At 39.2% G+C, this 66,758-nt stretch overlaps 1 protein-coding gene across 4 annotated transcripts; it reads right to left on the minus strand.

The window, feature by feature from the left end:
• Nucleotides 1–8,349: 8,349 nt before the first annotated feature.
• On the minus strand, nt 8,350–58,694 carry LOC135482389 (FMRFamide receptor-like). 4 transcript variants are annotated; one of them, XM_064762345.1, is made up of 4 exons: nt 58,671–58,694; nt 57,456–57,565; nt 51,683–51,800; nt 8,350–10,536 (listed from the first exon to the last, which is right to left on the minus strand). In XM_064762345.1, the coding sequence occupies exon 4, from the start codon at nt 10,468–10,470 to the stop codon at nt 9,262–9,264; it is 1,209 nt and encodes a 402-aa protein (XP_064618415.1). In that variant the 5' UTR covers nt 10,471–10,536; nt 51,683–51,800; nt 57,456–57,565; nt 58,671–58,694; the 3' UTR covers nt 8,350–9,261. The 4 variants fall into 4 exon arrangements, with proteins under 4 accessions (XP_064618415.1, XP_064618417.1, XP_064618414.1 ...); XM_064762347.1 differs by lacking the exons at nt 51,683–51,800; nt 57,456–57,565; nt 58,671–58,694 and adding an exon at nt 33,751–33,873; XM_064762344.1 differs by lacking the exons at nt 51,683–51,800; nt 57,456–57,565; nt 58,671–58,694 and adding an exon at nt 21,385–21,525.
• Between the last annotated feature and the right edge of the window lie 8,064 nt (nt 58,695–66,758).

The following is a 66,758-nucleotide window of genomic DNA, read 5'->3' on the forward strand; positions in this document are numbered from 1 at the left end:
AGTCCCAAAAATTAGCATCTCTATTTCCTTTGTTTAGAGAATTTAAAGATTATGTTCAAGAACGTTTTGCTAATACATCGGCTGCTGGACAGCGGATAGCGCTTCAATCCACCTCCACGTACTAGGTACTTTGTAAACTTCTACTATATATACCTCTAATATATTGCCGCAGCAACAGAAAGAACTTAATTTGTCCACTGTAATTAATATGGACTGAATCAATTTATATTTATCACCTTCTGAAAGTTCTCTAGGACCCAAAGAAACCCTAAAAGTTGCTTATATGGGATCCAGGGAAGTGCTGTAAGTTCTCTATTATTCCAATAATTTCCAAGTCTTATCTGTCACCCTAACAATATCGAGCAGTCGGTTTGGACAATTCCTGGCAGTTGGGAAAGGCCTAGAGAATACCTAAAGGTTGTCCAAAAAATATCCAATATAAGCGCTTTTTATTTTTCTAGATAACTCACAGGGACATTTCTGGGTCAGATGGTGAAAGGTGGTGGATCGCTGCGACCTGGGATGGTTTCATTCACCCCATAAACGTGACCGTCGTCATATAAACTCATTTTATTGTAGGCCCAAAACATGTAAGCCTTTCTGTGTCTTTGAAAACAACAAAAAAGTTTTTAAAAATCTATGTACCCACTCTAGTTTACTAAGTTGTTTGGATCACCTGAAATCCCTCTAGGGTTGACCGTGGCCATACACGTCGGTCTTGCATATTTTGATCACAGCTCTTGTATTCAGCCCTATAAATATATGATCCCATATGGGTGACTTGTACTAGAGAGCTGCTGTTAAATACGTGTATATAGTGTAGTCTAGTCTAAAATAGGGGTGACGAATTGATTATCATTTCATTGCCGTAAGTTGTCAATTCAACAAGTGCCCGTGACCCTTTGCGCACAAACTTACTTATTAACTTAATGTTAGCAGCGGTTGCGGAGTGTTTATTCTCGGTATATGGGTCAGATCAATGGTGGTCCAAGCACGTGGCAGCACGATACGACATGAATATCACCTCAGCGATAAGCGTGTCAATAAAAACACGATGAATGTGACAACATATATCAGAAGTCCTGCTTCGTGTCGGGCACATGCTTCCCGTCGCTCCAAGCTGATGGATGAGAGACGTCAGATTGGCTAGGTGCACATTTCCGATAATGCCTGATTTGTGGATTATCTCTTTCAGATATACCAAGTTCACACGAACCCTCAATCTCAGCTTCACCCATGGGGTCACGATATCAGATTTACAACGCATCTGCTTATCTCTTACGTTATGCTATAAGGGAATGTGTTTAATGTCAGTCCGATTCTTTGGCCGGGACATGAAAAATGTTTTTGAAAAATACGGCTGCGTTTGATTCGATAGGTGACTATGTGAAAAAATGAACATTTATGAACTAGCAAAGGAACGGCATCAAACAATCAGTCAACCAACCAATCAGTCTGCCTTTGAGCACATTTTCCTGATCACTGCAGCAGTACTTTTGATGATCAAAGTAAAGTATATAATAAATCAATTGCTGATACATAACCTAGAAATAATAGGATTCTGAACCATGTGTGTGCAGCCGCTTTATGGTGATGTAGTTATCACAGTATTGTTTATTCATTGTGACAGAGCAAGAGCGTAAGATTACCATATTTGGACAATTTTGTGTGAGAAATGCATATTGTGAGGTTTGTCTGGTGGGCTAAGTGTCAGCATCTTCCTAAATATATTCAGTTTTGACTGGCGGCAACTTATAAATAGCCGTATTTAATATCCGACACGAGGTGATATTTCATACGCTAATGTATTTATTTAGTCGTTTGCGGCAATTCCTGTCACATCTAATTTCCTTTATTAGTTCCTCCTAACATTGTTAACGTTTAACGGTTACTTTATCTATGAAATCCAAAGGGTTTCTGCATTAGATGACAGTTTTGCTGGTGTTCTTTTGATCTAAATGCTAGCGGATGCTATCTAATTCTACCGGTTCGCTTCCCAAATGCCAATAAATTCTACAAAAGGTTTACCCAACTAAAAGGACAAAGCTGACAAGAATAAGTGTTGTCTAATGAGGGTACGCTCATCTGTTGAGCAAAATCTTCAGTATTCTACTCTTGGACGTGGAAATCCTGGTATTTCTACCAACTTGCTCTTCCGTGCGTTTGAATCATTTTGGGAGTGTACCTACCAGAGATTTGGTCTCAAAGCTGTCGGCATGTGGATATTTTGAGCTGCAATATCCCGCTATGGGATTATTCGGATAAATCGTCTTTCTACACAAACTCTCGGTCACGTCAATAAAATATTTGCTGTGCTCAAGGCTGCATACAAGTTTGATGAGTTTTAGGGAAAACATCAAGTGGCTCGCTGGAAATATACATGTACCAGTGTTGATTCGACGCAGGCAGCCAATTTCTTGTCGTGTAATGTAAGGTTGTGTAGGGTCAAAAGGGAACTATGGGGATCAGTTCCCCATTTGTACGTCTTAGCACAGATAGTGCCGTATTTTCCCCTCTTTGCTGATGACTTTATCAAGTTGTGTTCTTGGCATTTATGCATCATACCGTCTCCACGATGAATGTTTAACTTACACATATAAATATGTTTCCAAATAAGTCTTCTGCGCCATCTGTTGTTCATCAGTATCAGTTTGTGAATGCCCAGCCATATATACATTGTATACGAGATTATTGTTATCGAGGATTTAACGGTTAACTTTTATGTGTTAATATTGTACTCCCCCCCCCCCCCTCCTCAAGTGACATTTTTAAAAATATTTCAGTACAAGTGTTTTCCCGGTCTTTGTATGCTTGGAATTGTTTTTAGAACAACAGTGCACATGTAGTAGAAATTACCAACTTCTGACTGCCTGAGGTTCCGGATGGCTGAGGAGAAACGACACTGGCTTAATCTCACTTGTTGCGAGAGAGCAGTAGCAATATACTGAAAAAGACAAATTATGTTTGTAGGAAGTAGCAAAACGCGATAAAAACGTTGATAATTTTGACTTAAACCGATCGATCGATGAATTTACATACGGGTTACGAAAACATGAGGATGACGGTACGCCATAAGCGGAAAGACAATAGAGGATGAAAGTATGTCATAAACCAAAAGATAGTTGAGGATGAAAGTACGCCAAAAACCCAAAGACACGTGAAGATGAAAGCACGCCAAAAGCCGAAAGATGGTTGAGAATGAAAAGTACGCCAAGAGCCGAAAGACAAGTGAGGATGAGAGATGTGCGCTGTAGGGCGATTGTCATTAAAAAATAACAAATGACTTTGTAAGGTACAGATCACATCAGGATGGTGAAGGTGCTTGATACTCTTAAAATCAAATCTGGTCAAGTTATTTGGCAGTATTGGATGGGAAATTTCTTTTCTTGACTAGTATTGTCCGATATTTAGTCTTAACGAGATCTCTTTTGTATTACCAATATGTTAAACATATTGCGCTCGCTCTGTGGGTGTAAGGAAAGAGTGCGTTAGCTTCTTTGCTAAATGCGGCTGCGGTACATATCTTGGGGTTGATTTCAGGGAGCCGCTGTACAAGTGAAATATTTTTGAGTACATCGTCAAACGCCAATTAAAGTTTAGCAGATGCATGTAGTACGACTGCAGGCATATTAAATCACATGGCACACGACAAACCAAAAAATTCCCGAGGGATATGATGGCTCGTTTTACACGATTTTCCTTTCTTAATACTTCGCTACAAGCTTTTTTACTCTAGTACTTTTGTACTATGTTTAATACACACTGGGATGCAACAAATCGATTTAAACATCGAAAGTACATCAACCAGGACTGGGAGCGTAGTATAAAAATATAATAGGGTGATGTATGAATTGGAAATAAGGAGAAAATACACTAAAGGGATTGGTTTGTTTGACCTATAGTTGACTTTGGCCTCTGACATTGACAGTAGACCGAGGTGATTCTCATGGAGTGAATCAGATGCTGCCCAGGGCCATCTAAACAAAGGATACTTTATAAAAATTGAGAGCACCTGTTGAAAATCCTATTGTAATTTCCCCTGCAGTTCTAACACTCTTGTAGATACCTCTCACTACAATCTACTGTCTGGGTGTACTAGCAAATCCCATTTCACATCAGAGAGCTGGTTTCTTAAGGTCAACCATATTATCTTGGTATTTCGCCACTGATGTTGCATCTATGTTAACCACACCTCTGTAAGTACAAAAGGGTCTCTCCCAGTAGGCTTTCACGGTTCTGACATGCTTATCACGAAATGTAGGCAAATGTGTTGAGCGACGGTAAGGACTTAAGTGGTTTAATTTTAACGGAATGTTGTTTTAAATAATCTAAATGAGTTTGACGTTTCCGGAGATGTAAGTCACGTGGCATGTCAGACGATTTGGATTTACCAGGCGGAAATCAATTAAATAATGACAAAATATCCTGGGAATGGTTTTTCATTCGCTTACTTTCTGATATAGAGTGGAGGTAGAAAGTGCAAAACTCAGTATTTAAAACAAAACAAATAAACTAGTTGTATATGCCTTAAATAAAAAGTGAACGCATTTTCCCTGTTTATTTTTTTATGTGAAAATCTTTGTTTTTCTTTGTCGCAGCTGGGTGCACCATGAATCATGAAAACCAGTGTAATGCTCGTCAAACCCGGCTTTATCACGAATCAGTTTTTATCGCTATGTTGTGATCTCCTTTCCTACCTGGATGGTTCAGAAATTATCCTTATTTCGTTTACTGATGCCATATATGGTCTGATTTTAGAACGGAATTGAAGTAATAGCCTTGTACATTTTATCATTTTTTTTGTTTCAGAAGGTTCTACCAATCACGCGATTCATTTATCAACGGCTTGGCATCTAGCGTGGCACTTAAACCATCCATTTGTGATAATGATTTAGGAGGTCTGGTTTTGGTGACAAAAACTGTTATTTTTCAATTAGTGTGTTTTGGTTGTCTGTTATCTTGGCTTATTTCGAGAATAAAAAAGTATGTTTTTCGACGACTTTCCGTCGTGTGAAGAGATGTCCTTCAGCCATTGGTCGGTCTGCAGACAGGAAATTGATACTCTCTAGTGGGTGGAGGAGAAGAAATGCAGCTGGTATAAGTCCCGGGGGACCGCAGAGATGTGAGAGTTCTGCCCGCTTGAGACTCCAAGCTTTTATATCCCGCAGTTCCAAACCGTGAGCCCTGACAGGGGTGTGTAAACATCGTCAGACGCAGATGAGTCTGGCTTAGTGCATATAATACACATATCGACCGCACACAGTGCAGAAAATACATCCCATTCACTTCGAACATGACACTCTGGCCATTCAAAACTATCACTTGGCCTCCTCCTTTCGTCTCACGATGCAACTGCGTAAGTTGAGAAGTGTTTGCTTTTGGATGAGCTAAAAGGGGGTGCTTGAAAAGTCGGAGTGAACCATTTCTGTGTTGGAAACTCTCAAAAAGGTTATTATGTCTGAAATTCTTCGTAAAAATCTATACATTTGAAGTTCTCCCCAAAAGAGCTGTGTTGAAAAGACTGGCATTGATTTACGTCATCGCGCTATTCACAGCAGGAAAATGTTAACATTTTGTCGATCAACATAATCTTCAAGGCCAAGGTGTGTTGTTTTGCAAATGGCCCAAAAGCTAATATTTGTGTGATATACGATGTCGCTATGACAAAGAGTCTAAAACCCTGACAAGCTCAGAACAGAAACCATCTTTGTCTCAAGTGTAAAGGAAATAAAAACACAAATGTAATGTGTTCATGCAAAGCCAATTTAGTCGCCAAGGATTCCTTTTATGTAACTCAAAAGAATGACGACGACAACCTATACTGTAGCCAGTGGCTAAACTTGAGTCAAATCGTCGGGAGATTTACTTCCAATTTCGTCTCCGAACGGCAGTCATGTTTCTGATTGACTGTGTCTAATACATCTGTACAGATTTACTGCGTTGCAGCCGAGCCCTTAGAGAAAGGGAGAGAGTAACTGTATTATTGTAGAATATCAGGGAGTTTCATTATTTTTGACTGAGGCCCACGACTAGCACAACAAGTAACAAAATGGATATGACAAGCGTTTGGTCCGTCATGTAGCATCTCATCTACAAGGGCATATATTTCATGTTATTTATCTAACTGATTGGAATTCCATGCCATGCTAAAGCATGTCTCCAGTCCATCAGATGACGGGAGAGACCAAACAGAACCCTTTGGCTACCACTGCATATGGTCATATCATGGATCGCTTCCTGGCCCGGTATTCACCTTAGAAAACTGGAACTATTTTAATTAACATAAATAATTAAGAGTTAGTGTTGTGATCTCTCTGAACCCTAGGACCTCTGGCCGAAAAGGATCATATGTGTTAAGAATTTTGTTTGAAAATATGTGGCAATTTCTGGTAGTTGAAAACCAAGCAGTTCAGGAGCATTGCACGGGAGTGCCGTAATTTGGAGCGTGCACAGTATAGACATGCTATGTTTTTTGCATCATATCTTGGATTTAATGCTATAGATGTTTTTATGTAATTTTGTTTAGCAGCCTAAACAAAAATAACCTCTAAATAATACTCCATAAAATAGTACATAGACAAATATGTGACATTAGCCCAAGATCACATATTAACCCCTTCAGCCCATCCCATGTCTAATGTATTTCATCGCAATTGGTTACCTATGGAACAAGTATAGGATGATGTTTCTGATCGCAGCCGGTAACCTATTTGCCAGCCATTTGATTTCTCATTTCTCTTGACGCGATCGGTGACCTGTGGGACAACTATGTAATATCTCATGTCTCTTAACGCGATCCATAACCTGTGGGACAGCCATGTGACATCTCATTTCTCTTAACGCGACACGTAACTTGTAGTACAACCATATGATATCTCATGTCTTAACGCGATACGTAACTTGTGGTAGCCTACAACCATATGATATCTCATGTCTTAGCGCGATTCGTAACCTATGGTGACCAATAGATATACATCTGACATCTGTCTTATCTAAACCCTGAAGTAAACTTACAGACAAGCATCTGATGTCTCTTGTATTTAACTCAGGAGGTAACTGATAGATACAGATGGCACATCTTCCGTATATCTTTATCAATGTGTTAGCCCATACAGCGGGAGATTTACAGTCAAAAATCTGCCAGCTGTCGTTTCTTAACCTAGACGTTATCCATTCATAAATATCACCCATCTTTCGTATCTTAGCCCGTATGGTAATTCATGAACAAACCTTTGACATCTTTTGTATTTGACCAAAGCAAGCAGTAAAAGATAGAAAATCATCGTGTCGTATTTCAAACTATATAAAAACATGTGACTTCTTGCCAGTTTTAACTCAGTCATCATTACACAGTCAGACACCAGATATGTTTTCATAAAAAAATGCACAAGGACTAAAGACCGAAGTCATCCAGATCTAAACCCACACATCAATTCATGTAACCACACACAACATATCCCGTTTCATCCAATATATGAAAAAGTAGGTTAAGATTTGAAATAATCTGCACATAATTTCAGATATTTACACACCGGATAACAATCTGATAGCGTCCGTACCTATTTCCGTACCTAATACTTTGCACGTATTTATTTCTATAATCATACTTTATGTCGCATACACGAGGTCTTGTCTTGTCATCCGGTCACAACACAGAATATCTAGGGAACATCTCACTATGTATGTATGTGTGCTTTGGGTTTAACGTTGTACTTAATTTATCAGTCATGCAATCTCACTGCCTTACATATTTAGTTGGACAACACGAGACGTAAATACCGTATATGTCAGAAGTCGTGACCGGAGCTCTCCGAAATTCGGTGATTCTATCAGACCGCCATATTCTTCTGTTTGAGACATGCCTAAATCTAGTGGTAGCATCTGAAGAAATGCCCAGACGGTGACACAGTTGGGATGTAAACAGTAAATTAGTGTTATTAGGAAAAATTTCTTTCTGTGTTACCATGAAATCAAATGATGAAAACATATACATATATCACTGACCTGTATGGACCTTGAAGTCATTTGTACCATGGCATACTTCTGTTAGAAACTATCGCAGTGTTTGCTGACGTGAACTAAACTATTTCCATTTTTTGGAATGAGTGTTTCTGCCGTTTGATGTTAAGTAGTTATAATGTCACGTGTATTGCATTTATAACGAGTGAAAAATAGGTGCAAGGATCGTTGGAAGGCAATTGTCTCCTGGCCTTAAAGGGGCTCGGAGAGCTTGCTGGCAAATGTATTGATCTCCACTTACAACATTCACAGCAACCAAACAACGAGAACGTATCACTGATGAATGTTTTTTCAACAATTAGGTAGAACGCATACACAATTTCACGTAGACACACGTTGTGGAACGCAACAGCTTCGATGCTTTATTTCATAATACATCATGTATACACGACACGAGAGGAAATAGAGGGCGTTTCCATAGAAACATCAGCCTTATTAACATGATTTACAGAACATTAGAAATACTGGTCCCAAAATAAAGGCAATGACTGAACAGACCAGGGTATGTATTCAGCCGAACTGAATTTAAGATACCCGAGCCATCGCAAACGATAGTTTTGTCGTAGTCATTTATGATTACAGATAGGGACAAAAAACTGATAAAAAGCAACAAAAACAGTATCCATCGCCGTCACTTGACAGCTTTTTTTTCTACGTCCTATAACAATGCTGTATCCATCACGAAGTGTTTAGTCGGTTGTCTTGTTTATACAGACTGGCTTGTACCGCGGGTTAGCGACCTACATCGACCAAATAATTAACAATTCTATTGCATACAAGAACCTCGTGACTTTCGCGTCAACCTGAGAAAGATCCCAATCACTTATGTACACAACTGTGCTTAACGAACGGTACCCTGCTTTACAATGATTACCCATCTACGCTTAGCAAGTTCTTCAAATCGTAGTTCCTTACTATTAAAGGCAATCCACAACTGTGGTGAGCACAGTCTAATCGATTTCAATCCTCACAGTGGCTAGCGAAACGTCAGAAGCCTTAAAAAAAATAGCCTCTCCGTAGTGTGAAACTCACAAACTATTTCGTGTTCTACGGGGAGCTGTTAGGCCTCGAACAAGTAATACTTTGGAATGTTTGAACCCAGTGACATTCAGAAAGTGAAGCAGACTGTGTAGCTGCGTCTCAGTATGCGCCACAACCACAAGGCTTGTTTGCTGTCACTCTCAGCCTCCGTTCAAGTCGGGTCTAGATTAGAAGGTGGTACGAAGCATTGTCAGTCGATTGTTACACAGAACTGCTCTGCACTTTATTGTTGTTCCACGAGTGATTGTTGAGGCCGTTGGACACGGAGGTGTTCGTGGCCTTGTCGGAAACTGTCCTTGTGGAAGGTGCCGAGCTTTTCTTCCTGTGAGGGTCTTGATCCACCAGTCGATACTCACCAGGGGCTCCGCACGACTTGCAACACATCGCAATGAAGTTCTGTCTGAACGCAGTGTTAAAACAGCAATAGATTACAAAATTAAGCGCGGCGTTTAATCCAAGCAATGTGTCAGTGATCTCGCGGACGCCTTTTACAAGGTAGTTGGAATCGTGATAGCCGTAGCCAAACACCGTGGACATGATTGCATCTGGTGTGATACAGACCAGAAACACTATGATCACCGCAATCATCATCACCGTGATGCGATTCCTCTGCGCCATCCTGCGATTGGCCCGCGTCTTCCGCAGGGAATTGATAATACAAGTATTGAGCACCACGAGGATGACGAGCGGGATCACGGAGCGAAGCAGCGTTTGTCCCCAGGTGTTACTCCGCGCAAAAGTCTCATTCTGCCAAAGCTCTGTCACGAACACATCCATCGTCGTGTCGTTTGAGCCTCGGTCAAAACAAGTGACTGTCTCGTATCGAACGATAGAGGGTAATGTCAGAAGCATCATGAGAACGAACACCGAGGCGCTAACAACTCGCGCTCTGTATATCGTGCACAGAGTCTTGGCTCGTGTAGCGTGGCACACCATAATGTATCTCTCTACGGCCACGGACACCGTCAGCCATGACGACACACACACAGAACTCCCGAAAAAGTAATGAAGATAAGGGTAGAGATAAGCGTAAACCTTTTTGCCGGCATTGATGTCAACTTTGAAGAGAATAGAGACAAGAATATAATGGATATCACTGATGATTTTTAAAGCATCTGACACAGCCAGCGTGAGCAAATACACATTGGTTGACGTCCTCATGCCCTTCTGGCTGAGGACCACAATGGTAAGGATATTCCCCACAAGACCCGGGAAGCAGATGGCCGGGTAAAAGATCAGTCCCGTGATGAACTGAGCCATTTCGTAGAAGTCTTTGTACTCATCGTAATTGTTGCTATCTTCGGCGCACAGAGGGTACGGGCAGCGTGGTGGCTCCTCTGTATCGTTAAAGCACATGTCCGTGAGGTTTTCATAACCGTAGACGAGTCTCCCTGACGGAGACTGACCCATGGTGCAGTGTGTCGTCTCGCAACTCGCCCTTTCTCAGTCGTCTTTCATTTGCTTAGTTGTTAGTATCTGAAAAGAGACAAACCAAGAGAAAACGATTAAAGTACTGTTAAGTGAATGAAAATCCCATATTTGTCTGAACATTAAATCGATGGATTTCCTCGCTAAATATCAATTCACATGTATAAACACTAGTTGGATTTACTTATCTGTCTTAAACTTACAAAGACAATGGAAAGCCTGGATCAACCGAGGCACAATACATTTAATAATGCACATAGACTGACATTCACACATATAAAGAAGTGTGTAGACTATCATAAACTCAGTAAAACTGTGTGTACTTACAATGTATACAATCTTTTGAAAACTTGATGTATGGACGGTGAAAATGCACGCTGTCAAATTTATAGTGTTTTGGCCCACATATTTATTATGAATGTCATGGATTTATTTCTTCTATCCACAAGACCTTGCCCAAAGGGAAGATAGACTCCCCAGGAATGTATGCCATACATATTTATCCGTGAACAAATAACGCAGCCATGAGGCATAAAAAAGAAGGTTGCGGCATGTCACAACAGTGGTAAATAGATTAGCTCTGAAAGCTTTGCATTCATCTATATTTTTGTGTCAGAAAAAATAGCCTTGGGCTGATGTTTTTGTTGGAAATCAGGAATTCACAGATTTTATCAAATGACTAAGCCCTAAGCTATTTTTTCATAGCAAAAGAAAAACAAAATCGTCATCAGATATAGCTCTAGGTGTACATCCACGCTATATCATTTCTAGGAAAACAGCGTTATGTCCAACTATATCCAGCATATAATTTCATGTGAAGGTTTGTACAAAAATTGTTATTAGTAGATTTTGAAATGTTTTGAAGGTATGACACTGGATTGCATGGTGACGATATGATATCTCCTCATCAATCTTTGCGGCGTAAGTAATTCATATACGCTTCATATAACATAGAAGAATCTAAAAGGTATACGGCGAAGAATTCCACTTCACGTACGCAATATACATATACAACTCCCGTAGCAAAAAGGCAAACATGTCTGCGTATGCAAATAAATGCTTATACTGTATGAGTACATACATAAATAAACAGACACCTAATAATACAAGTCTATTTAAACATGCATAACTGATTCAATATTGCTTCCAACTCTATCTATGGACACAGTGTAGAAACCCCGCACAGGGGTAAACGCAACATGACACTAGCCATTTACACACAGAGATGCGGCTATTCGTGTCACCCCTGTGCTAATTGAATACTCTTCAGAGCAGTCAATCAGATACTTGGTCGAACTCATGTAACGTTATGCCAGACAACAATCTAGATGTCAAGGCCATTCGCCGTCAGAAAATGTCTTCAGCAGTGGTCAAACAACAGTGGCTATTCACCGACGTCCCCAGAGGTACCATCCCATGGGTCTGAAATTCCGGAACTGAAGGTAACGAGATGAAGCATGTTTTACCCATGAAGGTACAGGGGCGGGCCTGTTTCCGATGACCCTAGACACTATTACGTTCACTCCATTAGATACCAGCGCATCATATAATGTATTCTGGACATGAAAGAACACTTAATGCTTATGTTTAAACAGCCCAAACTGTGGAATGGCATTTGTTCTAAAGGCTCTTTGGATGGAAGGGACTAGAACTGCTGCCACATTTAGAATTAAGTGGTTGGATTTGCGAATCGCTAAACCATTGTGAACATTACAGTCAAGGAAGTGTTTGGGTTGCTTCCTTTCAAAAGCATAAACCACATAGCATACAAAACATCTCGAGACCAGTTGTTAAATACTATTGGCATCATTTCAAGGTTGGCGGAGCGATTTTGGCAACTATTTCATCATTGAGCTACCGATTTCTCACGCAGTATGCTCACAGATATGACCTGATCATGATCAGTGCAGCAACTCATCTGCAATCGACAGCCACTGATTAAAACGTAACAGCCAGTCTGGTATAGGCAATACTGGGAACAAGCACAACAGTTTCGCTGACAATGCATTTGTCTTCAATCACTGCCACATGTAATCCATGAACTAAACCGTCGAGTATATGGGATATTGTCGGTAACCTGGACAAACAGATGCGTTTTGATGGCATTTACAGAACGCGTGACTATAGCTGGTAAACAGACTATACGTCGTAGTATTTTGATGAAATGATCAGCGCAGATGTTCTGGCTTTTCATCAGACAGACACTGTAGAGCGTCTGTCATATCAGAAGACCACCTGCGACGAAAGGCTTTTCTTTATAAACAGGCAATTGCCTCACCCTACGTTGGCACAGAAGCCCGTGCTACATAGATCTGCGTCATGCATAATCTAAAGGCCGCTCTCTACTAGAAATCTTTCAACGATAAACACTGTGAACGTATGCACACTACGAGCGTCTTTGATTAGTTCTCATTATAGTGATTTAAGTAACTTATTTAAGAGTATAAAATGCCTAATTAAATCATTTAAGAAACATCAAAGCGAACATTTCAGCTTAAAACCATCTTATTCACGGAACAAAATACCCAATGCCGGAGCAATCAGGTAATCATCCAATAATGGCCGGGAGGTTAGAGTGCCAGACTCTTAAGAAAACTACCTTTAATTTCCAGTCGGGTCAAGTTTAAGGCATGTACAGGTTTGGCGTTATGCCTAGTGTTTTTCTTTTGACGTGTAGGTTAAGCAGCACTAGACTCTAGCTCTATTCTCACTGATCTGCCACTTGCATGGAGAGATTGTCGAAAGATGACCGACGAAGCACGAACGCGACATTAAAGGTCAACGCAAAATACTAAACCTCTTAGCATTTAATACTGTCTAAGAAAGCGATTTTATTTATTTATTTGTTTGATTGGTGTTTTACACCGCACTCAAGAATATTTCAGTTATACTTATACAACGGCGAACAGCATTATGGCGAGGGAAGGGGAGAGGGGGAGGGGGTGGAAACCAGGCAGAGCCCGCGGGAAACCCACGACAATCCACAGATCACTGTCAGACATTGCCACGCAGTACTGGAGAGGAAGTCAGATGAAAATAATGTATGAGTAAACAGACCTTAAGGCGTGGTATGAGTGAACAGACCTGAAGGAGTGGTATGAGTGAACCGACCTTAAGGAGTGGTATGAGTGAACAGGCCTTAAGAAGTGGTATGAGTGAACAGACCTGAAGGCGTAGGATGAGTGAACAGATCTGAAGGCGTGGTATGAGTGAACAGACTTTAAGGAGTGGTATGAGTGAACAGGCTTTAAGAAGTGGTATGAGTGAACAGACCTTAATGAGTGGTATGAGTGAACAGACCTGAAGGCGTAGGATGAGTGAACAGACCTGAAGGAGCGGTATAAGTGAACAGACCTGAAGGAGTGGTATGAGTGAACAGACCTGAAGGAGCGGTATGAGTGAACAGACCTGAAGGAGTGATATAAGTGAACAGACCTGAAGGAGCGGTATGAGTGAACAGACCTGAAGGAGTGGTATAAGTGAACAGACCTGAAGGAGCGGTATGAGTGAACAGACCTGAAGGAGCGGTATAAGTGAACAGACCTGAAGGAGCGGTATGAGTGAACAGACCTGAAGGAGTGGTATGAGTGAACAGACCTGAAGGAGTGATATAAGTGAACAGACCTGAAGGAGCGGTATGAGTGAACAGACCTGAAGGAGTGGTATAAGTGAACAGACCTGAAGGAGCGGTATGAGTGAACAGACCTGAAGGAGCGGTATAAGTGAACAGACCTGAAGGAGCGGTATGAGTGAACAGACCTGAAGGAGTGGTATGAGTGAACAGACCTGAAGGAGTGGTATGAGTGAACAGACCTGAAGGAGCGGTATGAGTGAACAGACCTGAAGGAGCGGTATAAGTGAACAGACCTGAAGGAGCGGTATGAGTGAACAGACCTGAAGGAGTGGTATGAGTGAACAGACCTGAAGGAGTGATATAAGTGAACAGACCTGAAGGAGCGGTATGAGTGAACAGACCTGAAGGAGTGGTATAAGTGAACAGACCTGAAGGAGCGGTATGAGTGAACAGACCTGAAGGAGCGGTATAAGTGAACAGACCTGAAGGAGCGGTATGAGTGAACAGACCTGAAGGAGTGGTATGAGTGAACAGACCTGAAGGAGTGGTATGAGTGAACAGACCTGAAGGAGTGATATAAGTGAACAGATATAGGTAATATTATTCTCCTACATGTTAAAACTGGTCAATAGTCCACAGTTCAGATAAACTGGTCCACCTCTGGCGTCACAAATAATTCATCTTAAATCTGCGGTCAAACTATGAATCATGATAATAAATTTAATTCATGCATAATTACGCTTGAGAATTAAGCAAGAAAGGACTGGTCAAATGGGACAATCTGGCCTTCCATCTGAATCAATCTTCAATCTGAATCATCCACGAAACCAATTAAGACAGATGTTTCAGCAACAAAACTTGTAAACTTGTAATAAATTTTATGACATTTATTTCCCTCGACGCAAACACTTTTGGGACAAATTTTATAGGCGACAAGAAATTTGTCTTCTTCTGACCTTTTCCTTTGACTCTTAGCCGATTTCATACCGCTAAACAAATGTAAGCAAATGCTATTCGTATCATTTTGCACATTAATAATAAAACCTAGTATCACTGAGAATATCCAGCAAGCTCACAGTGTGATTATTAGTACGGTAATCAGCGTTTGGTAAAAGGTATATCAGAAAATATATCCTAACACAAATTCATTGATCAGGCAATTACTGGCCAGTTTCACAATGTTTGCCAACGAAAGGTAACTATTTCCCATGGCGACAATGTTGAATAGAGATAACGGAAAACCTACCATTGAAAGTTGACAGGGAAGCGGCGTTCAGCAAACACAGGGAGTTTCCATGCAAACTGTGCTGAGCTGTAAAGTCCCTTCCTTAGGCCTATATACTCGTGAGTTGAAAACTTTAGGGGTCTTCAGAACTCGACTGTTTGGATGTTAAGGTTTCATACAGTTTGACTTGAACATGCCACTCACGATTTCGATAAAAGGAACTCAGGGGAAAGACAGACCTTGAGGAAACAGGCCATTTCTGATGATGAACTGAAGCGATTTGAACGTCTCATGGTTCCATTTGTGTGGCATATCCTTGAATAATAATGAATATAGAATAGCGAGAGGCACTAAAACGTCCCCATCTGTCAGGGAACATAACGTTAGGAGCATACACACTGCTGCCGTTTATAGAAATCGCCATCCTCTATGTCAGAGCAACGATCGTCAGCTAAATAGGTAACTAAACACAAGCCGTTGCTTTAACAATATCTGCCACATCGATAAAATCCACGACATAAGCATGCGCTCTGCTTTTCGGGAATTTCAAGGCATGGTTTCTAACTTCTCACGATCACAGCTTATGTAATATTTATAAACGTACTATATAAACAGAAAACAAGACACAATTGTAATGGCCAAAGGTAACAGCGCATATAACTTACAAAACATCTTTAGAAACTATGGTCATCAGACGTGTTTAGAAATACTACACGTACTCATATGGATTATTTTTTTTGCAATCCTGCGAGAAAACCTCATCTATCAAATAAATACGTAATTATTGCTTTTGCAGAGCTAATAGCATGTTTCAGGCCTCCAGTAATGTAATATATCAGTGTACACATTCAAATGTTGTGAAACGTTAACAGGCATTCATGTATATACAATTAGAAAGCCCCAACGTGTGCGACATAATCTGGAGCTGAAAAAAGCCCGGTTGTCGGTCAGACTTTTACTCCAGAGATTTACCAGCCTTGTAATTTAATAATGACACGAGACCAAGCCGTCCAGAGTCTAGTAATGTTGTCACAGCATCAAGAATTGTGTTCAGAAAATGGCTAAAATAATTCATTCGTAAATAATTAATATACTCACAATGCAGTTTAACAACATTATCTGGCTAATGGTCAATTGGTTGGTGTAAAGATGCATATGTAAGTACCCCCGGCAAGCGAGCAGCGCACAGAACACATTTTCTGTCAGTTTATTTGGACATTACACCTATCTGACGGTCTGCGATTCGCGACGCACAGGGCTATTATCCCCACAAAGTCTCACTCGTGCAGCTATTCAACTGGAGTATTATTAAATCTAAGCTTGCAACGGGCCATTTTGCTTGTGCTCATCGTGGAAATAAGAGAATTAGTTCGGTTATAATAGTAGACTTGTACTATGCGACTAGAGGCCCCGTTTTACAAAGTTATCGTAACGTCGCGCCAAGCACATTTACCATGGTGATGTATGTCTTGGTGCCTGTGGGCGTTGTCATGCGCATACTACGACTGCTTCGTCAAAAAAGGGCCAAAATGACGTGTTTTCATTTTCGGGGATGTCCACTGGAGTCAAAAATGTAGGACAGTATACTGATACTATAAGCATGGGGTCCATTGCTATTCGCTAAAACAATCATCAACAGAAAGTGCAAAATGTCTTGTCAAAGTCTTGATAATTCTTCATATTATTTGTGATTTTTTGTTGTTCTTTTCTTCCCGCTATCATTCACCTGCACTCTTCAACGATTGCCAGATAATCTTTGCAGCCGACATGACACATAAATCTTATAAGCTTATATGCGTATTACACAAAGGATATTTAAAACGGCATTTCATTAACACAGAAATGATGAGTTCAGCTATCCACTGCTACACTGCTTATAATGCAAGACCGACCCATTCATGCAAAGGAACCAATGTTCGCCATTCATGAATGCTACATTTCCCACAGAACAGTAAAAACAAGAATGATTAATGCAAGATATATCACCCATTGAGTACTTGCAAGGAATAAATACAACAGCTAAGATAGTTTTCAGATAATTCTTTGTTGAGAATTAATCGGTTCAGTCAGAACATGAGACTATCTGCACGCCTGACAAAACTGCCCATGCTCAGTTTCTTTTCTGATTTCTAGGAAAGGAAAAATATCCATCGTCAAAGAACTAAAGAAAAACTCGTAGGTGACAATAAACAATAAAGCTAAGACCAGTGCATTAGGCTTGATCTGGAAGTGAGATTGCCTGTTTTCTTTTCACGGCACACTTTCAAAATGTCTACGTCAGATAATGTCACTGGTTAACTATAAAGTGCGGAGTTATGTCCGTAGCCGATAAGGTTTTTATTTCAACTGATGCAAATCATCAACCGGAGTCTGTCGTCTAAAGGACAAGTGTAACATACAGACTCTCACGCTGTTAAAGAAACACGTTTTACTCTCTCCCTAGGGTTTCTTTATTTGTTTTCTTAGATGTTTGTATTAAAAATGATAACTACGTTTGTGACGAGTGCTGTGATGTTTTCTGATGTTCGGTTATGTTAAAGATGATAGTCATTATTCAGACGACTTTAGGCCTACACTGTATATCTCGTGTAGTCTAAATGTAGGTAATCACAACATATTGTTAAAAACGCAGTCTTTTCAAAGAATGTCGCATGCTAGATCACAAATACAAACTTTGGCCGTACCAGAAAGGCATTGGACAATTGTCACAGATATCGGCAAGAGACAATCGATGTCCCTTGGTTAGATTTTGTATGTAGTTCATAGCTGTAAACAATAACACTAAAATTGCATATGAGGACATATTTACTGGTTATTTGTGTTTGTATTCCTCGTAGCGGTATCACAGAACAACGTGCAACATATTTCATTCATGCACCCATAGAAATGATCGACGTTGCATGTATGAAATATTCTTGAGCACTACGTAAACCCCAATTTTGCAGATTAAAAAATGGATCTTTTGCGTGTTGAGTCCCAGGCGATGTAGATACGATCACCACATAGTTCATCTCACATTCTGGGTGCTATGTTCACATTTTTCACTATAATTTTTAACTGAAACTAAGCAGTTCTGTGGATCTATTGTTATGTTTGTTTGTCTATCGATGCATTGGTCCGTCGGTCAAGTTTAATGACATTTCAGTTGTTAACAATCTTTAAAATTTAGACTCATTCACTCATCAAGGGACCCAAGTACAAGATTGTCATTGCTATTGTGCAGTTGTGCTTGTATATTTTTTATTGATTTAAGCTACTATATCAATAATTTGTTTTACTCATACCACAGCGGTTCAGATCTATGTGTGGAAGAAATGTAGCACCCATGCAGAATAAACCACCACCATTCCTAATAGACATTTAAACTACCTAACCTCACGATGCAGCGGAACCGGCGATAGCTGGATTTGAACACACCCCTTTGTTGTTCAATTGAAGCCATCGCTTTTTAAAGAATCTGAGCAAAGGCCTGGTTGTTGAAAAAGTCAAGAAAGTTGAACTGGAAGGAAGAAATACAAATTCAACCTTTTGGGTCTTGTAATTTTCCTAATAAAGTAAGCGTCAAATATCATAAAAATGGACAGTGTCGCTGTAAAAAATGGTTATTCTACAAATTATTAAAAGAAGGATGGAATTTGCCACAGGTGCTTACTATTCCTGTCTTGACAACTGACCTCCGTGTGGGTTTGTTACATCACATTAAAGGATAGAATGTGAGATGGACAAGCCTTGTCATAATTAGCTGGACCCGAGACGGTGGAAGAGAAAGGCAGAATTTCAACAGCTAATCTCGGTTAACATTTTCATAAGGGGCGATCAATATGAGTCTTAACATCTGCTCAAATCGACGCAAACCAAATCATGTGTTTCATAAGCGTCACGATGCCTTATATGCTCTTCTGTTGTGTAAATAGTGGACGACGTACTAGGTTGTTAGAATGAGGCTATCTGACATGTCCAGTACTTTTATACGCATTATAGATTCTCGTCTTAATTGTCCACAAACCTGTACTCATAATCTATCCCCCTAACCCGATGCTCAAGGAACAGCCTTACTTAGTGATGGCGCTTAACCAAAGCTAAGGGAAGACAATAGATCTGGTGATAACAATGGGCAAACAGAGCACAGCGTTTCTCAAGCCGGGCGACGGCTATAGCGTCAACACCATAAAATCACCTGATAAGTATGCCAGGTTCAAGTCGAGGTGCTATTCGACTAGGTGTCTGCAATCCCATTAAGGTCAAGTGGCGGTACCCAACTGAGAAGATCTCCATAAATAATGTCTGTCGACAGAACTTACATTGACAACGCCAGTGACTCATTTCAAGGCAAACCTTGGCAATCTCTTATTACTTTCCCGCTGTATTATTCCAACAAACTGAAAAACGTAATTTTTTCTCTTGGATTTCTTTCCAGCTGGTGCTAAATCAGCTCCTAATAGATTGCGCATGACCAGAACAGAACAGGTAAAACTTAACACCGCCTCCAAGCATCTGGCTACTTGACTTTAAACGGTAAATCCTTGGTCACATTCCAACTTAATTGTTTTGGGCCTCACTCAGAGATTTTCCTTCAATGTTTATTTCAGTACGTTTTGTCCTCTCGAGCAATGTTGTTCGAATTCTTGTAGTTTGTCGTATCTCGTAATATATGAGAAACAAAAAATCAGAACTTGTCCTGATGTCACTGACCAGGGCTTTAATTTTTCAAAATTCGCCATCATCCCTGTGGAATGTTAACCTTACATTTCATGTCCGTCAGATGTCTAATTCCTTACCAAAGAAACTGTGCTGGTTTTAGAGTGCAATCAATTCCATAGACAAAATGCAAACGGGATACGTTGAGCCTAGTAGAAGTACTTAAAGGGCACTACAAGCGAAATAAACAGTTATGAAACATAAGGTTTCGTTTACCAGAAGGGTTTAGCTTCGGTCAAACTTACCCAAACATGCCCAGACGGCGGATTCTTCTCGATGGCATACTTCTTAAATGCTGGGCACAATTAATCCGCGGCCATGACAACATCATTGAAGCTACAGTATTTCTGAAGTGTGGGCGCTAAGCAAACACCCTCGGACATTTCGAAGCAAAATTACCGTTGTCTGCGCGTGCGCTCAATACCTGCTATGGCTTCTCGGCAAAGGATGAGGATCTCGGATTAAAGTAGCACACGATTGCTGTCGATACACGCTCGTCTCCTTTCTGTTCGTTCAGGAAGGCTCATGGCAAGCGGAACCGCGACCAGTAATTTGTCAATAACAGACAATAGGCTGCCTCCAGACTAATGTAAAGCTAAACTATCAATAGCTATTAGGCACGGGGTCTCTTTGAAGGCAAGGTCTGACGTGACGGTAAAGTTTGAGATGGTAGATCCGGACTAGCCGAGCAGAACATTGATGCAAGCGGTAACAATTTGCTGCTTAATCGCCAAAACCAAGGTACCAGAGGGTGGATAACCTAGTATTATTGCAGTTAATCGACAGAAAGCCCAGAAGTAATTAGGAGGGCGTATGAGATCAGAAAATAATTAAAGTAATCTCTCAGAAATTTCAACATCTAGAAAGATATTGTCTTGTCTCCTCTAAGAATTTAGCTCTGTATCATCCTTAAATTATCGTTATTTGCCAACGCCTGAGGCAATTCTCAGAGTGCAGATAGCATGCTACTGTCTGAGATTCATGGCTCACCAGATGTTAATACCTCTAATATAGTATCACGTTGGTTGGAAACAAAGTGCTTAAATAGTGTGGTCAACAGATCACACTCAGCCAGTGGTACATTTTCAATAACAAGAGAGCGACAGAGCGCGTAAAGCGTACATGACAGCTTCTAACACCCGGTGTAATAGATGGTCAGTAAGACAAGAATAACTAGCGCCAACGCACATAGATAATTTATCCTGGAAGAAATTAAGAAGGACAAAGCAAAAACTCGCATATGACATGGTTTTCAAGCCATCGCTAAGGCATCTGATTAATGCTAACTAAACAACCCTCTGGAAAAATGTTACCATGTTGATCTGAACCGAGAAGAGTGAAGGAGGAAATCAGAATCCAAGCTGTGCCAGCAAAGCACCTGTTGAGGAACAAAACTCACCTGTCATCAGCCTTTTGCTTACATGGCGGACTCGAGAAGACTTGCTCAGCCCAACAGGTTTACATCCAGGCTGCGGCGTGCGCTTCGCTCACACTGACGACTGCTTCCTACCGTCAGACTGGTCGAGCGGCCCGATCATCATGCAGGCGCTGACAGGGCTCGGAGCTGCCTGCACACTAGGCTTACGTCCACGGGGAGCACTCGTCATCAATTAGCAAATTTTTTGTCGGTGTAATCTTACGGGCGCAATGAATCAGGAAGGGCGGTCATCATTGTGTTCATTAACAACATACCACATAAGCCTATGTGATACAGCCAAACAGAATACACCTTATAACAAATGCCGTTCCCAAATCTCCGAGATTGTTAAGTTAAACAAATATCTAACACAGCATCATTTTACCGGGCTTTTAATAGGAAATTACTGTAAGGGAGACGGAAAGAGCGGAAGGACGTAAAGTTATGCGCAAGCACGGTCAGGCATTAATAGTCGAACGATAGCTTCGTGTATTAACGTGTTACTCTTGAAATGTCCGTTTTTTACTCTGACAATTATTGACGAATTATTGAGCCGTGTTCCACATTATGGTGACTTTACTCTAAGCCTTTGTCTGCACACGCTCTGCATACATCTATAAATACTGCACTAGCAGATAGTCGGTCGAATTTTAACTCCAAGCTGCCCGTTTACCAACTGTAGGTTACTAATAGCGTTTGATTTTCACTTACTGAACATACGCTTAACTTTTAAGTGGTTAACTTCTCTTTCCAAAACAAGCCTTGGTTCAGTGCGTATTTGACTACCAATTTATAACAATGCAATACGTAATAAAATGGCAAAAGTAAAACAATACTGGTGTTATGACTGAATGGCTACTCTACGAGTCAGTAAGGTTGTTTAAAATAACTGAGCCGCAAGCAACGATAACATATCCTGCCATCACTGCTTCTGTCACGACCTAGTAAAAGTTAGCCACACATTTCAAGATAAGGGTTGATGGGGAGAATTTCTGATGACGTTTTCTTTTAAATATTGCCTGTCGACGCGGCATTATATGAATACATGTTTAATGTGTTATCATGAAAACTTGAGCTTGGATACACATGGCAAGGCACATTACAATGGTTGTCAATGATGAGTATGTGGCTATAACAAATATTTACGTGAATCTACTGTTCTATCATCTATCAAAAATAGTTTCGTTACCCGCTTTCCTTAAACAGAAGAAGATTTTCGCTGATAGAAAGACAGATGGAGGCCACTGTGGAACTGTGGAATATAGGAGAAGGTATATTTATTTATTTACCGTATCTGATTTGTGCTTTACGCAGTACTTAAGAATATTTGACTTATACAACGGCGGATCGCGGGGCAAACCCACGACCATCCGCAGGTTATTGCCAGACTTTCCCACTTGCGACCAGAGAGAAAGCCAGCGTGAGGAAGTATAGATGGGAACATAAAATAATCTGTAAGGCGATACCTTTCTGAAGATCCTGTTGGAGTGACAATAGCATAATCGTTTATTCAAATCTATGTAACATAGGTGAGTCACTGCTTTTTTCCGTGATCTGTTACGTAAACTAACTGCAAGTAATAATCACACTTGCTTCAGGGGATTCAAAAACAGCAGGCACTCAATAAACCGGTCTCCAAGAATATGAGATAATGTTTTGTCAATTACACTTAATGTTCGCTATCAACTCGTATGTTTCATTTTCACTTGGCATAACTCTAGAAACAAGGACAGCCATTGATGATTTTTCTGATTCTTCTTAAAAAACTTTCCTTGAATCTAACATTAAACAACGATCAAATACACCAATAGCTTTACAAAAAGTTATTTCAATTGTCAAACAATGAACATAACAGCTAGATAACATCTGTTTTTCATGGTTTAGATGTTTTGTAGGCAAATGAATGACATGGAAACACTTAGCCATGTAAACACGACATTGTATCACGGCGATAAACATTTTATACTGGAACGTAAATTGAAAGCCAGTGGAAAACTTGGGAATACTGTCTCTTTTTTATGCCACAAGTACTGACCAAATTTTTTGTATACAATTTTGTAACACATAACCGTCTTTTAAAGACTGGGCAGAGTTAACAATACGAAACACGAAGACCTATGATTTTACTTCCGTACACTATACACATGAAGAATGTGGCAGCCGTGATACGTACTTGCCACGATGCACAACATTGCTTGCTTATTAAGAGAGTTATGCTTAGGTTTAACCCATGGCAGCTGAATGCTGTCAACACAATCTTAAAATAACAATATGAGCTGACCTGGAAAAGGCAATGCCAGTATGAATATAAGAAGGCACTCTCACTAAACTCGGTTGATCCATGATACGTGTAAATAGAAATACCTGGCCCCTCCCCCTCCCCACTCCCGTTCCCCTCCCACACACACATACATATGTCACTATTATTAAGTTTACAATGATGTACCTATTAAATGAGCGGGTTAAAGTTGACGGCCTAAGTTTACAATTCTGTTCTGTCACAGCCGTACATATACACAGTTCATTAGCGCTTGTGCACTTGGTTCAACTGCATTGCAAATTTGACTTTGGGAATGCTTTATTGAGATGGAATGAGCCTTTGGCAACGTTACGCGGCATGGTAACATTACTATTTGCTTTCATCTTGTATTCCTGAGTATACCATGTAGGATCTATACTACCTTTATGTCATTTCATCTGGAAAGCGTTACGATCTGAGAAAATGGAGCGGATTTAAAGTGTGCATACAGTCGATACATTCTATGGCCATCTGCAGCCTGGTTTTGTACACAGCATCTTGTTTGACGCGATTAGTCAGTAATCAAGACTTCTCAGCGACTCTTGTTTATTCTCAAGTAAACACGAGGAACACGTAGCACCTGGTGGAGGATGTGTTTATTACACACGGCCGCTGATTAGCTCCGTATTATCGTTAACCGTCTTTGGACCGCGCCACATGAGGTCAGCTATCTTTAGCATTATGCAGCCGATTAGTTTCAGATTTCAGAAATAAAGCTATGAAAACTGTTCCATTATCCATGAATAAAATGTAGAAAACATGTGCAACTCGAGAAACATATTTTCGTAAGAAGTATACAGGCACTTTTAAATTCCATAGAATAAAGGTTTTAACATAGGGTAGTTTTAGATGAAGTTCATTTACATATATTCACAATGGAAGCTTTAATATCAGCGTGGTTTTAATGAACCGTTATTCTAACTGGATTAAAAACACCACCTTGAAAGCATAGTGTCTAATTAAACTCCGGTTTCAATATTTAATCGTTTAATTACATGTAGCTGTCTGAAAGGGTAGACTGCTCTTCTTGTGATCATGGTAAAGCAAGTTTGCTATTTGAAAAACTCGTAATTATAGTTGTTTTTAACTGTGACTGGTACCTGATGATATAATGGATAATTAAGACAGTTATTCTTTTCTTCTTATAATACGTCGATCTTAGTAATCTGATCCACAATTTGTTAGCCCAGTGACTCTGTTCAGAGGCTCCAACAGGCTAGAATCCAACCTCAACGTAGTGAGATTTGAATATACGAATACCACTTTTGTCTTGTAGAAAACAAGAATGCTATCCTTAGTAAAATGGAAAAATGATTTGAACAAGTTAACGAGAGAACATGTGCTTTGTATTCCGTGTGCGTTTGCCAAAGTTTGGCGAAACTGGTACATTGGGTCGACACATTCAATTATTAATTAATTAGGATTCAGTCGTACATTGGTCTTCGGTGCACGATCTAGAGAATGGATCGTTAATTTTTCCCAAACGTCACTCGACCTGATCACGATAAATAGATAGATCGAAAGGCCCTTATTCTAACCCTATTTTCCCAATCATCGCGGGACTGAGAGGCACCACTTGGAAAGATCCCGTGAGATTTGTCAAGTTATACGTGACCTGAGCATTTGCCATCTTCAACGTGTGTAAACAGTTTTTGATATGATTACAGGCTTATTCGGTAGTCTTATATGTTCCTCATTAAATGAGAGCGCACGAATAACTGTGTGATTATTGATATGTGGATTTCAACCCACAGCCGTAACGTAAGAAATGTATTTCATTTCATGCATTTGATACATTTGAATTATTTATCTGATTGATGTTTTCCGCCGTTCTCAAGAATATTTCACCTATACGAGGGCGGCCAGCATTATGGTGGGAGGAACCCAGGCAGAACACGGGGGAACACAAGACAATTGTCGGATTGCTGGCAGACCTCCCCATGTACGGCCGAGGACGAAGCCAGTATGAGGTGGAGTTGAACCCACAGCGATGGCGTTGGTGAGAAGTTCTTGCATGGGTCACATTCGGTACATGTTTTACACTTAAAAACAACATACAAATGTTACGATCGTGTCTGCGATATACAGCAATTATACACAACGCGTGAAATACTCCTGGGTACAGCAAAAATGCCAATGAATTCATTGGAAACAGAGCGGAGAAATGCTAGACAAGCGAACGCTATCGCTTATACTGATATAGCCGGGCTTACCTGATCAAGTACAAAATGGTTGTCCTGAGACAAGGCAAACCGTATACGGAAGTTGTAGAGGCACTATAGACTTGGATTCTGTAGCATTGTGGACGCGGCCTGACAAGCTCATTCTACTCGGTAGTTCTCCTCAGCCTTGCAGTGTTCACCCGAAAGCTTTAGTTCCTCTAGCCTCGACTGACCAGCCGTCGAGAACAAAAGAGATTTGTCAGTCCATCAGGGGAGGATAGAGACTTTAAGGACAGAAACAGGTGTTGGGCATTTAGCACCTTAAATCGACACTACCGTTATACGACAACTCTTAATTAACAGCTATAGAGAGCGACTAATTACTGAAGAAATAGGTGCAAATGTTCAATAGAGGAATGATTTTGATTATCAGGATGGGGGTCTTCATTCAGGAGAAGCGAATGCTGGTGATCTAAGCAATAATACGCCAAATGAGATTTGGCTTCCGATATTTCAATTTTGTGCATACGCCGCAGTTTTCCCGGGGGTACGACAGAGGAATTTCCGCGCTGAATAAACCCAAATGCTTAGCACTCAGATACCTTCCTTTGAGGGAAACATATCGGTTACTCCCAGTTAAATGAGCGTATTTCAAACTGAACCGTTGGCATGTTCACGCCATTCAATCTCAAGTCTAACCATTATGGTACTTTACCAAACGAGTAGCTGATTCAAAGTTGACGAACTAAGCCATGCCTTTTTCTGTTCATAAATAGCGGTAGTAATAAAAAGTGTAGACATGGTCTTTCATAAGTCACCAAAAGATGAAATGGAGTGAGTGCTCGGAATTTAACGTTGTACTTAACAATTTTTCAGTTGTATGACGACGAAGGAATCCTTGGAGTGCATGCACCGAAGACAAGTAAGGCGCCCCGACCGAGGAATTATACTGATTAAGTTTCAACCAGTCGTTGCACTATCCCCTTCATACTAAACGCCAAGCGAGGAAGTTTCAACTTCCTCTTTTAAGGCCTTAGGTGTGACTCGACCCAGGATTGACCGTGGATCTACCGCCCCGAAGCTGTGCAATCGCTGCCGGTAAAGATGAAATGGAGTTCACGCTCTCATGTATTCACCACCCACTTGACGTGGGTGTGGACTGGCACTTAATGAATTCTCCATTCCCTGTTAAAACTAATCACTCCAAGTTGTGCAGAATATGTTTTTTTTTTCAATGTAAAATTCTGAAGATACATGTACATATACAGTTTGCTGTTCCTTTGTTTAATTTAATTTTCCTCTGCATTGTCATCTGGAGCGTCCGCTTTGAAGATCTGGAATCAAACCCGGGTCGTGTCATACCAACGCCGTTAGAAATTGGTACCTGTTGCTGCCTCGCTTGGCGCTCATCACTGCCATGCTGTAAAGCAGTGACGTCATTTTGCACTCGGACGTCGGAAAATACGTATTGCCCTTTAGCATCAGATCAATGGAAATCGCGGTTCAAAAGGAGGTAGGATGGAAGATTCAAGGTTATGGCAGGTGGTAAGGAACCGTCAATCTTTTGACGTGATTGAAATATTGAGGATGTGGCGTTAAGTAAATCATTCAGCCATGTAGAAGATGAGGGTAGGTCTCTTTGAGTAGGGTTCTGATGCAATCTGTTTAACTTGATAGGCCGTTGCTATATATACGGCTATCTCATGATGCTATGTAGTCTTTATACGTTACTGCAGAACGTAAATATAACATAAAAACATGTATAGATCGTGTTACCGCAGTCAGCTGATATGATTTAACCTAAGCTCTATACCACCTGTAATTTTAAGTATTAGCGGATAGTGGGTCACTGCTCAGAGAAAATTGTGGCCAATTCGTAAACAGAGTGCTGCAATAACCCCACATACTCAGCACATGGGATTCGAGGAATGCTAGAAGTTCACTGATCATGTGCTTGTGGTGAACTACAGGCTTATCATTGACAGTCTTTATCTTGCTTAGCAATACAGCGGGTTTGTCACTTTTCCGCCTGTCAGTCACATTTGGTGAGATATGTTGCTTGAACGACTGTGTTGAAGTTTGCGGTTGGCGGCTATTGTTAAAGCTTACACCCGCTTGTTCAACTTCTCCCACCTGGGCACAGCACTCCCAGTCCACCTCCGCAAAGGTTTCTCTCTTGTATACATCTATCGATCACCCAGCGCGGCTCTTCTACCATGGACTGTTTATCCTGACAGCGGTTTTCTCCACCCAATAGTAAACGGGAGGCTGGATGTTTATGTCGGGTGGAAAGACTAATATGTCAAAATTCCTGAATACCAAACCAGCCCTTCTGGAAGAAGAAGGAGAGATCTGTATAACACATTCCACACCGATTTTGCCAGCATACAAGAAGCGTTCATCTGGGTGGTTCAGTACGTTGAACGGTTAGCTTCTTTTCATCTAACAAATGTTTTCAACCTGGATTTTTGTCATATTTCTATTTTTAATACAAATATAAATATTATCATACTTTAGATTTATTGCATATGCTTGGATATAAATAACAAATTTACATTCAAACAAATTTATTTCACATGCATCACATCTTTATTTAGAACATTGTTATGCAACGACGAATGAATATGATCCCAAACACCCACCTCACAAACATATTTTCAAACATCCTTTTCTCTTGAAAAAGGAAATCGAAAAACCTTTCTGAGCACCATATTTGTAAATAAGTTTTGAAGCTCTTTCATCTGACTTTGACATCATTTTTATATTTTCTTCTTGTGTAATTGTCTGTGTCAGTCGTCGGCACTGGGCGTAGAGAACATAAAACCAGAGAAGCTTATTTGTCATGATGGAAAGTTCCCTAAGCGGAAACTTGCCATTTATTTTGTCTTCACTATCACTTTGTCTCATTTCGCTATCAGAAATGATCGATGGGTCACAATAATGACTATCTATATCTATTTCACCTCATCCTACAGACAATTCCTGTCAATATCAAAAGCAAACCAATATTTACTATACACATGTGAATATTCCTTTGCAACCTTACTCAGTATTCACTAAAATTTTGCGATGTATATCTTCACTTAGCATATGAAAATTAAAATCTTTTGCACTGTCGATAACCAAAAGGCTGTGTGCATAACTTTTAAGGTTTAGCTTAAAAGGAAATATTGTTTTCCAGTAGGGGATATGTCGATAAATAGATCTGAAGAATGCGTTAGGCTTACTTACGTAAGAAACCATATTCCGGACGCAAAGCCCGTATAAATGAGGTTTGGTTTGAGTGGGAGATCATACTATATAGCTTTCTGTGATGGTTTGAACAGAGTAGATCGCACTCACTAGACACAAGGGGAAAATGTGAACTATATCGGATCTTGTTACCAGCACAATGAACAATTCTTTTCAGGCCGGACAACAGAATCAAGTTAAGGCAATATAAGACCAGCGCCAAGGCCAAGAAAAGCCAAACAGACAGTTAAAAATTCAATTCAAATATAATGATTGGTCGAGAGAGTTCCTGTTGAGGGTTCCATTAGCTGCAGCACTTATCCCACTCGGGAAGGGATTTATGCGGGTTTTTGTCGGTAATTAACAGGGGGTTCAAGTCTCAAATTAGAAATTCCAACAGGATCAACCATCAATGCTCGCTGTAAAAGTAAAATTGAAAGGTGTCTTTACTCTTGCTCAAGGCGAGATTGGCACAGTTTTAGCTCACTCGATACACTTAATGCTTTATAAGACAGCAATGACGTGGAATGTTGCACTGACTATCAAGCACAGGATAATTTAGGCGGGCAAATCAATATCATCGAATGCGAAGATGACAAATAAACTAATATTTTTTTGACCCACAGTTTACCGGTTGTATGCACTCGATATATAAATGCGATGTATACTCTCCAAGTAAACACCGAAAACCAAGCAAAAGTCATAAACAAAAGCTCTGTAGCAAAATGATTAAAACAAACATGTCAAATAAAACTAAATAATGCATTTAAAAATAATTTCCTTTGCGTGGAAAAATATATCGACATAATTACAATTCCAAACAACGCTAAAATGTTCGGTACATGTAATTGTGTAGTTCTTGTTGAATTGTTGTCATGTCGCGGAGACGTATTAAATTCAAATTGTGTCTAAACATGACGTAAAAAATAGGCGTACTGTTAGCAACTGTGTACTAGATATAGATTGGAATTCTAGATGGAGCGTTTTCTGAGACGAGTCAATCCAGAATACGTAACGGCACAGACGGAATTTCAAATTGAAATGAAATAACGATAAACGTCCACATGGCGATCATTCACCAGCTGTTCTACTTAATATCTAACTGTAAAGTGATCTGGTTACGACATGGTAGTTTAATTATGGTAGAAATAATCAATAACGTGACCTTGGTGCATATTGCCCTGATTGTAGTCTAGTAGACATCTGACAATCCGCTTAAATTAGGCACATCGCTAAACGTTTGGGTATTATCAGGTTTATTTCTCTACTCTACAGAGGAATAAAGTATGCAAAGAGATTTTACACCTTGGTAGGATTCTTGCTTCGTCGTGTTAGCGTGTATTAGGTATTAATTCAAATACTTCTGCCAACTTGTCTTCCTGGACGAAGGTGCAGTTCGTTGTGAAGGTGAAGGATGAATACATTTGAAACACTAGAGGAGGCAAAACAACTAGGCCTATATGGGGCTTAACCAAATATCTTCAAACACAAAGCCAACGTTTACTGAGTGCGAACTCTTAAAAGTTCATAGTAACTGCTCACAAAAGAAGCTCTCGCCTAATATTCAGATGCCGAAACACCGTATAACTGTCCATATAATACAGGCCCTATATTTCATTAATTGTAAACCATTGAAATATATACAATCGCCATTTGACAAATCTTGAATAAGTGAAGAACCTTGATTACGGTAAATATACTTCAAACACTCCCGGTAAAAAGACCGGAAGTACAGTCAACTTCTTCCATGCAAACTTCTTCCATTTTTACTACTGCACAAAGATGTCGCAATTGCTTTCAAACCGAAAATAACAATCTAGAGTGTGAGGAACGTGCACATCAATAGAAATGAATCTATTTATATTCCACAGGCAGCAGGCAACAAATCAATACTTCGAGTAAAAGATAAATCCTTCTGATCACAGCTGACATATATACAACTCTTTGAATTCCATTTTTTTGCCATATATATGCCACTAGCTTAATAAAGGTTTTCAGAAATACGGTTTTCGTTGTAATTAAAATGCTGAGATGTGAATGACAAACGACTGCATAGAGAGTGCAAGCGACTGCGACTGCATAGAGGCTGCAAGCGACTGCATTGCTTGTTTTCATCGAAAAAAGCTAGCAACAGAATGACACACTGGAGGGAACAAAAAAGATGTACCACAGCGCTTTTCGTCCAGTTAGTCTTTAATCACAGCAGGTTAATCTATTGAGTGAAGAATTGACATAGTCTACATTGTCAATGCCATTCTGTCAAACAGAACACTTACTGCTGGCCATTTATAGGCCTTTTATTGCCTGCATACTTTTCTGTCAGCCTTCATCCACTTTGCTGGCATATCTTTTTCACTCTACATGACTTGACTTGCTAATTTATTTATGTTCCTTTGTCGAGCAATTTGTCTCATTATCCCGTTATTATTGTTAAGTCAAGGGGCAAGTCGGTAATCTGTCAATTAGATAAAGGAAGTCGAAAAGAACAATTGAGATTCGAAGTAAAAAGCATTTGTTCCTCTTCGAGGTTTTTCTAATCTTCATAATTACGTTTTTTATATGTGAAAATACTGTCTGTGAATATTCGAGGTGTTATTAAGTATAATTTAGTTTACACTTAGCATAAACACAGAGGCGGATCGCGTTTAAAATACTTTTTTCCAACAGAACAAACCTCAAGCATGTCGAAACAGCACTCCTAGTATGTTTAACTAGATCTATGTACATAAAGTCTGTTTTTGAAAAAGTACAAACCTACTCACATGTGATAAATGTACATTACTATCGGCTTTGCATTCAAGAAATCAATACAAGACTAAGGGCAGTGCGATTTCAAACTTTTGTCCCGTTAAGGCGTATTGAACATATAACACAGTTGCTCGAAATAATCGATAATTATGGGATTAATATTTTAAAATATTATTTATTTTTGGACAAGTTACGCTAATTCCAAGATCAAATAATTTTTTTGATTCCTTTATGTATGAATGAATAATACCTTCGGAACGTGATAAAGGTTATGTAGAACAAAACTTACCAAAATAAGTATATAGATCACATGTAAATGATTATATGTGTAACATAAAGACATCCTATCTGCTCTTTATATCTTTCTATAGTTGGATCATTACGCTGGAAACAGACGCTCTCATTCTAATTTTAGTACTTATTATTTTGAAATTTTATTCAGTGTGAGCATACAGACTTGAGGAGTCACCACGTGGTTCTGAGCCAAGAAGTTCCACTCTCTGTGGCTGTTTAATTGAATCACGACACTTTTGACACAATATTTAAATTATCTGCCTTTTGCAGACAATGGCTGTCGGACGAGATCAGAGGCCAGCTCTTCTCTGGGACACTTCCGTCAGCGATAAACGTCCGGTCAATAATTTAAACAATGGACGATTTCGAGAGTCATGGACAGATAGCGAACACTGTCTGCCTCAAACAAAGATCGGTCAGTGCAATCCGTTTGTCTCCTAGTGTCAGACAGGCTTGACAGTAGATACCGGCCACGGCACATTTTAGCAAAAACAAAAATAACGTTCCCATTCACTATGAACACAGTGAAATCAGACTGCTCAGATTCACATTTGGGAGAGAATGAGTCAGTCCACGCACGTTTATAAATAATATAAAAAGAAAACATTTTCCTTAGAAACAATGAAAACTTCAAATATGTATGACCCCCAAGTAAATAAACAATTCTTCGTTCTGAAGGCGTAGTGAAACAAAAGTTGCCTTTCTTCGATGTTGAGTTTTTCCTCTGGAAAAAAAGTAGAGAAAACAAAACAAAAACAGCAAATGCAGAAGAGTTCTGGTAAATGTAGGAATCGTGAAAACATGAAAAAATTTCTATTCTCAGACAGCAGTTTAAGATAATGGCGACGAGGCATTCTTGACAGACTGCTCACAATTCCAAGTAAAACGCTAAAAGATGGATTCTCCGCAATGTTTTTTTTCTGAATTTTCAGGGGAGGATGGCACTTTTTAGACTACACATCTCTTACCTTTGCATGCAACTTTTGATGGATGATCGTCAGGAGGACGCTATAAAAGTGTCAAGTTTAACAACTAAAATGTCAACCGTTCTACAAAACATATCGTCTCGCCATGTCAACCTCCTGACTCGAATAGCCTTCACCAGCTTAGAAAAACATCGTTTGTATATATTGATTCGCCCAACAGCTGTTTTACAGACACATTTACAGGTGCACAGGTACTGGGTTATAATCAACTTTTATGGCACAAAGCAAAAGCCCTTCATCCCAATGGCCTCATCAAACATTCTGTACAAGCCATCTGTACTGTATAATATTGTGCATTTATTTATATGATTTAGAACACAAACAATTTGAAATTGGTGTTATTGGTGGTCGCTAAATGTAATAAAAATATCCGTGCTACGAAACGATCAAAACAAACCAACACTGATTTAAAGCTGGGATTTTGGCACCATGGGTAATTTTTAACAACGTACAAACCGTCGTCATGGGCGTTATGATGAGATGGTTCCAATCGCCATCATATCTAGAAAATCCTTGATTAAATTAACGAAACATCGATTAATGTCCACGTGTGTTTGCGATGTCGTCACACAGGGTTGTAATTGGTAATCATCTGTACATGATGAGATGAATCTGACCTCGTACGTACCTAATCGTGGATGGCTTGAGAGGATCACCATTATGGTACACATGTATTACAGGCTTCGTTTGTGGTCTGTTAGAGATACCTGTACAGCCAGTGTGGAGCCGACGCCAGTCAACTGCGGTTAATAGTTTAATACTCTAAAGAATAATGACCGGGTTGTTCACATTGGCAGTGCAACAGGCATGCTTAACATATGGTGTGAGGGAAATGGCAGCAGAGTTCAGTCTTCCTGCTGGCAATTATAATAGCTTAGTAAACATGTGTCCATGATGGAGCATGCTTGCACGAGGGAGATAACAACATGCTATTGTCGACTTCAACCCGCACCGTATAATGGCGTATTCATTTTGTCCATAATCTATATATCGATCTTATATACTACTGACTCGCTTTTTTCATTGTGCAATCTGTTTATAACTATGGCTATCGTCGGGAATAACACTGAAACACTCGGTATACATGTACACTGATAAACGAATGCACCACTGAAGTTTGAAATTAGTAATATTTTACGAAACTTATACGATTTTTATTTATTTATTTGATTTCATTTGTGCTTAATGTCGTTATATTCATGTGGCCAGCTTTTTATGGGTGCATGAAACCTGGAAAACTATGTAAGAAACTATTTATAGGTGACCGAGAGGTCGAACGTAAAGATACCCCATGGTGGTGATTTATTTACTTATTTGGTTCGTGTTTTACGCCGTGCGCAAGAATATTTCGGCGCCAGTCACATTATGGGGGAAGAAAACCAGGAAGAGCCCAGGGGTAATCCACAGCCATCCGCAGGTTGCTGCTGCAAGATCTTCCCACATACGACGAGAAGGTCTAATTATGATGTGATAATTATGTGGAATAATCGCGCCGAGTTTAACCCCTTCCATGGATCAGTCCGTAGCTTTGTGTTACCCAATCCAAGACTTTGGTTCCAGACATAAAGTCAAATAACAACCTCACCGCCGGCAGGACATCATGCAAGTAGTTATGAGATACGAACCCAGCTGCCTAATACAGTGTTGACAGCGTGGTAAACATGTATATTTATGGGTCCAATGCATCGCCATTCCCATGATTCCCAGTAGGGCAAGTCGGCCACATCTTCTTAGAAGAGATACATAACTGGACTTGTAGTCCATGATGAAGCGTTTTGTTTTCTACAAAATCGATTGACAGCATGGAACAGATGCTTTACCTTCACACTTTGGTTATACAATATACAGCCTGTTGTCCTCAGCAGATATGGTATTGCCGACAATGAAGCACAAGGAACGTCTGCTCTGTACAGTACTGATATATATCTATGCTCAAACTTAAAAATGTTTTAGTGATATGATAGCGACAATCAACAGAGACCTTTAACAAGAAGTTATCAGTTCTAACTTGTAACTTTAAAGCACAGTTAGTTTACCTATTCTTGTTTGAAGTTACAAGTTAACCATACAACTTAAAGTATCTCCTCGCTAATGTCCATTTGTGTGTGTACATGTATCTTCTTGCGGCATGGCGAGTTCATGAATTATCATGCCCAAGACACTAAACATGACACCCCATCGAGATACCGGGCTAACCAGTCATGTTCCCTCGCTAAGCCCCAAGCTAGGCTGTACCATTTTTAAAGTCTTTGGTAATACCCGACCCAGGTTTCATCCCAGTTCTTTCTACTTTGAAGTGGACGCTCTCACCATCAGGTCACCGGAGCGGTCTGTACATCACTGGGGACAGTGCTATTTGCCAATCATCATGTTATCAAGTGTTGTCTTTAAGCACACAGGGTATCATATTTACATGTGTAATTAACTGAATGGGCAAATGACTCTAATTTGATCTCAGAAGCCCAAGTCGAGTTCAGAACTGGGAACAGTACGATCGACAATGTATCTACATTGTGAGATTGCATATATTCAAAAGCATTTATAAAAGGACAAAGGTATATTGCCCGAAGTCTTTGTTGATTTTAGGGAAGCTTTTGATTTGGCTATTATTAACAAGTTCCCTTTTCCTATGTTGGCTGTGTTCAGGAAGGTGGCAGGTTTTCTCCAACGTACTTGGTGTCTTGCTGTAAATATTTAGGTATGGATTCGCAACTAAGCATAGTCTTCACAATGCAAGATCTTGTCTTGCATCCCAGGCAAAGCGAGTAATGTTAACAAAGTATCACTCGAGCGACATGCAAGTTAGTAATCTTTTTAAATTTGTGATGGCATACAATGTTGAGCCTGTCTTATACTGCATTCGTTAGAACTGTGGAGCCTTCAAAAGTGATAAATATGGGAACAAGCTCTGGAAAATGCAAATAGTACCCAAAATGCCATGGCGCTGGGCGATTGTGGTCAGTACCTGATATTTTGCTTGTCAGCGATCCGATGTGTGAATCAAATGGTGTGTGAAGGTAACTGGAAGTAGCAAATAATGACGTACGATGACAAGAGCTCGGGTTGCCATAACTCGTATAGGCAGTGCTAGATTAATAGGCGTTCTACAAAGACAACGAAAGCGTACTAATGGCACAGTTTGTACCATGGCACCCGTAGCACTGTCACTATATGAAACCCTAAACCCATTACCAAACAGCTTTAAGGACTATTTGTATAGAGGAAACAAAACCATTTAACTTCAGGTAGTTACATTTTGTGCTATGTTTATAACCCATTAATAGACCGCTCCATTAGAAATAGTGCTCTACAAGGTTTAAGGAGGTTTTGGGAAAAACTGTCCCACTCTTAGAGACTGAACTAAAGTAGAAAAGAGCCCCAGGCACGAAAATGAAAATGGTGCCGTTTTCCCCCATATGCTGATCATTGCACATTCTCTTTAGTTCACCGAGACAAACGGAAACGGCCTTATGACTCACGTGGACTGTGTGACAGCATTCAAACCAAGGTTTGTAATTTTCCTGGATATAAACGTTAACTTGAGATCATAGTGTAGTATGATCATCAAGACGTGATCTGACCTGCTTACTTGTCCAGCTGTGACATTCATCATTATGTAAACATGACTATCAATAGAAGACAGCTTGGAGATCTGATATGTCATTAGTGGTAAGCCGGGCCAGTAACAGGCACGAAGTAACATGGACGTGTAAGGTGATCGGAGACGATTGGAGTTATTGACATAATATCTGTTATACTATAAACACAAAAACCCACTTTAGCATTTGACGTGTGCCTTTATAATAAAAAGAACAAGTTGGCATATGTCGCAAAGAGAGTCCATAAAAACGTGATCGATTGTCTTGGCCTATTTCCACATTATAATTTCACTGTAAAAAAAACACATTCGGACACCTTTATGAACTGTGTAATTCTGACCGTGTTATTACTAAGTGATCATCTTTGCATTCCTTCACCTAACAAATCTCACGTTTAAGCCCTATGGATCACAAATTCTAATTTACAGTATGCAGGGTCCCTGCGGATTCTTCGTTGCCACATCGTGTTCGAGCGGAAGTAGTCAGCCGGGGGCCCCAGCCTCCTATAAAGACACACAGCCCGAGTTCCCATGAACATCAATTAGGAGCTCATCATAAACACCCAGTATTTGTGATAATGAGCACTCTGTTTAATTGTCATTCTGCTACCTGGTAATTCATTAGCACTAGGGAGGCACAATTAGCACACTGTGCTAGACTTGCTCTGGTTTCTGATGAATTTCTACCAGTGTCAATCCTCTGTTGTTCTAGCTGTGAGTTGAGCCGTAGATATGTCGGCTTTTTTATATATATTGCTATTCATATTTTAAGTCGTGCCATTTCTCATAACTTGTCGATTGCCGTGGGAACATGTTCACACAGTTACAGTTGGCGTATCGACTCTTAAAATGTCAGTCAACTGCAATATTGTCTAAGATTTACGTTTTGTAAGGTTTGACTAAAATTGTTAGGTGTCGATATTTCCTGATTTAGTGAAATCTACAAATTGTTAGAGAAAAAAAAGACAACCCATTTTTTAGCAAATGAACGCAACAAACAATCATTTGTGTCTTTCGTTCATTCATCCATTCGTGCAGTTACGAATCCATCTTTTTAATAATTCATGCCTTTTGAAATATTCTTTGTTATCATAGCTCTTCGTTTTATGTGATATCCCTTAAATAAATTCATGTAAGGTAAAAATACGTTAGGCCTACGTACTGTATCATGTAACTCTTACAGTCAGATTATTGCAACGAGTCTCACGGATACCACTTAGCCACTACTCATTGGGATTGCAGCGAAACTTAATTGTAAAAGACCGTCACAACCGTTTTAACTGTATGACGTCTTGCAAACCAACGAACCAGGCGTTTGGAGCGTGTCTTTTTACAATAAACATTTCCATATTGATTCCTTTCAGTGGTTTTAATGAAAAATTGAAAACCTTTCACCAAAAATTGGTTTTTAATTCTTTATTTGATTGTTGCTTGACGCCTCATTCCCACTTACGTCATATACTTATCATTTAATATACACGAGTAATTTTTATAGCAGTTAAAAGCAAATGTATTAAGACAATTCGATTACTAGTTTATGATAGAGTTTCTGTTTTTATTTAATATCATAATAGCATAAGATATATGAATAATGAGTTATTATAACAAAGGAGGATTTGATTTTGCCTCAGACAACTGTTTCGGGACGCTGAAGTATTTTACACTAAATTGATAGTGTCGTTTTAAACTTCTCACATAAAACTGATTTTATTATTTTCATTCAACTGTATCTAAACAATTAAAGATTATTTTCAAAATCTTACTCACCAAAAAATGAATCAAAGTCGTTTCGAATCAAAGTGCACATAAATAAGAATAACTCTTTTAAATACATTACGATTACGTTAATGGCTAATATATCGCCCCATATTACTTGTCCTACGAAATGCTCTGATATCCAGTAAACAGAACAGATTGGAAGTGAGGGGCATTATTCTAAGATATGGACCGAAAGGGAATAACTAGCTTCCCTTTGTCTTCAGTGAATCTGACATGAAGTTCTGTGTGAAAAACGTGCATTGCTATTCGAAATTTCACCGTGCTGATATATAGCAATGCCTGAAAATTACCAGTTCCCACAATAAAATTACACCATTTAAAACAAGGCTTTGTTCCGTGAAAATATGAATTTTGATGTTATGCTTTGTGTATCGCACGTATTGTACTCAATATCTGAGAAATAAGGTTTTAATTGTACCTCGAGGCAATATTACATGATGGCGGTTTTCTTCATATAATCGAATCTAAATTCAAAATAGTGACTTACATAAGTTTAGTTAACATAGATTTGGATCATTGTTAAGATATTAAATTTGCAATTTGTTTATTTTTTTTTCTTAACTTGAAACCCACGACGATCCGCAGGTTGCGATTTGCAATCGAAGGTTACAGCATCAAAGGATACTAAGACAGAAGCACCATAACACAATCAGAAAACAAACACATATGTGAAGTAAAATTTGAAATCCACGAATATAATCTCTAATGTATGTAAAAGGTGTACGGAGAAATGTGATGCTCTGTTATTCCAGGATAACCCTAAGGCAAAGGTGGGAAGCTCTTCCAGCAATCTGCGGATGATCGTGGATATCTCCCGGGCTCGGCCCTGTTTCCTCCCACTATAATGCTGGCGGCTGTCGTATAACTGAAACATTCTTGAATATGGCGTAAAACACCAATCAATTAAATAAACCTAAGGCTAGGTTTTCATTTTCAAACCATAAAATAATTCATTTGTCCTGCAGCAAAGAGGCACTCTAAGGACTCCTTCGTCCTCTTGCCACTGAAAAATTGTTAACTAGGACGTTAAATCCTAAGCACTCACTCACTCATTCAAATAATTCAAACTTTCACAAGAGAATCTTTACAGTGTTCACATTTTCTTTATACATAAGCACTATTATCTAAAGGTTCCAATCGTGAAAATGTTGACAAGATATCGCTTACCCTCATGATGCCTCACCCTGAGCAAGATTTCATGAGCCAGGGGCTAGTTATTTTCTATTATCGCATTTAGGCGATTCAAACGCGTTGTTATGGTGACGATTGTCTGACGTAATCACACTGTTGTTAGCCCATACCATAAATCAGCCCGCAGCGATGTATTACCTAACCCAAGACATTCCAGACAGAAAGTTGCACAACAGCCTAGCCACTATCATAGTATAATAACCTGAGCCATATAATGCCGTGTGGACTCGTAAACCTGTATATCTATGGATTCACAGAATCTCCATTTCCACCAACCCAGGTAGGGCAAGTGTATTGGTAACATTTACAAATGATCTTTTAACACTTTGGTAGAGCGTCCGCCTCGGGACCGGTAGATCCAGGATCAATCCTTGGTCGAGTCACACCTAAGACTTTAAAAGAGGAAGTTGTAACTTCCTCGCTTGGGGTTCAGCATGAAGGGGACAGTGCAACGACTGGTTGACCCGTATCAGTATAATGGCTCGGGCGGGGCGGCTTACTTGCCTTCGGTAAGTCGTCTCAGTGATTGCAGCACTAAATAAAAGAGCGGTGGAAATCCGTCCTGCAACAAGGAGGCACATTACACGTGCATGCACCCTAATGATTCCTTCGTCGTCATATGACTGAAAAATTGTTGAGTACGACGTTAAACCCCAAGAACTCACTCACTCACTCTTTTAACACTTTTATGAAAGACATTCATAGCAGGGCGTGAACACAGCGGGTCATACAATGCAATTTGTATCAATTATTGAATTGATACAAGTTTTAAGATGCAATGGTTTGAGTGCTACAGTTAGACTGTAAACTTTGTTATATGTTTAAATCACTCTCTTCAGTAATGACTAGTTCATTAAAAACAGCTTTACAAGTACCTTTGACTGTTACCTTTGGACTAATATCGAATGGTAGTTGCTCTGTTCCAAAAGTCGGTACTAGAAATAGCGGCTTCAAACCATCTTTTTCAGACAAGCACGGGAAGAATTGAATATTGTTTTCATTCATCCATTCGTGCATTTGCAAATGCATCATATTTTGTGTAATATTTTGGGAGAATATCATTGATTATATTTTTTAACGTTCAAATAAACACCTGACTAATTTCATCCCCATATCTCAAAATGCTATACAAAAAACACACTTAGCACTTAACCACAAACAATACGGTGACTCCACGCCAGTTAGATTGCACTAAACTTTAACTAGAAAAATGGTCATAACGGCCGTGACATTGTGACCACGTTGCAGCTGTATAAGATTAAAACCAAAAATAGGCGTGGGATGCTAACCGGTCACCATGATGACATCACCGACCACTTTCCTCAACTCTGGTCATCTCGTGGAGTGATCTCGTGAGGGAACCGTCACCACTGCCAGACGCTTCCGTGCAATCACCGTCACGTCAACTAAGACTTTTAAAGTGCAATCAAAATCTATTCAATATTTTTCAACTTTTTATATATTTCTCTTTTCTGAGAAAACATTCTATTTTGGCTTCTCACAGATGAATGAATAAAAAATACGACGCATATGCTATTATATGGTATTTTCGAAGTGGAAAAGATAACATGTATTTCCGTTATTAACATCCCATTCCAGTAAAATCACACTTCCGTGATATGTGTATTAATGATGATGTCATGTGCTGAGAGAGCACTTACAGATGCTTTACACAAAATAAGTTTTTTTGACGATGTTGGATATGTGAATGTACTTTTTAAACTCTCACGCAGCCTTGGTTGTATTATTTTCTAGCAACTGTGTCATACAAAAATATTGCGCTACAAATTTAAATCCGACCAAGCCAATGGCGTATACGTGTACTAACTGGAAAACTATGCTACCAATTATATCCCCACAACGTCAGTGGTTGGAAGTTTGCCACGAGCTTTTGGCCCTGGAGAGGACTTTAGTGGCCAGAACACGTAAAGTGGAAATCTGATGTTATCATATGGTACTGAAAGCCTTGTGCATGACCGGTGCTCTTACTGTCGTTCTCAGGGGAATGACCTGTCCAATATCTGTCAATAGCTGGATGAAGCAAAGCGCAACCGATTTGTGTAACTCACGTAGCAGCTGGTAAACGCAAGTCAATATTTGTTACTTGACACTAGTCTGGTATTTACGACGCGACGAGTGAACTGGTCTATCGAGGATGACAGGTAATAATGGCTGTCTCCCTCTCATTTAATAACCAACAGGAACACATAAACTTACTGTCAGATCTCAAAGAACGTCGATGCAAAGCAAACAAAATATATTTGTGAATTAATATGTCCGGGCGTGTTGTCCTTATGGGTTGCCAATATATATATATATATATATATATATATATATATATATATATATATATATATATATATATATATATATATATAGGGGGAGAGAGAAAATAAAGTAAAACAAAAAAAAAATCATTATAAAAAAGGGCCCCTAAGGTTACAGTTTTAAGAAAGAGGAAACAGCCTGAAGGCTTTTATTTATTTATTTATTTGATTGGTGTTTTGCGCCGTAAACAGCTACACTGCAGCGACCAGCATTATAGTGGGAGGAAACCGGGGGAAATCTACGACCATCCCCAGACTGCTGACAGATCTTCCCACTTAAGGCCGGAGAGAAACCCAGCATGAGCTGGACTTGAACTCACAGCGACAGCATTAGTTAGAGGCACATGGGTCATTACGCCGTACCTATCTCCTCGGCCACGGAGTCCTCCTGAAGGTTTTCATGGTGTAAAGATCTGAGAGAAGATTCTATGGAATGTTAAGCCATTGCAACTTTAATTAGGCCTGTGTAAAAGTGTATAGCATCTCCCACTAGACAAGTGTCACATAAACCGCAAGCATACTGTTGGAATTTATGAAAGCATGAATTAACTGGAAAGTGGCCCGAGACCAGTCGGTGGGCAAGTACATCCGCCCATCTAGTGGCAAGCAGCACAAACTGGGAAATCTGATTAAAAAGCATTTCTTTTGTTTTCCCATCCTAGTCGCTTTGTCATAAACCACTGAAAAAAGCTTTCTAGTTGACACAAAACTTCTAAAATGGAGAGAGAGACATCTTTAATGAACGGCCGTGGCTTAGCCAGAGCATCAACTTGCTCATTCCCGAAGACTCTGTCATGACTCGGCACCCACTCAAAGAACACACAGTCCCCTTCGTTAAAGAGTACAGCATATACATGTAAAATTTTAAGGACAAGTGGCAAGCATCTGGTGACATTCAAGAATTTCAATAATTTCAAGGCAGAAAGAGAGTAGCATTTCAACGGTTTACAGACATAAAGACACTGGAGAGCTAACAGTATACCTGTTGCCTCAGCAGACTGAGTGTAAACAGGCAAGTCGTCAGATAATTTGGACGTCTTGCCATAATTTAGATCTGCGATGAAAGTATTTTTGAGTAATTTGACAAATATGTTTGAATGTAATAATTGCAGATCAATTTTATTGACATTTGAGGGGTCACACTTCTCAACTTCTTAAATCAGACAGCAAGAAAAAAAAAGAAATTTTCGGAACACAAATATACGAAGACCAGAAAGGAGGAATAGACCAGCCGCGCACCACGCGTTTGCTAGCACCACTCCTGACTGAGATGAGATGGTATTACCAACAAACTTCAATTTACAGGTAAGTCTCGTTTAATTTTTAAATTCTACCTCATCACAGTCTACGCCACTGTAAACTCACATGAGACGTCAAAGCCATTATGACCATGAGCAAAAGAAATAAACACAATAAATTACAGGATTCTAGAAGTTATTCAGTATAAATTGTACCCATTCATTGAGATGTACAAATATTGAACTGCCATGTAATATGTATGTATCTTGTATACACAAATCATTTACCAGAGTTTAGCTTTAGTAATTCAACACCAAAATTACAGGCCTGGTCAACACTTTTAAGTTAGATCATCTGGCAGATTTCATGCTACAGGAACACCATTCTTTTAGGCAGCACTAGTTGAGGCAGCTCTAATATTGTGAGGTTTAAAAGTAACAGTATCAGTTCCTGCAGACTAAAGTGTCAGTTTGATCCACCTGGATACAATATCTTTGCTCCCTGGTTTAAAAGGCTTTTTGAAACTTATCAACAACTGTAAGTTCTCTCCCCTTGCCTCTTTGCGGTTCGTTTCATACAAACATTGATACGTCTGCTGTCCTGGTCGTTTGACTCCATGATGATATGAGGTTGCTGGTAGTCTGGTCTATTGCACTTCAGCAGACTCATAACATATCCATATCCGAAATATTTAGCGCATGTAATGTCTGGCTTCTCTGCCCAGTAGCTAACGCTAAAGGGGTTACTAATTTAAATGAAAAATTTTCCAAACTTATATTTTCAGATGCATATAACAAACTCAAATATTTGAGCACAAAATTTACGTCCCATTTTGACTCATATAGGGCCAAAGTTGGTTTCTCTGCTTCACACATAAGACAGAATATTAAATCAGAGTATAGCAAATCAAATCTACTCACATCTACTTGTACAGATTTCAATGTGTACTGAAGAGTTGGGCTGTTTCTATATTCTTCACAATCCATTTTTTCTTGTGTGTGAATGTTGTAGTGGCCTGACAAGTCCTTTGGCCCGTCTGTTCTCTGTAGTTCAACATCTCGTTTGAGACTGTACTACCAAGTTTGAAACAGACAAGAATAGTTTTTAGACTGGTGGCTATATCATCGCCAAATAGCACATCGGTGACCGGGATCTGCTGATTACGTATTGCTCGTAACGCTACAGAAATAGCAGGCTTCATAGCCTCGCGTCTGCGTAAAGAAGTTCGTAATATGCACGCCCAAGCAAGGTTATAGCATCCGTGGCTTTATAATCCAGAGAACTATTGTGCTTAGAGATGTTTGATTTTGGGCGTGAGAAAACTTTCCAAACTTATATTTTCAGACGCATATAACCAACTCAAATGTTTGAGCACTAAATTTACGTCCCATTTTGACTCATATAGGGGTAAAGTTGGTTTCTTTTGAAACACCCCTTTCACAAATCATTTAACCAAAGAATGAGCACCAAAAGCTATTTGGTTTTCAACATTTAAAACTGATCAAATGGTTGATAGGACAGTGTTAATCACATTGTGGACTAGTCCGCTATTAACTGGACTGGCAAGGAAATAAATTCCCTGAGTCACAGGCGGTGACAGCGGATGTATCTTTTTGTCAACACAGAACTGTCTCCATTTTGAAAGATAACAAGTGTACTGTCTTTTTGTACTGTCTCTCCATGAGTCTATAATGATGTTAGAAGCCTCTGATGAAATGCCAAGACATTGTAGCTGTTCCTGGACAAATGGCCTACAAACAGTTGAAGCTTCCGCCAAAGTGGATGTAGCTGGTTTGGTTGAGTTGGCAGCGTCAAGAATTGTCTGCACCTCTCCAGAAGGACAGGATAGTCTATCGGCAAACTCATCGTTTTGGAATATCAAGGCTGTGTTAGCCAGTTGGGCAGCATTACTATTATGGTTGCCCTTGCCCCCACCCCTTTCCGATTTCTGCAACACAGATGGAATCACCCTGAATGGAGGGAAAAGAATAAAAGCCAATTCCATTTATGTGAAATACCGTCTCTGGCCATATATAGGTTAAGCCTATATAACATAAACTGGGAAAACAAATTCACATATGGAGCTAAAGCTTGCTTCAGTCTAGCTTTATCTAGCACCCATTCCTTATTCACATTTGTGATGATTGTGCCTCAGTGTTGAGCGCACCTGCTATATGGACAGCAGTGAGTCAGATATCTCTAGATTGACATCAACCCCACATCTTATTAACAATGTCATTACAATTTGGCGGTAATTACACTTTGGCGATTGCCCATACATGGGGCCTGGAAAACTGGAAATTATTTTTCCTCGTCCCCCGGTACTTCATGTATTCATGGAGATTTCATGTCTACCAAAGAACGTCATGCCAGCTTTAACTTTAAAACCTTCTCTTTAGTAAGACGCCCAGTCATATTTTCAGAGTTTAAGATAAACCCCAAATACATTTGTTCTTATGTGTGCGCAAATGCCCACGTTTAAGTACAACAGCCAATATTAGTTTCAGCAGTTTAGTGAACTTACGAGGGCAAAAACTCAAGCCATGTGGAAAACACACAAATTAAAATAGTTCTTCCAATTCTGCCAATAAAATTTCAGATATTTATGACAACTCTCTACTATTGGTACACAGTAATATGTATTATTAAAATCTATGCAAGCCATAAAACAATTTGGCGTCGTTAATTTTACCATAGAACTAAGCGTATTCATTTTAAAATGGCGGTAAGTAACATGTTGATTTGTTCATTCAGTCTTTTCAGATTTTATACCATTTTTTGTAACAAGTCAGGCTTTGGGATGAAAACACTTTTGTGAATTCAACCTTCAATTTCCATGTTAATAACACATTTTCTCCAATCTGAAACTGTTTCTGACCTGGTATAAAAGACTGATTTGGTATCGAGTCAAACTCTATGGTTGTGTCAGACACTATGTCCAAAACCTCAGAATCAGTCAATGTGGACAAAAATGCTTGAGTCCACCAGTTTTGAAATTCTCTGCTTCACACTTAAGATAGAATATTAAATCAGAGTATAGCAAATTAAATTTACTCACATCTACTTGTACAGATTTCAAGGTGTACTGAAGAGTTGGGCTGTTTCTATATTCTTCACAATCCATTTTTTCTTGTGTGTGAATGTTGTAGTGGCCTGACAAGTCCTTTGGCCCGTCTGTTCTCTGTAGTTCAGCCTCTCGTTTAAGACTGTACTACCAAGTTTGAAACAGTCACGAATAGTTTTTAGACTGGTGGCTATATCATCGCCAAATAGCACATCGGTGACCGGGATCTGCTGATTACGTATTGCTCGTAACGCTACAGAAATAGCAGGCTTCATAGCCTCGCGTCTGCGTAAAGAAGTTCGTAATATGCACGCCCAAGCAAGGTTATAGCATCCGTGGCTTTATAATCCAGAGAACTATTGTGCTTAGAGATGTTTGATTTTGGGCGTGAGAAAACCTCAGCCTTTTCAACAACCGCCACCGCGGTTTTAATAATATCTTCTGGACATTAGCTAGGCGTAGGTCAGTTGATTTACTGACTGTCTTTAATTTACGCCAGACTTCATTATTTACCCGAGGTATTTGTAACTTTGTAGGGGCGGTCATACTTCTCCAACTTTTCACGGAGTTTATGAACAGACAAATTTGAAAAAAAAGCCTCTAGTGTGAAATGTTTGCTAGATTATAACCAACATTTGGTCCAGTTTTCTCTGTTGAATCACACTCTCGCTCATTTTCTTTGGGCAAATCCTCTTCAGCTTGTAAACCCTCACTATCTGAGTCATCAGCATTTTCAGATACATTATCGTTTATAAGTAACTGAGATTCTATGTCTGAGTCACAGAGTTCAGGTTTTGACATGGGTTCAAGTTTACAGGACGTCTCAATGTGTGAAGCAGCAGGCTTGTGTTTTCTACCTGTGTTACAGTCTCAAGGTTTGTATGCCGAAATATCTGGCCAAGCAGTACTCATTGAATTTATGGCTACTGCCATTTTTGATATTGACTTTTCCATACGGAGAGCAGCCTCCCAGGTTTTTCAGTTGCCCAAAAGCCGTGCTAGCCTTGTCCAGTGTTAGGGGGTCAATTGGCTTGTCACAATCCGACACTGTGTGATCATTGTGAGCGGACATCTGGACCTTGTGTACAGTCACGTGGCCCGGGCAAGTTAGAATAAAGAATGAAGTCTTTTTTCCAGTAATAATGTTGCCGGTGGGAAACTAATTACCAGAACAACGAACAGCTGGTTAACGTTAGTGGTAGCAACTTTATGGCGTAAAATAACTGTCTCAGTAAAGGTATGTGTTCATACCGAGAAACGTAGCTGGTAGCGTCCTCACTTGACCACATCAACCAGCCGCATTGACCAGATCACCCTTGCGAGCGCTCTCTCACGTGATTTCGTAGTGACGTAGACTGTGATGAGGTAGACTTAACCTCAGTCTGCACTTGAATTGAAATGAACATTTTTATTGTCTTATACACAATCCGATTGGGAATAAGTTCTAGAAAACTTATGAGTTCCTTTCTCTAAAGCAATACAGTTTAACTCTTATAGTACAGATGTGGGAAAAGAATGGCAGCAGATTAAAATACAAGGTACAGAAAGAGAGAACTGGAAATAATCAACATTTCTAATTATAAGTAATGCCAGATACAATATAAACAAAATAGTAGAACCAGATTAAAAAGACAAGGCAAGACTGAGAGCTGATACAGCGTTGATGGAAAACCTTTTACTGGCTTCTATAAAATTACTGATTTCATTATATGAGAACTATCTTTGGACTCATCACCCTTTAACAGCTTTTCCATAGTCATGCCATAAGAGGGGGGGGGGGTTATTCAAAATGTTAGGCCGGATTGTGTCGTAATGTGGACAATGAAAGAAAAAATGCGAAGCGTCTTCCCGGGGGTTTCCACAAGAACGACATGACCTTGGTATCAAGTTTACACGCTCACTTTCATAGTTAAAGGCGCTGCAGCGGTGCCTAGGTTGCCTTAATGTAATATTGTATATACGTTTTCCATTACTATAATATCTAGACGGGTTAGACTTCTTAGGCCGTCATTTACTGAATTTTGCTGAGAACGGGTCGTTCTTGATATTAACATCCAGAGGATTCCACAGATCAGCGGATGAAGGTATGAAAGAACATTGGAACCTTTGAGTACGTGTTCTCGACACACCAAGATTAAGCAAATTTCTGAGATTATACTTAGATAACTGGTCGTCTAATGGAGGCAATAGCTCAATCATGGAATCTGTCGCGTTGCCATTGAAGAGTATGTGCATCAGTTTGAGTTTAGTCAGGCAGCGCTTGTGAGCTAAAGTGTCCCATCCATTTTCAACATAAAGGTGTTCGGATGGGTTGTATAGAGGGAGGCCAGCAACAATTCTTGCTGCAGATAGCTGTAGTTTTTCCAGTTGATCTGACTGTTCTGCGCAGCTATCCCACACAGCACTGGGATATTCTAGAATTGGTCGAAAAAGGTGAGGTAAATTATAGATAACGCATGTCTACCGATATTGTATTTTAAATTTGTTTTCGCTGGATACGTAGTCATTTACTGGTCGCAATGATTATTTAATCTATATGGCTTTGTCATTTGAAATTTTGTGAAATGTGAGCCCAAGGTGTACATGAAACTCAGGAAATCTCTTGTTGTTTTTAGTGTACTGAAATTCAAAAGCCATTGTTCAGACCAATCACAAAGAACCCTGGTTCATTATTATTTCAGTTTCAATGACATAAATCTGCACTTCGAGGCAGTAATACATTTTACCTCTTATTCCCCATGAGAACATAGGCTTGGCTCATCCAATATGCAAGACATTTTGTTGACGCCACCGCACACAAATGCAGGGTATGAGCTAACAATGGCCTGTTCGTGAAACAGAATAACCGTAGATTGTTACTTTATGTGTTTCCAGCAATAAGACAATGCCACAACCAGTCAGGAGACATATCTCTTAAGTGGAATATATATAATTATTCATATTTATATTTATATATCGGTTACATAAGTGTATATAAGTGTTTATTTATGGACAGCATCAAATTTAAACCTCAGTATTCTTCAAAATGTCTGGGTTTGTTACATTTGTGCATGGCCATGATTTTCTGAAGGTACATATCTAAAGATGTTATTCTTGGAACCGAATCAAATTTCAAACTCATGAACCCATAAACATTAGCCCATAAACATAAACTTTAATCCAGTATCATTACATACACGAAATTCTGCTGTTGTTGTTGTTTCTTTTCTCTCCAACCACCATTGTTTATGTTTCACATATTAACATTAGGATCTAGCGTTCTCAGACTTAAGAATGTTGACAAGATACAGTTCATTTCAACGTTACACGTGGCCATCATCGTTTCACTAACCAAGGGTTAAGTCTTCCCATTATTTTATGTACATGAGTCTAAGTGACTGAGAGGATCCATATTAAAACGTAGGTATCACGCAGTTATTGAACTGACACCATGGATCAGTTTTGTATTGGTCAAATATTATCCAGTCCAAGACTTTGGCTCCAGACATAAAATCGTATAACAGCCTCACCTCCGGCAGGAGATCATACAAGTACTAATGAGATTACAACCAGCGCAGTTTGAAGAGCTTCAAAAACATGTATATTTATGGATTTATTGAATCACCACGCCAACGATTCCTAGTGAGAAAAATCAGTAACATTCATAAATCATCTTTTAAGTTCCGTGTCGAGGAAATTCATAACTGGGGGGCAAACATGCAAGAACGATCCAGCATTTTCAGGGAGGATAGGTGGATAGATGGCAAACTGTTTAACCACACAGCTGCATAAAGATGTACAAGGTTTAGCTTTGGTGCATATCATATACATGCCGTTGTCGTGTACAAATACGGTATTGCAAGCTTAGGTCCGGTCACGGTATCGCAATTACCATCCAAAGCTCGAGTCTTATGGATGATTTTGACAGACAAAATCAAGCCATAGTAGTTCAGAGATTTACATTACGTACTCCGGTTATAATAGATGACCAAATGCAAATACAGATGTGCCCCAATGAAAGTTGTGCACTAAATTTTTCACATTTTTATTGACCTGTGCATCCGAGGCCAGCAGACTTGCCCATAAATGGAGACTGACATTAAGGGAGAAAGATACGTGTGCGATGTTTCAATGTTGCCATTTCAATGATCAATTCCCCGTCTTTCTATTCAAGCGAGCGCTGATCATATATTTATGGGAAGTTATTTGAGTCACCGGAAGAAAAATATGGCTTTTATCAGAACGCGGAAGGCAGCTTTACACGGTAGCTCTTAAACAAGGCTTTTAGTTTTCTTGGATGAAGGCGTAAGCCCGAGATCGTGATATCCACGTATAATCCTTACAAGTGGTCTGACCTGCTTATTTGTGCAGCTTTGACATTCATCGTTATGTAAACATGACTATAGATAGACGGTAGCCTGAAGGTGTGATGTGTCATTAGCGGTAAGCTGGGCCAATAACAGGCACGACGTAACATAGAAAAAAAGAAAATCGCAGACGATCGGGGTCATCGAAATATCTTTTGTACTAACACAAAAACCCGATTTAGTTTTCCACGTCTGCCTTTCTAACAAACAAAATAGGACATCGTATGCTTCATTGGTAGCACATTAAAAAGAGATGATATGGATTGGTCTGAATTTCTTTCATTATGTTTTTCTACTGAAATCTCAGATTAACATATGTTTATCTAGTGTGTTATTCTGAACATCCTAATGCTATGTGAACGTCTTTGCCTTCCTCCACATAATATATAACACACTTAACTTACAGACCTATCAAAGACCGTATAATAGCTGTATTACTTCAATGCCTCTTTCCATTTTAGACTCTTATAAAATCAGAAACAAAATGTAAAGGTCAGCAATCTTTATGGTAAATGTCTAAATATTCATCTACTTGTATTAATGTAGCCGAAGTAGAAAACAATTTTTATTAGCGATCTGTTGGATTAGTTGTTTATTCAAACAACAATTCCGAGCTTCTGTAAACAGTTGATCACATTTTTGTTAATGGCCTATCCAAATCAGGCAGCTTAATGGTGATCACGAACTTCGGAACCAACATCGACTTCACTTGAGAAATTTATTTTAGATTTCAAAAGCACTAGGACACAGCAAACAACATCTATCTGTGGAGGTAGTTAAACAAACAAAACAGTGACAGCCTAGGTGTATCCCTTAACAACAACAGTATGTATTGGATCTACCAAGAAAAGGCTAACATGACATTCACTCCAATGGATGACATAATATGAGGGTAGTCTAACATGCTAAAGCATTTTGGCTCTGGAATGAAAAAATATTCTTAAATTGACAGTTTATAAATTGACACGTATAAATATATACATACATATACAGAACCACAATGCAAAAATACTTACTTCGCCAGCTCTGTCAGTGTGATCAGAATCAAAAAGTAGGTCAAATTTCCCGCGGCGCTGATGCCCATCTGCGCCTCAAAACATTATTGTTTAGGTTAGGATTCTGTAGGTAGTATTCCTGCCAAAAATATAACGCACAGTCACAGCTGGTAATAGATATGTTTTATCAGTGTTGGGAAATACATTTATCTTATTAAATTGTTTTCGGTCCTGGGCATTGTTATAAAAGACAATGTACCCTGTCAACACATTATGCGGAATATTTCAAACATTAAAAGTCACTCAGTTGCATGTAGGCCCCTCTAAATGAGATAAAATATACAGCAAAATTATTAAGTGTTTCATATGTGCTCAACCATAGTAAGCCTAATAATATAACTTCTCTTCTACAAACTACTTAAGTAAGCCAGGCATATAAGGGAATTTATATCTACAGGTCAGGGAGCAATGACAGCTGACATACATGATCTTGAAATACAACCACTTATTATATTCATATATATTAATTTTTGTTTGTTCGACCTGAATGTGTTTTTAATTCACCAGCTTTAAGCACAGAAAGGCAAATAGCCCGCAATGAAAAAGAATAGTTGAACATGTAAAAAAATGTCTTCCTTACCAAATAAAAGAGAATGTCTTTACCCACTGCCATGCGTGTGCAAGTGAAGGCAATGTAGGTGCCAAAGTTCATGATCACCTTTAAGCTGCCAAATTTGGAAAGACGATTAACAAAAATGTGATCAACTGTTACAGAGGCTCGGAATTGTTGTTTGAATAAACAACTAATGCAACAGATGGCTAATAAAATCTTCTACTTCGGGGAATTTATCCGTTGATTACAGCAACAACACTTGCTTTTTGGCTGGAAGGTGATTTACCACTTCATATTCCCCTTGTGAACAATTTAACAGTAGTTTTACATCAGTGATGATAGGACTCATGTTTTGTCTGTAGAGAAACCTGTAGAAACCTGGGGAATAATGAATACGCTCACTGGAGAGACTAAAGTACCGTAACAAATATATTCAGTGTAAGAACCCGATTTCGCACCGGAAAACGACTGACGAACAAAGGACAGGGGTCATGTGTCACTCCAAGGATATCCAAGCTGCAATACCACATGGGCGATTGAATAACATCCCTCATGGTCGTTTTGGAATGAAAGAGTTGAGTCGTGATGTAGCAGTTAATGGACGCAATCATAAGAGAATACCTTCTTTACAGTATTTTCGACCGGAGGCTGAAACCACACACAGAAAACATAGTCCTGCATGAACACGAATTTAAACAAAGCTATGGAGTGCTTTCATACAGAGCTAGAACATGGGTTTACATGGCCTATTCACATGATATTATCTCTGAAATTACATTTTAGTCCTCCATTTTTTTTTCATAAAATATTTGGTAGTATTCCGTACATTTCAGGAACCGATAAGTGAGAACGTCGTCATAAATTTTAGCAGGCTACATGTAAATACAAGTGTATGGAGCACATGTAAATCAACCATTCATCCCTATAAACATATTTAACCCTGAACATATTTAGCGGTCCATAAGTTTAGGAATACGCTTATATAAAAGCTGAACCTAATTAAACATGTTTAGAATAAGTACATGTTTGGATGTTAGATTGGTTAGGAGAGCAAACTAAAGACTCAAAACACGTTCGCACAACATGTTTAGGTCAGTTGTGCTCTAGCTGTGGACGCATTTCTTAACATGTTGAGCACACAACTTTTAAAACGCCCTTTTTGTAGTGCATGTAACAGAGTTTATTGTATAGCTTCCGACAGGCCCAATTCGTGTGAATAGTTACAACAGCTTTCTTGGAATAAAAATACTTGATTAAAAAAAGCTGCGATACGTTTATTAGCGTTACTTCGTTGCATTTTGTTGTGTTTTATTGGCTGCGTCACACTATCCCAAATTAATGTTCTCACCACATGAACTTCACTCCCTACTATTCGAGTTAAAATCGCGTCAATACCCAAGAAAACGCTAATTTGACAAGAATCACATGATTTAACACTGCATAATGGATGAGGCCCATCAGATCCGGAGAAGAAAATCACAATTACTGCTCCAGTATAACATTTTGCAAGACATTTTTATCCAAAACATGGACAATATTTCAATCCTTTTGTCGGAGTAAAAATTCCTTGTCGTAGTCAAAAGATCTGGATCTGCTGCCCATACTCGGAGGACATTATTGGTAATTGTGACTTTAAAGAATGAATATCCAATTCTCAGTCACAAATAACGATATTGTAGGCAAAAGTTCGTCACTAATTTTAACATATTGGTTCAGACTTGGATACCCTGGGAGAAATCATTGCCAGGAATCAAGATGAAGTATTGTTTGTGTGTAAAGCGACTCACCATGGAATGACGAGCACCAGAACAGGAGCTGATATTGTCCTAGTTGTAACGGCAGCCACCCGAACAATAACATAAAAGCAGTTTGGCTATTTGCAACTCATCGTGACTTAAGGATATCAAACTAAATAAGACAAGAATCCATTGATCTTGTAGTATCTCTCGTAAACATTAGCTAGCTAAGTTTATACCCGCTCACATAACCCTTAGCGTGGATCCAAACAAGCAGTATAGTCAAACGACTGTTCCATGCCCTGATCCTAGATAAAGTTCAGGAAGTCATTTGAGAAGGCTCACCTTGTAAGTTTTGTTGTCATATCTCGTTAGGTAGTCAAAACTTCAATGTTACTGTGCAGTATTCACAATGACGACATAAATGCATGTACACCCTGTGTGAAAATAATACTCAACAGGATATGCTTCTCCGTTACTCCGTTGTGTTCCGTGGGTGTTAGCTGTATATACAGTTTTACTTACATAAGCCTCTAAATTCTATTACCTCTGAGAAACAGGTCATCCAAATCTACTTTAACGTAATTATACACATGTGTTTAAGTGAATTAATCAAGTTTTCCCTCCAGACATAAATCCAAGTGCTGTCAAAGATTCAAGGAGTGGTAGCATCAGTGGCACCATATATCACCAATGCTTGGTCGACAACAAGACTCCCAGCTTAATGTGACCGCCTATTAAACCTAGGGCAGTCACTTTCTTATTATGATCAGTGGACTGCACCTGGGGCTTGTACTCTCTAATGTTTGAGGTACATTACATGCCGGAGTAAACTTAACACCAACGACATGCCATAAATTGTGATTCGAGACAAAGGCCCTTTTCAGAGAAGTTTTCTCTTTAAAGAAGTAAGATATATCAATCAGCATCCTTTGAGGACAAATGCCTTCTGCTTCATTAAAACGACGAAACAAAAAATATCCCTCCGCTAGACCTAGCATATGATAAGCCATTTTGTAACAAAGGCTGTGTTCATAACACATTTAAAATTAATGAATTAGACCCCATGGGTTCTTGATGATATGGAAATATATGAATTGTCAATTATCAGTGTAAAGAAAAAGTTACCTTGTAATATAAGAAGGTAGATATTAGGGCATTTGAAGTAACTCCACCACAGGACCCATCTGTCCAGCTACTCCGACCTCGAATATGGATAAAAACATGACTGCCCCGGCCCTTTAGGCCGCACAGACTGCTGGTGTTGATGGTTTGTCAAAGATAAATAATACCCAAAGATGTTGTTTTAAAATACATGATAGAAACGGGTATAAGAAAGGCTTAAAAACGCCGACCGATAACGAAAGGGAATTGCCTGACACCTGTTCTGATTCAAATGATTTAACTTGCCATAATCCGTGATTTACGGCACGTTAACTTGCAATAATCCGTTGTTTGTCATCGCATAGGTGAGCAATTCTTGAGCATGGTGTAAAAGGACTGTTTAGGTTGTAATGTATATCATCATCCTACAGAAGTGTTTGTTTTTCATGTCTTTGTATGTTTATCAAATTCTTTGGAGAAGTCAGCCATTTTTTTGAAAGTTATGTATGATACGTATGGCACCGTGTATGAACGAATATTAACTCTGTACACAGGTGTTACATATGAAATGGTGGAATTAATTCACTGTGAGATACTGTCACGGTATACACAGACAACGCCAATGCACAACTGACATTGAGTATAAATGGTCATTCGAGAGGTGTGGAATAATAACTGTAACAGGGACTACAACTGTAGAGAACCGGAGATGAGCACCCAGAATAAATGCTTGACGTCATTCACGTGTCAATGGTCGGATGATGCGGAAAGATTACTCATCAAAAAACGGGTCTGTATATGTTGTCCAAACCAATTTTCTACATCATCATTAGAAAACATAAATTCTCTACACGACAATTTGCCAGTCATTTCGGAAGAATGTAAAATATGGTTACGATACTTAAAGGGTGTTTACCTCCTCCATCTATTTTTAATCAGAAAACAGAATATTTTACACGCGTGTGTAGCCTGATAGATTTATTAACAAATTCCTTGGCGTTGATAAAATTAACCATTTATTTCATCTGAAGTTAATGGCATTTAAATTTAGAATCTGTTGTATGTCAGATAGTCTGATTTTGATCATTTAACGGGATAAATCATCAAGGTTACTACTACGGTTTAGCTCTGATTCTATACAGAGAATAAATGTTTCTGCAGAATGCTGTATATGCAGATAGTCTAATACATGATTCACGAAATTCACCAATTAACCACCTTTTCCACAAAGCAAATTATTTACTACACCCATGTTCACTGACAGCATTACTGGGGAAAGGATTCTTTGTTTAAGACCGGATAGCACAGCTGGTAGACCGTTCGCTTCGGGAGCGGTAGATCCTGCATTAATCCTGGGTCGAGTCACGCCTAAGACTATAAAAGAGGAAGTTGTAACTTCCTCGCTTGGCGTTCAGCATGAAGGGGATAGTGCAACGACTGGTTGACTCGTATCAGGATAATGGCTCGGGCGGGGCGGCTTACGCCTTCGGTAAGGCGTTTCAGTGAAGCAGCACTAGATAAAAGAGCTGTGGAAATCCGTCCTGCAACAAGGAGGCACATTACATACACCTTAAGGATTCCTTCGTCGTCATATGACTGAAAAATGGTTGAGTACGACGTTAAACCCCAAGCATTCACTCCGTGTTTAAGATCGAACACTTGACAAATGACCGTCTGGAAGTTTAATCACGTTCAGCATCTTCACCTGGGTATGACACTCTGGACTGATCTCACCAATCAGACTTCTTGATGGAAATCTCAGAATACACTCTCCACATCATTGTTTGATTGGAGAACTGAAAACAGTTTAAAGGCGAAGAAAACACTAAATTAAAGTATGTATGAGATGAAAAAACCATTAAAAACTGTCCAGGAAAATAGCTGGATTTATTTGTTTGACAATTTCTTTAACCTAGTAAAATGCATTGGAATATTTTATTCTATGGTGTCCTTTTCTGGTGACCATAATGTGACCAGCGACGTCACATAAAATTTTTTCTACTTAACACGCATTAGACTAATACATTTTATCATAAAAAATGCATATACACATAGATCTATGATCTGACCCGAAAACGGATTATTTCAGGCAAACAATATAGATGAGAAGTAATTCATAACTTCTGCGTCACAACAGACCACCATAGAATCTAATCTGCATAGTTTTACTCTGTTGGAGAAATTAAAAAAAAAAGAATCCAACTAATTTCCTGTACAATTTTTAATTGTATTTCATCTGATATATACTTCGTTTTAGAGTCGCGGATGCCTTTAAATTACCAGGGCTTGCCATATGTGTCGTGGTACGTGACAATTGTCTCTTATAAGTAAGACTACTTACTAATCCGAGTGAGAATCAGGAACAATATAAATCCATCGGAGTTCAAATATTTCGACACTTTCACCAGTGTAGCTTGGCGTACATGCCTCGGTCTTTGATTACCAATCGAGCTGTAGATTGATCAGAAGAAGACACGTCATTAAGTATAGACTAGCAGACCTCAGCGTCAATAAATATGTAGGAAATTGACCGACAGCAGCTCTTCATATATCTAGTTGATGCAATGCTATTTTATCTCGTTCAGTTGATAGTAAGCTATACAGACAAAAAGTTTTGCATAACCGATGATGTCCCCAAATTACAGTATCATGTCTCAACGCCCGTCTTTGTGTGTTGTCGCCATGACACAGTTGTATAGACATGATCAGGTTTCTATTTGACTCACCCACATTTGAGTCAGATATATATTCTAAAAGTCATACAGAAATGCAAGTGTATATGAGGTACACAATGGTATTATGTTTTCCTTCTATGGCTTATCTTGTATATATGAAAAATCTCTATTGCCATCTTTTTTTGTACAGGGATACCTTATTAAGAGATCCGAATAAGGATACCTTAAAATTTTGTTATTGGAAGTGTTCGGTATAAGTGGTATGAATAGTTAGAGTCTTTTTTATCTCCAATACAAATGTCTCAAATGTTGTGGATATGTCCACAATGGCGATTCAGCAAACACTGACGATTTCTATAGCAGGTTAATATCTCTGGAGAGTTAACGTAAAATGAGAACTTATATAACCAAAATGTCAAGTTCGTCGTCAGCGTTGTTCTCGGATTCCTCTTTCATAGCCTCATGTAGCAGAGACAAATTCTGCGGACTACAAATAGGCTACCTATTGTCCAGCGATATTTACCAAATCGTCTACTTTGAAATCAAGGAGAATATTCAGTATGAATGGGATTTATTCAAATGCATTTTTAGAACAGAATTGTGAAAACTGTTGTATTTAATGTTCTTGACATATAATCAAGAACATTAACTGTTATTTCTCTCTCCGGTTAATTACACATGACTGAAATGATTAATTACAGATCATGTTCATAACAGATCGAGTACGTTTCAGATGGAGGTTAAATTTAGGTAACAGAAGGTACCAGTTACACGAACCTTTAATTTTAGGTGCTAACCCTTACATAACCTTACACTACTACTGGTTTCAATGACCAGTTATTTCCGTCATTTGTTATATCCTGTAAAACTGATCATCTTACTTGTTGGTGTCACTGCAGTTGATCATCATTCCACTGGTGGTTTCTGTGAAAAGTGTCCGTTATATGCAAACTTAGTCTTACAAACCTCCGCCCGTAATTCCTGTGAGAGTGGTGCCTGTTACACGCTGTGCATTTAAAGGCTGTCACAGGCGGAATACGTAGCCGCTGTTTGTATTTGTGGTGTCTTTGATGCATAAGGCCTATACGCTGTACACAGAATGCCATGTAGGCTATAATCTGCAATGTGTATAAAGGCGGTGACATTTACCGTGTGCGATGTAAGTCATTACAGTCAGTGTCCATAGTGACACAAATACTTGATCTCCACTATCGCTACCTTTAATATTCATTACATGTGATTTCCACTGCATGCTCAGTCCTTGACGGGTTAGAGTAAAATTGAGACAATGAAATAAAGGAGATTTATCTAGTCGTATGCCTTATTTTCCTGTTTAATAAAAACAGACGATACTCTGTGTCCCTCTCTGGACGCCGTCTTGGTCATGTAATAAGATTAACAAGCCGAAAGCAATAAGCCGCCACTGTACAGCTGTTACTGGGCTTCACTTTGTCATGATTAGCATCTGTCTTTCTGGCCTAGTGAAATGCAATAAACAGTAATAAATCTTAGCATTGTATAGAAAATAAATTAGTTCATTTTTTACAGGGTTAATGATAAAAACTTGACAATTAGTCCATATTCTGCTTGTAGAAAATGGGCCTGATTATTCGCAGAAGGAACATGATGGTCACAGCCTTAGTACATTGCGTCTCCGCTGGGCTTCGGGATTATCTATGACGTAGTTTGTCTCTTGTGTTACTTGCATCTGAGTATTAATACATCTCAAAAATTTAGTTATTTTTAATTGGCGAAACATTTGGTTTGTTTGACGGTGTGATTTATTTAAGGAATAATGTTAGGAGGGAGAAATTTCTGTCACCAGGAAAATTGAACCTAAAGTCACACATTACCCGGTTTTTTCTCTTTTCAGTGTCAAGTATTGACCAAAGTCTGAAGATTATCTGATTAGTCTCAGACGCTTACACCGGATTGGTGCAAGAAAGGCGGATTAGTGGTATTTTAACATATATCAAAATTAAAGCTGTGTTCATTTAATTGTATTCAATGCAAGTTGTGATAAATTATCCATTGTATTCGTTTTGATTATTGTACATTGCCGAACCATTTAGTTGTACCAGATAAAGGGAAGCACAGAGCTCAAATTGATGAAGCTACAGCTTGTCTATTAAGCACACAAGAAGACTTGAGATATTGATACGTGGTCGGCCAGCCGGAAGTGGATTTCGCCAGACTATTTGCTGTTTCCTGTTGTTCCTAATCTATCGCTAGACTATTGAGATTAGGTTTTGGGCGTCAACACCCAAGCATTTGATCGGTGAACCATCGTCTTACTCTTCATTTATTTACAACATCTATGTAAGCGCGTAAGGAACATTGCGCCCAAGCATAAACTGTTTGATCGAAAGCGAAAACTAGCGTAGAATGCGGACATGTTATCTAGACGAAGTCACCGACCAAGGCCCTCAACTAATCTGATGACGGAACGCCGTCACAACTACTGGACCTCCATATATCCACCGTCACGCCAACCCAGAACTTTTAAAATGCTATCAAGATCGTTAAACATTTTTCGAGTTTATATACGTATATATAAAGAGAGAGAGGGGGTTATTACTTTTCAGTAGTCAATGTTCTTTTAAGTTTTTTTCTAGAAAGCATTCTGTTTTGACTCCCATAGATCCATATTTCATACAAAAGTATGACGAATATGTTATTATACGATACTTTTAGAGACAAAGATCACCTGTATTTCCGTCATTCCCAAGCACTACTCTTTGTTTCAGTAAGCATGCAGCGAGCCACACATAACTGATGCCCATATTACTCTATATGTCTAATGACGTCATCCACTCAGAGCTCATGCAGGGCCATTATAACAAAATCAAATTTCTTTTTTCTGCCAGTTTGTGACCAAGCTGGAGTCTTTTACGCTGAAATGCGAGTGAAGTTTTTAAACACGCACACAAGCTTATCTCTTATTTTCTAGCAAGTGTATCATACAAAAATATTGCACTACAAATCTAAACCCAAGATAGGACAGAACGATGACCCACGCTATCAGTTGCGGCAAAGGTCAGCGGCTAAAATTCTGCCCTGAGCTTCTGGCCTCGGGATCATGAAGTGATTTTAGACATAAGTTAAAATTTCAATCATTAAACTTGGTCACTTTTAACTGAAATTGGTTTTAGAATAACTTACCGAGAATTTACGTAAACACGCAATATTTTGACCTTGTTTTGTAAGAAATAACAATTTAAGATTACTTCGTGAACTGACGTGTATATAAAGTAAAACATAGATCCAGTTATAACTTTAAGAACAGAATCAAATTTCAAACTCGTAATTCATCAAAGGTTCACCATCTCGGTTTGTTGCATTTATTTACCTGTGATTTTATTAGTTCTGTGAACTGGCATGTATAAAGCTGCTATCCTTGAAAACAAATGAAATGTCCAACTCACAACGGAGGTGACCAAGAGGTTCTATATTGAAACACAGTGGCATTTATCCGACATTATCACAGAGTTGTTAACCCACAACATCAGTCAGTCTTGTATCAGCCTTGTATTACCCCACACAAGACTTTGGTTCCAGAAAGAACGCTGTAAAGAGCCTCACCGCCGGCAAGACATCATATAAGTACTTCTGATATTACAGCCCGAACTACATAATGCCATGTAGACAGCTTCCTAAACATGTGTGTCTGTGGGTTAAATATACTTCCATGACAACGATTTCCAGTAACACAAATCTGGCATATTCCTTAATCATGTTTTAACTTCACATTCGAGGAACTTCATCACTGGGGGCGAACACGGAACAAGTTTTCAGGGAAGTGGAGAACGAAAGAATGAATGATTATGCCTTAACGCCTCGTGGGCAATATTTCAGCCATATCGTGGCGAGAACAAGGTGAAAACACGAGGCAGTAAATGGTTATAATACATCATCCAAGTGCAATACAGATCTGTCTCTATGCATATGTTAAAACATAACTGGAGACTGAAAGGCAAGGAAAACACACTGAAATAAGGTATTGATCAGATGAAAGACCATTAAACACTAGCCAGGAAAATAGTATGATTTATTTATTTAGATTTTTTCAAACCGACTAAAATGCATTTAAAACATAGGATTTTACGGTTGTCAGTTGGAACCAGAGGGTATCTGTGACCTCACGGCAAATTTTGGCTGGAAATAGTTCGTTTCAAGGTCCATTTGTGGAATACATTCATAGCTCTAAATGAAAAAACATTATGAATGATGATATAAAACAATCTATGCATCCCAACATGGTCAAAAAGAATCCAAAATTGAAAATGTATTTTACTAGGTGGAAAAACATTCTAAGAACATAAATCTGATATATTCCTTGGACAATATCTAAATGTCTTACATCTAACATACTCTTCATGCTAGTGTGTTTTTCGACTTGAAGGATAAATGGCATATTTGTGCTATTTTGTTCATTTACATGGTCATCTTCCCGGCTTTCTGTTCAAGCTAGATCCAATCATGTATTTATGGCAAGTTATTTAATTCACTGGAACAAAAAACATTTACACGTCAAATTAACACAACACGTTTATACGTCAGCTATTAAACAAGTCTTGTAATTTTCCTGGACGAAGGCGTAAGCCCGACATCATGATATCCACGTATAATCCTTAAAAGTGGTCTGACCTGCTTATTTGTGAAGCCGTGGCATTTACCATTATGTAAACATGAGTATCGATAGACGGTAGTTTGGAGATGTAATAGGCCATTAGTAATGAGGCGGAATAATGACAAACAGCTCAAACAGATCAAAAACAGATCAAAAAACAATTTTTGATCAAAACATGACACGAACGGAGTTATGGAAATAATATTTATAAAAAAAAAAAACATTTTGATTTTGACAATTGCCTTTTTGACAATCAAAACAAGCTGGCTTTGGGGAGTACACAGAAATGTGATTAAATCAGGTTTGCCCATGCATGCATGGTAATTTTCTGTATAAAGCCCATATTCATATTCTGACCATATTCTTAAAATAACTGCTTAAATCTGATCCTGGTAATGCGGAGCGATCATCTTTGTATTCCTTCACCTAATAAATCTCTTGATTCACATGTCTCCTTCTAAGCCGTGTGTGTCACAGTCACGGATGCTTGAAGTGTCCCTGCTCACTCTTACTCGTCACATCATGTCCTAGAGGAAGTAGTCAGCCGTAGGCCCAATCTCCAATAAAATTCGCGCATTCATTGCTGTGATGAACATCAGTGAGGGCCTGACCTTAAACACCCAGCTGCCGTACGTGGGAAGGTCTGCCAGCAAACTGCGAATGGTCTTGGGTTTCCCCCGGGCTCTGCCTGGTTTCCACCCACCATAATGCTGGCCGCCGTCGTATAAGTGAAATATTCTTGAGTACGGCGTAAAACACCAATCAAATAAATAAATAAACACCCAGTAAATGCGATAACGAGCACTCTTATTAATTGTCATTCTTCTCCCGTGTAATTCATGAGCGCTTGAGATGTACAGTTAGCACACTGTTCTAGACTTGCTCTGGTTTCTGGTGAATTGTAGCTTTTCTTCTCCCCGCTGAGAGTTGTTGTAGGAATATTGGTATGCCTACAACACTGTCGTTAATGGCACCCCCGTTATGACTTTAGGCTAGCGAATCGTACAGTTATCTTCCATTCCCGCACCTCTTGTACGTTCCATTCTTGTGAGGAGAGTTAGAGGCAGGAATAAGCGCACTTTTTATTATTGAAACTGCATTTTCCTACAACCATATCGCATTTTAATCTAGGTATCAAGATATTCATTTACTAGTTGGGTTGTCAGAGCCAACGTCTGTTTTCTCTTCTTACAGTGAGACAGCACTCTATAGATGCTGGCTTTAAAGTCGCCTTAATGTAAAGTGACACCGTGATAGTATGTTAATAATAACATTTACTGATTTGATTTTTGCTTAACTCCATCCTAAATATTTGTTCAATCATAACATAGCGCTCAGCCTCACGGGAATATAATGAATTCTTTTTTAAAGAGCTGTGACCATCTTCTTACTTAGTATTCGAAAGACTTCAATTGACCAAACTATATATATGATAATGATGCTCAGATAGGATTGCTGTATCTACGTGCACCTTAACTGTATTTGAAATTAGAAGATTATCTGAGCTATAAAGTGTGCTCTTGATTTCCATCAAGAGATTCTACATCATCAGTAGTATCCAGAGGTGTACTTTTCCTCAGACAATTCGTAAAACACACACATCACTTTGTTGTATTTTGTTGTGTATTATTGGCTGCGTCACAATATACTAAATTAATGTTCTCATCACATGAGCTTCAATCGCTGATACTGGAGTTGAAATCGAATGAATACCACCCCCCCACCCCACCCCCACCCCCCCCCCCCAAAAAAAACGCTATTGTGACAAGAATTCATGATTTAGTACTGCATTATGAATGCTGCCGGTCAGATAAGGAGGAAAATATCAGATCAGTGTGTAATTTTGCACTACACTCCGCAGGAATCAGGACATTTTTTCTATTGGAAACATGCACAATATTTCAATGATCCTTCTGTCGCCGTCTAATTTCTTTGCCGGCGTCTAATTTCTTCGATAGCATCTAAAATTCTGGATCTGCTGCCCGAACGCGGAAAGCGTGTCAGGAAATTTTGACGTTAAAATGAATATCCAATTTTCAGCTACAAATAACGACATTGTAGACAAAAGTTCGTGACTAATTTAACACGTGGTATTCGTTCAGATTTGGATTTCTTATGGGGAAAATCATTGGCATGAATGAAGATGGAGCATTTTTCCGGTGTATAACGACCCATGATACAATGACGTGGACCAGAATAGGAACTGACGCTGTTTCACTCGTAATGGTAGCCACCTGAAAAATGTCATTGAAAGCAAACTGATCATACTGAACGCTTGCTAGTTTTCGAACGTAAAGCAAAATAAGACAAGAATCCATTGATCCTGACGTCAGGCGCATATCTGCGGTAAAAAAGTGTCAGTTAACTAGCATTATCCTTAGATTTTTAACCCATGCAGCCAAAATAAGCAGAACAGTCAAACAGCTATTAAATACATTGTTCGGAGTTGAAGGCCAAGAACTGAATGCAGAAGGCGCACATTGTAAGCTGTTGGCGTTATATCTAAGTATGCAGTCTAAACACTGATGTTTATCTGTAGTACGCACAATGGCGACATTACGGGATGTGCTTCTACATTTTGGTTAAAACTGGATTCCCTTGTATCCAACCCGTATATACAATTTTACTGCTAAAAGAAATTCCCTCTCCGCAACAGGTTATCCAAATCTACCATAACGTAATTATACACATGTGTTCGGTTGAAATAATCAAGTCTTTCCGCCTGACATACATTCATCTGCTGTCAAGAACCATACATCACCAATGCTTGGCCAACAACAAGACTCCCAGCTTAATGTGACCGCCTATTAAACCTAGGGCAGTTACTTTCTTATAATGATCAGTGAACTGCACCTGGGGCTCGTGCTCTCTTATGTTGGAGGTACATTACATACCGGGTTAAACTTAAAACCAATGACATGCTATAAACTGTGACTCGAGACAAACGCTCTTTTCAGAGAATATTTCTCTTTAAAGAAATAAGGCATATCAACCATCCTCCATTAAAGTCGCCTCTTTCATTAAAACGACGAAATCTGTAAGAGTCGTTCGTTTCACATGTCATATGATAAGGTATAAGGGTTCTTGGAGATGTAACGATGTATCAATTGTCAATTATCAATGTAAAAACAGCGACCTTGTCATATGAGAAGACAGACATTACGGAAGTTGACGTCAATTCACCAAAGCACCTTTCTGGCCATTGATTCTACTCCTGCATAAAGATACAAACATGGTTGCCACGATGGCTTAGGCAGTACAGACTGCTGACGTTGACGGTATGTTAAAGATAAATAACAGCCAAAGATGTTGTTTTGGAAAGACATATTAGAAGCAGGTATAACATAGCCTCCAAAGCGTCAACCGATAACAATGATAAAATGATTGATTCCTGTTGTGACTCAAACGATTTTTATGTAAACCGCACTTCTGTGAATATGTAAGCTAGAGGGCTTAGCAACAACAAGTGTCCAGTGGCCCATTTTCCAGGTACATATAAAAGATTGAATCTCGGTACATATGCAAGATTTTATCCGTTATGCAGACCATTCGGTGTTTATGTACACTGGTATGTTTGTACCCAGGTGCACAGGTAAGTTCGTATCTAGGTGCGTAGGTAAGTTTGTATCTAGATTGTTAAGGTACCACTATCGGAGAGTAATGAATATAGTGTTATACAACAATCAATAGCCGCAAAACTGATAATCTCCTAAGCTGTGGTGTACAGGACGTAATATCCAAAACTTCAGCTAGATTTATTGGTAGCTTTTGGTTTTGGTTTGCCAGGAAGTTCATCAAATTTCAGAAGAGGAGTCAACCAGCTTTCAGCAACTCCAATTGCGATCTTTCTGGCTGTACATTAACTTTGTACATACGTGTTACGCGTGAAATGACGGGATTAAAAGATTATCAAGTATTATCAAGGTATATCAAGACAACCCGAACGAACACTAGATATTGAATATAAATGGTTATTCGTGTTGTGTGGAATAATAAACGTAACAAGAATTAAACTGTAGAGATTAGAAGATGAGCACCTAGAATAAATGTTGGACGTCATCCAAGTGTGAATGATTTGATGATGTGAAAAGACCGTTCATCAATGCTGGGCCCTAAAGCTTAGGGAATGTGTTAAATTCGTTGTTTAATAAAGACAACGTGAGTTCTATTGTGTACATATTTCTGGTAATTAACAGGCTTATGAAGTTTCCAGACAAAGAAAGTGGTTCTGTTGACATCAGCTGACCTTGTCTAGTGTCTACTGGTCAGCGGGTTAGAGGTGGGTGTCAATATCATATATCATCAATTCCCTACACGACAACATGCGCTATACCTCCAC

The sequence above is a fragment of the Liolophura sinensis genome, chromosome 1 (assembly GCF_032854445.1).
Source record: "Liolophura sinensis isolate JHLJ2023 chromosome 1, CUHK_Ljap_v2, whole genome shotgun sequence".
Taxonomy (NCBI): Eukaryota; Metazoa; Mollusca; class Polyplacophora; order Chitonida; family Chitonidae; genus Liolophura; species Liolophura sinensis.

Coding starts and splice junctions, on each gene's coding strand:
- LOC135482389 (XM_064762345.1), bottom strand. CDS start 10,470: ATGGGTCAGTCTCCGTCAGGGAGACTCGTCTACGGTTATGAAAACCTC.